The sequence below is a fragment of the Lygodium microphyllum genome, chromosome 18, assembly GCF_053477565.2.
Source record: "Lygodium microphyllum isolate KBCC chromosome 18, Lygodium_microphyllum_v1.1.10, whole genome shotgun sequence".
NCBI lineage: Eukaryota > Viridiplantae > Streptophyta > Polypodiopsida > Schizaeales > Lygodiaceae > Lygodium > Lygodium microphyllum.
Genome location: NC_141152.1, coordinates 93,205,996 through 93,278,084, shown reverse-complemented (window position 1 = coordinate 93,278,084; position 72,089 = coordinate 93,205,996). Strand labels below are relative to the sequence as shown.

General features: G+C 40.3%; 1 protein-coding gene across 1 annotated transcript; it reads left to right on the top strand.

The window, feature by feature from the left end:
* The first annotated feature begins 22,256 nt into the window (after window positions 1-22,256).
* LOC148021160 (cold-responsive protein kinase 1-like) lies at window positions 22,257-51,790 on the top strand. Its single transcript, XM_087699001.1, has 6 exons — window positions 22,257-22,666; window positions 22,768-22,898; window positions 22,980-23,190; window positions 50,497-50,734; window positions 50,843-50,981; window positions 51,106-51,790. The coding sequence occupies exons 1-6, from the start codon at window positions 22,525-22,527 to the stop codon at window positions 51,517-51,519; spliced, it is 1,275 nt and encodes a 424-aa protein (XP_087555127.1). The 5' UTR covers window positions 22,257-22,524; the 3' UTR covers window positions 51,520-51,790.
* The last annotated feature ends 20,299 nt before the right edge of the window (window positions 51,791-72,089 follow it).

Here is a 72,089-nt window from a genome sequence, read left to right as displayed (position 1 = left end):
GCTTGCCATCTTAACACTCCCCCTTAAGCTCAACTCTATCTCTGCAACTCCAAGTAAGCTTCGAAACTTTCGAAGCTTCTCTGCACCCAATGCCTTTATGAAAATGTCAGCTATCTGATCCTGTGTGCTAACATATACCAAGTCAATTTCTCCTGCAAGTACCTTCTCTCTCACAAAGTGGTAGTGCACCTCAATGTGTTTTGACCTAGCATGGAACAATGGATTCCTAGCTAGCTCTATGCTCCTCATGTTGTCACAATGAATGACAACTGAACCATCTCCCTACACATCCAAATCACCTAATAACTTTTGCAGCCATATCACCTCACATGCTGCCATAGTAGCACCTCTGTACTCAGCCTCTGTACTCGATAAAGCAACTGTAGGTTGCTTTTTGCTGCTCCATGTAACTGTTGCACTACCAAGGGAAAACATGAATCCACTTGTAGATCTTCTATCTGACATGCTACCAGCCCAATCTGCATCTGTGTATCCAAAGACCTGTATGTCCTTACCTGCCTCATAAAAAAGTCCATAATGTAAAGTGAACTTCACTTACCTCAATATATGTCTAACTGCATCCAAATGAGGCTTTCTAGGCATCTACATAAACTGACTGACAAGGCCAATGGCATAGCTCAAGTCTGGCCTTGTGATAGTCATGTAAATCAAACTCCCCACTATCCTCCTGAACATAGTAGGGTCTTCTATCTCATCCCCAACATCAGCACTCAACTTCACATTTTGCTCCAATGGTACTGAAAAAGGCTTACATGCTGTCATACCATACTTGGATAACATATCCAAGCCATACTGCCTTTGGGATAGCCATATACCATCATCACATCTCAATACCAAGGAAGTATCTCAGCTCACCCAAATCTTTCATCTCAAACTTATTCTTCAAGAAGTCCTTAACTTCAGCAATCCCATTGTCACTGTCACCTGTAACAATCAAGTCATCCACATAGATGACTATGATGACCAAACCTGCATCTCCCTTTCTCACATAAAGTGAGTGATCAGCATCAGAAATATGAAATCCAATATTGACAAGATAATCTCCAATCTTGTCAGACCATGCTCTAGGTGCTTGCTTGAGCCCGTAGAGCGCCTTCTTTAACCTGCACACATATGTAGGATGCTCTAAATCCTCATAACATGCTGGCTGCTCCATGTACACTTCTTCTTGCAATTCACCATGCAAGAAGGCATTCTTAACATCCATTTGCTACAACCTCCAACCTTTGGCTGCTGCCAAGGCAATCGCACACCTAACAATTGCCATCCTAGCAACTGGACTGAATGTCTCCTCATAATCTATGCCATATGTTTGAGCATAGCCTTTTGCAACTAGTCTAGCCTTATACCTGCTAATGGAGCCATTTGCATTATGCTTGACTTTGTAAACCCACTTACAGCCAATAGCTTTCTTACCCTTAGGCAAGGTTACCAAATCCCAAGTCTTGTTGGCTTCTAATGTAGCCATCTCCTCATCCATTGCTGCATCCCAATGAGCATGACCAACAGCATCCTCAAAACAAGTGGGCTCAACATCCTCAACTAGTTTCACCATATAAATATAATGGTGAGCTGCATAACCTTTAAAACCAAAACTTTAAATACGGTATCTGACCCTGCTAGATCTGTATACCACCGGATCACTCAATGGAGCCTTTACATTACTATGAGCTCTCTGTACACCTGGCGTCCTGACTGAAGGAATGCCAAGCTCATCATCCAAACTCTTCGAACCACTAGAATCTCCATCCAATCCCAAATGACTGGTAGATGCATCATTACCATCCATCACTTTTTTATTTCCTTTGTCCTTCCCTGCAACACTTATAGATCCACCTGAAGATGTAGGGCTACTCCTTTGGGAGACTAAGGGCTCACTGTAGGTGTAGTACCAGATGATGTTTCTGGTCCACTAAGACTCTGTGATTCTTGTCTATCTTTCTGCACATAGCTGTCCTGATCATTATCATCATCCAAAACATCACCAGCAGGTGTATACCAACTTCCCATCTCATCAAAGATAACATCCCTGCTCACTCTGAACTCGCCTGTGACAGGGTTATAACAGCGATACCCTTTCTGCTCTAAAGAGTATCCAAGAAAAACACATTTTTCTGCCTTTGGATCAAGCTTCTTCCGTAGCTCATCTGGCACATGAACGTATGCAACACAGCCAAATATCTTCAAGTGCGATACATTGGGCTTCTTGCTAGTAAAGCATTCTTCGAGAGTCATCCCATGAACTGTAGCTGTGGGAGTTCTGTTCATAATGTAAATAGCAGTATGAATAGCCTCAGACCAAAAATGTTTGGGCATATTCTTTTCAGCCATTAATGCCCATCCAACTTCTGCAATATGCCTGTTTTTTATTTCTGCAACACCATTTTGCTGTGGGGTATACCTGCAAGTAAATTGCCTCTTTATCCCATGAGTCCTCAAGAAGCCACTGAACTCATTAGAGAGATACTCTCCCCCTCCATCTGATCTCAAGCACTTTACTTTTAAGCCTATTTCTATTTCAACAGCTGGCTTAAAAGATTTGAAGTGCTCAAACACATCACTTTTTTCCTTCATGAAGTATACCCATAACTTCCTTGAACAGTCATCAATAAATGTGACAAAGTATTTGCTGCCACTAAGAGATACATTTTGTGTAGGCCCCCAGACATCTGTATGTACTACATCAAGTATATTTCTGCTCACTTCTCTATCATGCGAGAAGGGTTGTCTCGCCTACTTACCAAACTGGCATGCTTCACAGACTTTATGCAATTCTACAACTCTAAAAGAAGGAAACCCTGTAACCAATCCTCTAGACTGCATTAATTTCAGCCTTTGCACATTTGTATGTCCAATATGTTTATGCCATATTTCAATATCTGCAACTACTCTTTTTTCTTTAGCATACATAGCAGCATCCATTGCAGGAATTCCAGCATCTAAAGTGAACATTCGGCTAACTCTACTTCCTTTTGCGACTAACCTGCACTTATCATTAAAGTCTTCTAAAAAACAACCTTTTACATTGAATCGGACCTGCAACCCGTGCTCTACCATTTGGCCAACAGATACTAGATTCTTTGTTATTGATGGCACATGTAATACATCTGTCAAACTCTTTGGCTGGCCATCATACAAGGACAAGGGAACCTTTTCAATGTGTGAAATTGGGTGGCATGAATCATCACCCGTCTGCACATAACCTGGGTTTTGTAAGTCCTGCATCTCTCCAAACCATTCAACATGACTAGTCATATGATTAGATGCACCTAAATTGACATACCATACATCATCATGTGTCCCCTTTCCTGTAACTGCATTCATCATATGCTCTATAACAAACAGACGCTCATTTTTTTCTTCATTCTGTCGTGAAGACGATGCATAGTTTCCTTGCTGCAATTTACCACTGCGAATATCATCCTCTTTGCATAGCAATGGGTTGCAATATGGCCTGTTTTTCCCACAATAATGGCAAACAATAGCAGAATTTCCAGAACCTTTATTCTGCCATCCACCTCTTCCTCTAGAGCTCCCTCTACCTCCAAAAACCTACATTTCACCAAACTGTTGATTGAGCATGTTTTGCTGGTTATCGCCAGCACGTCCCATACCATGGCCTCTCAAAGAGGATCTACCACGTTCCCTTGCTGAACTCGAGTAAAATGCTTGGACCTATTCACCATTTCTTTTAGACGAATCACCCTGCATATTGATCTCTTCAGTAATAATCATAAGAAAGATCAGCTCATCAAAATCTGGAAATGGCTTCCGTACATATACTGAAGTAACAAATGATTTCCATGCGTTCTCATTGTTAAGGCCACTCAGGGTGGATGAAACCAAAGCATCATCATCTGGCATTGCATCAATCACTACTAAAGCATCTGCAATGCTCCTCACCTTCAACATATACTCATTGACAGACATTTTCCCTTTCTTCAAGGCATTCAACTCTTGCTTGAGTTGAATCTTTCGTGCCTTTGTATTTACTGAAAACATGCTCTCAAAAATTGTTCAAGCTACATGTGAAGTTTCTGCATTCTTGATATGTCCGAGCATAATATTCTCAATTACTATAAATAGCCAGTACATCACCTTTTTGTCTTTCGCATTCCACTCTTTCCATGCTTTTAACTCATCTGCAGTCGGAGGGATACCTAGCTCTGGCTCCTTTTCTTCACCTAAGACAAACTCATAAAGGCCCTTTCCAATGAGGAAGTTCGTCACACGAAACTTCCATGAAGGGTAGTTGTTCTTGTCAAGCTTCTCAATAATGGGATTTCCACTATTCTCTACCATTATCACAAACAAGGATATAACATAGCAAGCTAGTCTTCAGCAATTTTCCACAACACGTGCACAGTAATACACCAAGCAACTTTTTTCAGTGAATGCTCAACAGTACATGTAATCTGCAACCTGTTTGTAGATAAACCTTATATTTGCTTCCTGCAAATACCTCAAAAATTACAAATTTTCAATCTGTAACCTACACACCCACTTTCGGTCAATACAGTCGAAATCATAGTGTACCCTGAAACTACTGTCCACAACCTTGCGGCTCTAAAACAGGGCCTGAAATGGCCTCAGACGCCCAAAATAACTATGGTAAAGCCCTAAAGGATTAGTCTGTAGAATATATAGTGGTTTGTTCGCACACCAAATCTCATAGCAATCTGAGATTTTTGCTCGACCCTGCTTCCGATGCCTCCACAGGCACTGTCCAAGAGAGAGAGTGGAAGATTGGGAGAGCTTCTTACCCGTGGCTTGCTTGCTCGAACCTTACTTCTTCTCCTTCACTTCAGCCTTCGAAATCAACCTCTCTCAGTGGCGTGGCTCTGATACCATGTCAAGAATCGTGTGGTGGGAGGGCTCACTTGAGCTGCGGCGTCAAACACACACTGTATACACAAGAGGAAGCTCACTCAAGTATACAAGAAGAGAGATGGAGGCCAAAACGTTTTCGTGCTGATTTCTTCTTCTTCTTCCACACACTATACAATATACACAAAGTATAGATAAGATACAACATAAAGGAAAGTGGCTTACTAAGTCAAACAGTGCATAACCGACTGCACTAATCGATTGGTGCTATGCCTTTGCCAGCTGTAGGTAGGTGTAACAAACTAAATATAATAAGTGATAAGTTAGTGGCCATGTGAGTATCATAATGACCACCAATGTGCTAAGTGTAGACGTGCAGACCCATCTAGCCAGGCGGTCCATCATCAATGTCCGTACATATTGAGCTTGCCATCTCAACAGAGACGGTCTACTAGAGACAAACGTCCACCTAATAGATTTCAGCCCTCGATGCATTATGTCTTGGTTACAGATGCAGGAGAGCCTTTCACTTATGATGAGGCTATACACAGGGGTGACAGTCACTCCTGGTAGAGGGCTATGCAGCCTGAGATAGACTCCTTGCATAAGAATGACACTTGGGATTTGGTTTCCTTGCCTACGGGCAAGAAGGCTTTGCCATACAAGTGGGTGTACAAGCTGAAAAGTACCCCTAGACACCCCAAGCCAGCATACAAGGCTAGATTGGTACCAAAGGGTTTTAAGCAGAAGCATGGTGTGGACTTTGATGAGGTCTTTTCTCCTGTGGTTAAGATGACCACCCTGCGCTTAGTCTTGGCTTTGGTTGCTTAGCTTGACTTGGCAGATGGATGTCAAGATGGCTTTCTTACATGGAAACTTGCATGATGAGATTTATATGGAGCAGCCTAAGGGCTTTGCAGAACCTGGCAGGCAGCACCTAGTGTGCAAATTGAAGAAAAGCCTTTATGGCTTGAAGCAAGCACCTAGGGAGTGGTATCATAAGTTTAATGCCTTTATGCAATCACAGGGCTACAGTAGGAGTGCTATGGATCTGTGTCTTTACACGAAGAAAGCCTGTGATGGTTCTTTATTGATTTTGGTACTCTATGTGGATGATATGCTGATAGCAGGGAAAGCTCATGATGAGCTAGATGCTCTTAAGGCTCAACTCAAGAAGAGCTTTGAGATGAAAGATCTAGGACAGGCCACTCACATACTTGGCATGCGTATTAGACGTAACAGGCATCAGGGACTCCTCTACTTGTCATATAGGGAGTACATTCATAAAGTCCTTGAGCGCTTCCGCATGCAGGACGTAAAGCCTATTGGTTGTCCATTGCCTTCTTATGTGAAGGTATCATAGGCTAATTATCCGCAGACAGATGAGCAGAGGGCCGAGATGGCCAAGATTCCCTATGTATCTGCAATGGGTAGTTTTATGTATGCCATGATAGCCACTCATCTAGATATTGCCTTTGCAGTTGGTGTTGTGGCATGCTATATGGCTACACCTGGCAAGAAGCATTGGGATGCCGTGAAGGGTATCATGAGGTATCTGAAGGGCACTGCAAATATGTGCATATGCTATGGCAGCCAGGATACAAGAGTCATGGGGTACACTGACTCTGATTATGCAGGACATGCAGATAGTAGGAAGTCCACTTCCGGCTATGTATTCACCTATACTGGAAGTGATGTTTCTTGGATGTCCAGGGTGCAGAAATGCACGGCCCTTTCTACTACAGAGGCCGACTATGTTGCAGCCACACTGAGGCTTGCAAGGAGGCCATTTGGTTGGGTCGTTTGGTTACTAACCTTGGTATTGATGCTATCCCTACACTACAATCAAATTCTATGAGTGCTATTCAATTAGCCAAGAATCCGGTCTTCCATGTGAAGACGAATTGAGGACAAGTCTATTGATCTTGTCAAGATCTCGACTGACCAAAATCCTGCAGATCTACTCATCCTATTGTACATGTTGTACATGTTGTACTATCTTTTTCTTTTTCTTTTCACTCCTCACTAGGACAGATTTGCCTTTAAGTGGGAGGTTGTTGGGGGTAAAGGCGTCTCTGCCTAGCCGCCCGTGTATTACTACACTGACAGTCACCGCCACTGCACACTGCAGGTGGCGGGCGCCCATCACCGTCACTTTATTCTTTATTCTTTTAGTGACAATTTGAATAAAGAAAGGCTCGGCCACACATTGTGACTATTGGAGTTCCCATTTCTTGTTTCTCTCTTTCTTGCTCTTGCTCTCCCGCCATAGCTCTCGAGTGCAAGCTTCGATCCTTCTCACCATTTACTTCTCGTGATCTCTTATTCTTTGTCTTTTCTCTTTTAAAAAAAAAGACAAAAATCTAGTCTTCGTCATTAGAGTCATGAGAGGGAGGAGTTGGGGGCTTAAGAGATTTGTTAAGGAATCTCCATCTTTGCATGTATCCTTTGAGCTTCATTCGTGCTTGGAGAGGAGTAGTGGAAAGAAATGGATGATTACAGCGAGTAAAGCAACTATCATTCATATCTTCCAAGAGAGCTAAGCAAAAAGAGGAAAGGAGGGTAGCTTGCATCATTAATCTAGTCATAGTGCAACTATCTGTACTATTTGGATCAAAAAAGAGTGGCAATAGGCGATACTCTTGTGATGTAGGCTCTTTCTTTCATAGTACTCTAAGTAATCTAAGGTAATTACATGTAGTTAGGAAGGCTGGGCCTGGGCATGAAGTGAATTCATTAAGGAATTGGGCTATGGAGTCATATAGATCTTGCAGCGTGAAAGTGAGAGCTTTCTCAGGCTTGGTGGCATTGACATTGTATATTCTGGGGAAGTCATATCGACCGTGGATGTCTGGATTGTAATCCACTCCTACCCGTCTTAGATATGGCATGAAAGTAGGGTTATTTCTTTCAAAGTGTAGGGTGTTACAAAATGACATCCAAGCGTCTTTGTTGCCTTCCCAAATATGCCTCCTCCACTTTGGTTGGCACTCATAGCCCTTCACTGTGTTGGGCACTTCATAGACTTGTTCTCCCAGTAGTTTGGAGCCATTGTTCCCCATTGGGTAGGATTTCTCTCTCTCTCAGAGGTCCACCCAACCTCCTTCTGACATGGATCACCTCTTCCGCCACCTTGGTTGATAATACCTTGCTCAATGCGGTGGGGAATCAAAAATCAAAGTCAAACGGTTCGCGGCTATTCTCTCTCTACTCCCAGAATATGAGTTCAACGTTATAGTTTACTGGGAAGTAGTCTTCTCTTGACGGGTTGGGCATTTCTCGCATTACTACTGGTTGAGCATTCAGTCTTCTTCATGCTTGCTCTAGCATTTGCTTCCTCTCTTTTTTTTTAGCTCGTCGGCTTTCCTGGCAATAGGGGTGTCAATCCCCAACTTTCTTTTCAATGAATCAACGATCTCCCCTTGGGTGACGTCCATGATAGTGTTGAGGAAAGTGCATTGTTGGGTCTCTAAGCTCACTTGTGCGGCCTTTGCCTTGCTCTTTGCAAGCACCTTGTCCCCATCTGCACAAGCTAGATGGCGCACTAAGTCTTGTACTCTTCTTTCACTTTTAGTTGTCCACTCTTTTGCCTTCTTTTTCATTCCTTCGAAGCTTTCTCCTTGCCTTTGAGCTAGGATCATCAACCTCTACTCTTGTTCCTCAATTTCCCTCTCCAATCTCCTTTGCTCTTCTAGCTCTGAGGCGACCGTCTTCTTCAAAATTTCTATGTCATTTTGACACCTTCGTGCTTTTTCCTCTCTCATTGGTTCCAACAACTCTGTGGCATCCTAGACATTCTTCATCTCCCCTTGCAGCTCTTCGTACAATACTACTAGCTCTTCATTCAATCGTTGCATGCTCATGAGAGCTTGTGTTTCTTCAACGAGCTTTGCTTTCCAGCTTTCTTCTCCTCCTTCCTTAGCCTTGAACTCCTCCTTTAGCTTGTTTATTTCTCTTTGATACATAGCCACTTGGCGGGTTCTTTCTAGTTGAGAGGTTGCCATATTTTCCTTTTCAGCCTCTAACTCAGCAACATCCATTTTCTTTTCTTCTTTTGCTCTCTCAAGCTGTGGCAAGAGTTCCTGAACATAGTCATTATAGTTTGTGGACGACGGTAGTGTGGTGGGGGTAGTGGTTATGGATGTTTCAATTTTCTTCCTTTTAGGATCTTGCCTTGACTCTGCATTTGTTTGCTATCGGTCTTTTTGTCCCTATCACTGAAACTCCTTCACCTCCCTCTTGGGCCATTTCTTTGTTGACCAAAAAGTGCACCCAGGCTTTTTAGCCATCTTGGATTCCTCTTTTATTTGTTGGGGTAAAAGGCCTTTGGGTCTGCCCATTCTTTATTCATATATAATATGATAGTGCAATAAGGCTGTTAGTTCAGTAGGACAACAACTACATTGTGTGTGCTCTTCTCTCTCGCATCTTCCTCTTCTCCTTCTCCACTGCCATTGCATCCCCTTCAATTGGTATCAGAGCTTTGGATCAAAGCTTAATCATGGAGCTTGGCTCGGCATTACTTCAGCCTAGATTGAAGACCTAGAGCTTGGAGCTTCAATGCCATCCATGGCTTCTTCCCCCCGAGGTAAGATTTCATCTCCCGCCTCTCCCCAGCCCTCATAGGCTCTTTACAGGTGTTCCTTGGCTTCATTGGGCACCTTGTATATCCCCATTTGCCCCCTTATCCTCAACATAACCAGCATACTCCACAATAGCAGCTCACATTTTTTGCGCTTGTTTCAAAATCTGGCTTAAAAATCCCATTTTTTCTCATATCTCGGGCATTCGGAACCCGATCTAGGCAAGGCAAGAGTCTAACTTGGGATTTTGGCATGCTTCAGACGCAATGGTGATGTCAAATCTGCTAAATTTGGACCACATAATTTTTTGTAATAGATCTGAATTGATTTACATCAAGAAAATGCCATGCTCTTAGCTTATGTGATGCTCTCGAGGCTTGGTATTTGATGCCCAAATGCTTTGGAGATGTTTGTCCAATGTTTTGAGATGATTTCAAACTTGGTTTGAGCTTCCATAGCTCGATTTGTGCAAGGATTTATTGCTGTACATTGTTTAGGCAACAAGATTTTATCAAGGACGGCTTATGCATAATGCTCTTTGTTGACATTCGGGTGTCCTATTGGATGTATTGATACTTGATCATCGTGGTTTATGCCTGGATATGCTATTTGAGAGCTATTGAGCCTTGATTTGGATGTGGACACTTCGTTCTTGGTTGGGATTTATGCTACCTTGGTTGACAAGTTATTTTACCTCCAGTTTGGTTATGCCAATGGTCTACGGGTGCTCCCAACTACTTCGGATGATATACTGATGTATTTGGATGATGCCACTTTGATGTTTATGCTCCCGAATGCTTCTTGAGAAAAGAGTAGAGCTCAATTCTTGGTTCGCTGTCATTTTCTTTGCAGTTGGCATTTTACTTGGCAAGGTTTATGCCCCGTGCTACCCATTATGGGACTGATGTTTGATGTGGATGCTTTTGGGTTCAGCTGCAGTATGGCAGATGTTTGGGCTTGAATCGACTTGCATTTGAGAATTTTGTGGAGCAGTTTGCATTTGGTTGGCTTATCACTTATGAAACTTGAATGCTATTTGGCCCTTAATGCCCCAATTATGGATCTTGGATTTACTTGGATGTAGATACATGTCTGAGCAGTGCTTGCTCCATTGTCTTGGCAGTTGGTTATTGAGATTTCATTGCTCATTGATGCTTGGTTCTTTGCGAGTTACTCCTTGATCAGTGGACTTCTTGATAGTGCTTAGGTTTAGCAGTTATGGCTTTGTTGCTTTTGTGTTGCCTAGGGTTGCTTTTGCCCATACATGTCAGAGAGCAATTGCTCTTGATGCTTACCCAACTATGCACTTTGTCTACTATCATGTACTTTATAGAGCCACTTATTTGGATGTTGTACAGATACTTGGGCTTCTCCTGGAGCTTGACCATTGCATGATCTTATGCCACTTACCAGTCTTGCATTGACTTGGATGGTACTATATGATCTGATGTACTGTAGAGTCATGTTTGCCATTATGGTTATGGGCTAATTTCATGGCTGAATACCGTATGCTCTTTTGGCAGATGTCTTGGCCTTTACACTATTGTGGTTGGTTATGTCATGCACTTAGCTACGAGTCCTTTTCATGTGGGAGCTTTTGCATCCCTAGTTGATGCTTTTGTGCTTCCCTCTCTAGTGAGGATGGAAGAGTACTTGTAGCAACATGCTTCTACCACTTGTGCTTGTATTGATAGTTGTCTTGATGAGCAGGTTGCCTATGTTGGGACAGCCCTCGACTCCTTGAGCTCCGTGGATGCTATGGATAGCCCTATTTATGATGTCTTGGATTCCTTGTCGTCTTCTATAGATTCTTTTTCTACAGATATATGCTTCCATTGTGGGAAGCTTGGGCATGTTAAAAGAAAATGTTTCAGATGGATTAGAGAGAAGCAGAGACAGAGACGGACTCAACATGAGTAGAGAGTCAGAGATACAGGAGATGCAGCGGATGTTACCACTGTTACTAGTGGTGAGATACATGTTATTACCCATGATGATGCAGTTGAGCATGTACTCCTATCATCTAGTTTCCCTACAACTTTCTTGCTTAGTGATATGACCTACGCCTCAGATTGGCTATTGAATTCTATGGCATCTTGTCATGTTACTCCACATAGAGTATGGTTCTCTACTTATAGGGAGTTTTATAGATGCATTTCTTTGGTCCTTGAGTAGACTTATGCTATTCTTGGTATAGTTGACATAGACCTAGCTTTACCTAATGGGACTTCTCTTATGCTTAGGGATGTTTTACATGTTCCCATGCTCATTAAGAGCTCAGTCAGTTGCATGTTTCTCTTCAGGATAGGTCATGGAAGATCTGTCATGGTTGCTTGGTTTTGGCCAGAGGTTCTAGAGTTGGTTCTCATTACCCAGTGCATGTCTCTCATGTGGGAGATTCTCTAGTTGCAGTTATCCGGATACTACATGCATTGTTATGGCATTATCACCTAGGCCATATGCACCACGTAGAGATGGAGATCTTGTCTCGTTCAGACTCATTGTTGTCTCCTATGTCACTTACAGATCTTGATGCTTGCCCTGATTGTACTCTTGGTCCTTGTAGAGCCCCCTTGGCTTATGGCGATCGTATGAGGCATGCTCCTCTAGATCTTGTCCATTGTGTAGTATATGGACCTATGCCTTTCCAATCACTTGGTGGAGCGTCGTACTTTGTGACCTTTGTTGATCATGCTACCCATCGTGTTTGGGCTTTTCCCTTGGTGCAGATTGAGGATGCTGCGGTTATGCTTGACAGGTTTATGGATTTTGTTGGTAGTAGGCCTAGGTGCTTGTAGATGGATTATGAGAGTCATGCTCTCTCAGTAGTATGGCACTGATTTCTCGTAGATGGATTATGAGAGTCATGCTCTCTCAGTAGTATGGCACTGATTTCTTGTGCCCACAAAATTATGGGATTGCTCATGGCATGTGCCTGACCTTACATGCAAAGGTTGCTTCTATGCTTACCACAGCGGGGTTGTCTTATGGCTTTTGGGATGAGGCCCTTATAATGGCAGTCTATTTGGTTAACATGACACTGTGCTTGACCTTGGATCGTATTACACCCCATGAGGCATGGAGTGGCATGCAACCCTCCTATGATTACTTGAGGATGTTTGGTTGCCAGGCATTTGTACGTATGCCACATGAACCTATGTCACGTAGATGTATCCTCCTTGGTTATGGAGATGGTGACTTTAAGGCCTACAAATTATGGGATTTGGATGCCCAGTAGGTCATACACAGCATTCATGCTATCTTCTATGAGACAGAGACACCTCTCAAGCCTCTTGATGAGCATTCAGTACGCTTTATGGCTGATTTTACAGTAGCTACATTGCCATTACAGCAAGATGTTTATGTTGAAAATGAGGCACTTATTGACCCAGATGACATAGCTGTGCATAGCAGTCAGGGTCAGGATGTTGGTGATCAGTTGCTAGACCCTTGCAGGCTCATGAGAGCCGTTTTCTTGTAGTTTTGCAGGCTGGACAACTAGCCATATGTCACTCTTCCGCTTCGCTGAGGCCATATGTAGTCTTGAGACCCAGTTGGATGAGTGTCCGGGATGTTGGCTCTCTTTCAATGATTGACTCTAGAGAGTTTGGCTACTCTCCGATGTCTTGTATGCACTACGGTGATGCTGTGCACAACTCTGATGCTTTACAGCCTTGCACTGATGAGTTGTGTTTGCTTCATGAGAAGCATTCTTGGATTGCTCCATTGCATGGACCTGCGGGATCGCTTACCTCTTGGATGTCATGGACTCGGGGATGCTTGACTCTTCTTCTACAGAGGTTCCCGACACTTCTTGCACAACTTGCTTTTTCTGATTGGGTGTTGGGTGAGATGTCATGATTCCTCACTTTGTCTTTTTTTTCTTTTCTTTGTTTTCACTCCCCAGCCACATTGGCCTTTTAGTGGGAGGTTGTTGGGGTAAAAGGCCTCTGAGCTTGCCCATGTATACTATGACCGCCCATTCTTTATTCATATATAATATGATAGAGCAATAAGGCTGTCAGTTCAATAGGACAACACCTACATTGTGTGTGCTCTTCTCTCCCGCATCTTCCTCTTCTCCTTCTCCACTGCCATTGCATCCCCTTCATTATTCTTTTGCCTCCTCCTTTTCTTTTCTCTTTCTTCTGTATTCGATGCTTTTGGACTCTCTTCAAGATTTTTGTAGGTTTGTTCTCTCTTTCTTCCTGCTCTCTTGTTTGTCACTCTCTGTCCTCTCACTAGATTGTTCATGTTCTTGGTGGGGAAGGGACCTATCTAGTGTCTCGCCAACTCCCTCGTCTTCTTACGCTTCCCCCAAAGCCTCTATAATGATGGCCATCAATACCCCTCCAAACCCAATGGTTGAGGCCCTCAATGACAACTTCTTTCTTGCTTTGGAGATTGGGGATTCTCCACCCGCAAGTCTTCCACCTGTGGTCAATGCTTTTGTTGAAGTTTCTATTGTCTTTCACACGAAGCCATTCAAATTTACTTCGTCTAGGGATTTGGCTGCAATGCTCTCCAACATAGGCACATTGATCCAGCTCATTAGTGTGTTGTACCTATGACTGGAGAACAACGCATGGACCATCTTCGCTTGCAGCACTAGACTTCTGGAACAATGCATGGACCATCTTCACTTGCAGCACTAGACTTCTAGATCAGGGATGTCCGTGAGACTAAGCCGTCATTGGTGTGGACTAGGTCTTGTCCATCCCTTGCATATCATATACATCTCTTTTGGTCTGTCTCTTGACCTTGTTGGGCAGGACTAATGATCTCTGCACTAACTCGGGGCTTAGCTCAATCTCCACTTGACGGGTTTCATTTTCTTGACGTACTGTTACAGTGCCAGGATTCCTATTGAAGGTTTGAAGGAATTCTGTGCACTTCTCATTGCCCGACTTTCTTCAAGTACTTCTATGGATTGCGTTGCTTCACAATTTGTTTTACATCATGTTCTTCTATGGCCACATCCTCCAAGTTTAGGACATGTCTAAACTTGAACTGGTTGAAGGCTTTCGTCTCCATTGAGAGGCCATATTTAGCTCGTTCCTCTTTTGAGAACGAAAGTTTATTGCTCTTTTCCTAACCTGCCATTGTGGGTCCTTGTCATAACACCATAGCTCACCATTAGTTTTCTTAAGATAACGAGAAGAAAGTGATTGCGTGCTTATGGAAAAATGAAAAGTTTAAGTACAAAAATGAAAATTTTATTTGCAATTCTCACAATCCAATGAAGGTCCATGAGAATTTTCTTAAAGTAAATATGTTTTTCTGCCTTACCCCCTCCCCCTTTGGAAATGAGAAAACCCTTCCTAGGATTAGAGATTGAAGGGTTAAGACCATTTAGTGCATGCTCACGGTGTTTCACTTTCACATGAGCCAAGCCTAGAAGTTCGGGTTGCACTACATGTTAAGGTCGGATGCTTATGTAGGTGATGTAAGTGAGGGCATCCATTAGGAAACAATGTGTAACTCCTCCTCTATCAAAATGTGATCTAGGTAGGGGCAAGTCATGATGTACTCTTCGAGGGGCCGGTTGCGAATGGTGGTACCCTATAGGAGGTTGGGGCTATGTAAGTTGGGTCGTATTCTGAGGTCTTAATTGCACGTCTTTGCTCAACGTTGGTCATAATTTGGTAGCCCTCTATGGGTTTGAGTCACTATTAAATTACAAGTAGCTATTGTTTAACTATCATCCAAGAATACCAACCTATTGGTTGCAACACAATAACTTTTCCCCTACATCTAGATACCTTGCATGTAGGCACAACCAAACCACCTCCCCCTCCATCCCACCACTCCCTATTCTATGTCCTCATGTAGTCTCACACCATACCCACCACGCTCTAGTTTCCTCGATAATGCTTCAATCTACATGCTTTGGAAGAACGCCATATCACAAACATATGTTTTAGATAGATAAACATACTACCACTCCACAATACTAACAATAAATGCAACCAACCCCTACATCAATAGGTGAATCTTCACAAACATGTTGAAGTTAGTTAAAACCAGACACTTAGCTCCCCCCCCCCCCCCCCCCAATCACTCAAATAATATGCACTTTTCTTGGAGGGTGTCTATTCCAAACACACATACAAAAATGCTTAACATGCATTTCCTACAACTATCTAAACATTTTCATTTGTTGACACTGATGTTCAAATGGTGTATGTAATCTTTTTCAAAATAGAATGATGTGAAAGACTCCAAAAAATATGGAATGAATTGATTATTAGTATTGTGACTCTTATGTTTGAGCTTAATTGGGAACATATTGATAAACTATCCTACATTTATGTATGTACATAGTGACTAATCATAGCCAACCACTAGCCACAAAATTTCTTAAGGATAAAAAGCTGATGTGCTTTGATGGCCAACCTACCTTACCCATCCAAGAAACAACTAAGATGCCCACAACTCCCTCCTTGCTAATATTGGGATACAAAAAGCATGAGTTAAATAATGCCCCAACCTTTAGTACCTAGATGGCATAGTCCAACGTGGCCCAATGGTGGAGCACTCACCCTTGGTAGCATTACTAAATGCCTCAATGATGGCATGACTCTCAGCAACATGGCTTGAATTGTTATGATAATTTATTATTTTGTTACTATGAAAATAAGATGTTATTTATCTATTTATTTTGTGAATTTTCATTTGTTTATTTGCCTAGGTAATGTTTTGATAATTTATTATTTTATTGATATGAAAATAAGATGTTATCTATTAATTTGTTATGTGAATTTTTATTTTTAATTTGATCATCCATGATAATGACTTGTTTTCTAAGTGCTCAGTCACATTGTGCCCAGTAGATAGATGGTAGGGAATCAATGTGTTTTGTGTTTTTGGTGAGTAGATTATTACATGGAGTTATGTAGATAGATTATTTTAATATTTTATTAGAGGACTAGTGTATTTTGGTGCAAGGGAATTATTATTATTATTTGCACTTCCATAGCACGTATATATTGTGCACTCATGCACAGATCTATTTATTATCGTAAACTTTGTACAAAGGCCTAATGGCAAGAAAAATATTGTAACATTACTTTTATTAGTTACATGTTAGAGAAATATTATGCAAAATCATGTTGTTTGTGCAAGGAAAGTAAAAAGCCCAAAAGGATACTTTTGATGGTTTTTGGGTCCAAAAGCTAATAAATACAAGATGATGCATGTAAGCTAGGCTATCCCACAACCCATCTTAGTTACTCTCAACATGAAGCTTACTTCCAAACTAGGCATTTTGTCTTCTATTTGTTTGAAGATGGTCCTTTGCTAGAAATATAATCTAAGTGGGAGGAGGGGCCACACACACACACACACATATAGCTTTCACTTGTTTCTAACCTTCATCCATCATACAATAGAAAAATACTAAAAGAAAATAGGAGTAGAACAAATTGTAAAAGAGAAGAGAAATTAACAAAGCTTGTATAGTATAAGAACATTGGATATAATCTTCCCCCATGCATAGGTGAGCACCTCCCCCATGCATGAGTTTATAAATTGTTTTAAGCTTTTGTGCTCAAAATATATTGAAGGCATCTTTTCTGTGTTCTTACTTTATTTTTCTTGCATAACTTACTTTTGGCAAAATAAATCTAGCATACTCTAATACCATTACATCCAAAAAATGTATTTTAGTATTTGTAGGCTTTTATAATAAATAAAATGCGCATGTGTGTATGCAAAGTCCTTGTGCTTATGAGCAACTACAAAATTATAAATTTTCATGTTATGAAGCATACAATTTTCAATATTATTTTCACTCTATAAAGTGTATAATTTTCACATATTTTATTTATTTCACATAAATTTGTATAATAATCTGCTCACCACAATACAAAACACATTAGTATCATTTCTTCTATCTACTAGGTATAATGCGACTAGCGTCACACCGTATAGACTCGTGTAACAAGTCACAAATCATTTGGCAAATAGGCAAAATCCATAATGAATTAAATAAAAATCATATTATTTTCATACTGAATTTCAGTAAAATATCTTGGGTGGATAACATAATTTCATAACATTTTCTGGGGCTAAAAAGTAATTGTTTGTAGTTGACAAAACAAAGAAAACTATAAGGGCGACCAACCACATGCTAGTGTTGTCTCATGCAATGAATCTGCACTTTCCTTTGAAAATAAGGTTCCATGGATTTTATATGAAACAATGCCTCATGAGACAAAAATATGCATGTGGGATATTTAATGTCATTGTGAGAATGGTAGTCGAAGTCACCTATGATACTAATTTTCAGTTCTAGTTTGGTCTGGTCATGGTCAAATTTTTTGTATCTTCTTCTAAAAATGGAGGGTCATCTTATAAAACAAGGGTGGAGTTTCCTTAAAATATTTCAATAAACTAATATAAAATAATTATAAATCTGCCAATGAAGAGGATACCCGACCTAAATGCATTCTCTTAATCTTGTGAATAATACGAAATGGGGCATAATACCTTGGGGTTAATTTAATTTTTGGATACCTTTCAATAGATTTTAACATCCTCTTTTCAATTCACAACCACACTAAATCATTTCCTTGAAATTCAATAGCCTTACATCTCTTGTTTACTTGGGTTATATATCTCAATTGTGATTACTTAATCTTTTTAGTCACTTATTCTAACATTTTTCTATGCTCGCTAGCTAAAGTATTAATAAGCTAGAACATTAGTAGCAATTATGGTCATAGAAATAGGTAATTTCTTTCCATAAAAAACTTCAAAAGATGGTCTACATGTAGTAGAATGTGGGGTGTTATTATAGGCAAACTGGAGGATAGACAAGTGTTGATCCTAGTTAGTTGGTTTATTGATGGTGTAGGATCTAAGAAGGTAAAGGATAGTATTGTTAGTTGCTATTGTTTGGCCATTACTTTTAGGGCGAAAAGCTAAGGTAAAGTCCATCTTAGAACTTTGATTTTTAAATAATGCTACCCAAAAATAAGCATGTCTACTAAATCTATCCACTATTGTCCAAATCATATCACAATGTGCAAACGTTGTTGTGGGAAGACCAATAATACAATACATAATATATGTGTTCCCATGGTCCATTTAAGTAGAGTTAATGGCATAAATAATCCATAAGATTTACCATGATGATATTTTATGCATTGACACAAAATGCATTTAGACATAAAATTTGTAATGTCATGCTTCATTACAGACCAATATAAGCAAGTGCATACATTTTAATCATTACAATGTTTCTCTTGGTATGTACTTATATAAAATTTTAACTCTTTGATTTTATATGCTCCATTATATTTAATGCCTTGAAATGCAAATTTAATCTTGTACAATGAAGGACTAGTTTCTAGTTGGAATCTCCTAACTATTTTTTTCAAAATAAAACCACGAGAACTACCATAATTATGTAGAATGGTAACATCATAATCCTTCACAGAATCTTTCATCTTAAGTAAAGCATGTAAAGAAATAGGCATGCTTGGTTTTTTTAGTCAATATCTTTGATTGCAATGTGTTCATAGTCCAATTAGGAGTGTAATTAGGTATCTCCTCAATGTTGTGAAACAAGTTGTGTTTTGATTGTTTTTGGGTGGAAGTTTAAGTCAGAATTTAATTGAAAATGTCCAAGTTTTCCTGTAATGTTGACAGGTAAACTCGGGCCTTTTATTTTGAATATTAAGATTTGCAGTTTAAGATTTTACATTGTTATTTGCGTTGTTGTTGGCAAATCTTTGTGTGTTACCACTTTTTGGTTGAAAGTTGAAAGATCTATTGGGTAGAAAATAATTAGGATAGTAAGGAACAAAAGGCTTCTTCTGGTTGCCATTATTATTGATAGGTCGAGATGGATGAGATTGTTGACCCCACGAAAAATCTAAGCAATCGATCGAATTTCTTTTTCAACATCATGGACATAGGAAATAGCATCGTAAAGTGAAGTAGGTCTAAGGAGAGAATTCGATTTAGCTTGGATGCTAGATCGAAGACCCTATTTGTATTTGTGTTGCAACATACTCTTGGGAACTTCCTTGAATATGCACAATGGCAAAAGTCTTTACCAAAATCTTTTAGTGTAGGTAGACATATTATCACGGCCTTCTTGCCAATATAAATTTGACCAATTTTGTCTTGCTCGAAGATGAAACTGAGGCGATAAAAAAGTTATTTAACGTTTTCTTGAAAGTTGTTCCATGTCTTTGGCCAGTGTCTTTGGCTAGTTGTTGTATAGTAAAGAACATTCCATCAAAGGGACACTTTATCCATCAAATAATTTGTAACATGCTTGATTTTATCCTTCTTGAAAAAAGCATCCTCCTTGAAATAATCATTACATAGGCTTAACCAAGACAAAACAAAAATTTCATATTTTTTTCCATCAAATTTTGAAATTTGAAAAGACTTGCAACTAATTTTTTAGTCCTTCTTGGTTTGTTGCACATCGAATACGCCTTTCAAAATCCAAGCAATATGATTATCTTCGTCTTGAGCAGTTGAATTTTGTTGGCATTTATGCACTTGAAGCACTTTAGTAACTTTGTTCAAAGTTTATTGAAGAAGATTGATTTGTTATTGCAAAGTAATTTTCAAAAGTGACAAGTCCATATTTACTTCATCCGTATTTGAAGGTCCCGATGTGTCAGAAAACAGTTAGTGTGCATGAACATGCCTTTAGGAATTCAATAGATTAAAATTTAATGTATATGAACATGTTTTGAAATCTTGAATAAGCTCTACAAATTGCCTGCATACAAAGAGGGGCTTTTATGATCTTCCCAAGCTTAAAGAATAAGTCTAAAACTCCCTCGCATAAAAACAAGCTTTAACCTTGTGTGGTGGGAAAGAGAAAGAGTATGTGAAAAGGGGTTAAAGCTTAAGGGGGTTAATAATGACCGGCCTTCCCTTCTTTATTCAATGGTTCTTATTGTTGTGGGGAGAAAAGCTTAAGACATGCCGCCCCCCCCCACCCCTCCCCCCCCCCCCCTCTTTTGAAAAATAGAATCGGTCGCTTTAGAAAAAATAAGCTTTTAAAAGCTTATATATTCTAAAGCTTTGAGTAATAAGAAACAAAACATGATGATGAATAGCGTGATCGATAGTGATTGTTCATCAAACTTTGTGGCAAAAATGCTAACCTTGGTGGAATTAAGGATGAAATTGGGATTATGGTGGTGACACAAGCAAATGAGTGCAAATTGATTTGATTTTCTCCCTCATTAAGAGAAAATCACTTTGGTTAGAAATACCCCTATAGATAGTGGGTTTGCTGCTTTTGTCATGGTTTAGGGCAATAAAAAGAAGAGAAGAAATAACCTTTGAATGAGTCCTTGCCACCAAAGATTGAAGAGAGGTACTAATTGATAAATATGGAGAACCCTTAAGCCAAAAGCCTATGTGTAAAGCCTTTGACCACCATTGGATATTGGAATGAGCCTTTGATGATGATGATGATGATGCAACCTTGTAAGATGGATGCATGGCTTTTCTTCGATGTTTACGCATCCACCAATCACTATGCTTTGATACTAATGTTGCTAGCCGTCATCATACAATAGACAATAAAGAAAATAGAAATAGAACAAATGGCAAGAGAGAAGAGAGATCAACAAAGCTTGCACGACATAAGAACTTTGGGTACAATCTCCCCCCATGCATGGGTGAACATGTCTCCTATGCATGTATTTATAAATTAGCTTTTATGCACAAAATACATTAAAGGCATCTTTTTACGTTATTGCTTTTCCTAAAAAAAAACAACTTTCTTTTGCCAAATTAAATCTAACATATTCTAATAGCTTTACATCCATGAATAATAATTTAGCCTTTCTAGGCTTTTACAATAAATAAATCAATTGCGCATACACGCATGCAAAGTCCTTGGGCTTGTATGCTCACCTAGAAAAATAAAATATTTTCATGCTATAAAGCATACAATTTTCAATAATATTTTGAGAATTCCTTAGCCACATCCACAATTATAGAAATTTAAAATATCAAAGATGGTATCTTAATGAGGAGGAAGTATAAACCAAAGGAGAATGGACAAAATGTTAGTTAAGGCCTTGTTAAACATGTTGATATAGGAAAGAGTTCTCATAAGTAATCTTACACAACTTAGCATATGTTGTGAAATAATTGGATACAAAGTCCAACTCAAGACAACAATGTGTTTAAGATTGAATCATCAACTTGTTTGTGTGGGCTAGCTCAGCAAGTTTGATGCAAGAGCTGGAAGGAGCAAATTGTCACTACCTTAGTATTCAAACTTTCACCATGGAATGAATCTTTAGAAAGAGAGAGGGATGCATCAAGGAAGTGATGTGCACCATGTTGACTTTAGAGCCCCGTCACACTAGGGGCTATAGGGCTGAAAGGGCCTAAGTCTTCCCTCATAAACAACATGGTTCCATAGGGAGTGCTAGTAGAGGCAAACATTTTTGAGGTGTTCATTGCACAATTGGTGAATGGGAGGTCTCAGACGCGCTAACTTTGCAAGCACTGGGTTAGCACTTGCTTTTTTGGGGTTGCTAGTAGGCGCAGATGGGGGGTTATATTAACCTTGCTCCCTTGACACAAAAAGGGTGTGACCCTAGTGCTAGTGGGTGGAGCAGCGTTTATTTACACCACTATGTTAGGCGGTACAATAAGTAAGTGGGTGGAGCACGTTTATTTACAGCACTAGTCCGGGGTGCAACCAGGCTGTGAAGTTACTTGTAAGGCGGTAATAAGTAAGAAAGCGAAACAACCACGTTCGCGATAACTTAAGTCTTACTTGTAAGACTCCTACAAAGTCGTGTCAGCCAGGCGTGACACGACTCTCCCAATTCCCGATTCACAGTCCACGGACGTCGCGCTTTTGAAAATTTAGCCGTGACAGGAGAGTCTTCGAGAGCCCCGACCGGAGGTGCTCCTCCTCCTCCTCTGTAGACGATGGAGAAGCATGTGCGCTGCGCTCAGCACGGCCATCGCATCCATGACGGCAGATAACCTTCTCTCAGGGCTTGGTCGTCCGTCAACGGCAGCTTCGCTGTAGACGTGCCGCTGGAATCGAGGATGCAGTTTCATTTCCACGTTTTGCCGGTAGCAGGAGATGCTCACGGGCTTGCAAGTTTCCTTTATGGTGCCGTTCTTCCAATGCTGTAAATGTTTCGGAGCGAAGCGGCCATCTGTAAACAGGAACACCACCACCTTTCAAACCACGCTAAGCAGTGCTACAACCCCTTCCACGACAGGTTTCTCTAGCGATCGCCTTAAGTGCTTGTGAGAATTTCTACGCTCTTATTGTATTCTTAGGCTTTAAAACAGGTAAAAAGTTAGGGTTTCCTTATATCAGGTGGCCACCCGAGCTCGAGCCATAGCTGGATCAATTCACAGTTGTTCTCTCTGCGGGATCTACGATTAGCAACTGATAACTTTAATATTGAGACCAAGTTAGGGCAGGGAGGCTTCGGTGTTGTTTACAAGGTCAGAAAACAGACAAGGTTAGTCCGGAGCTGGTTGTGGAGGATGGTTGATCATCTCATTCCTAAGTGTCTGAATGGCCAGGGGACGCTACAAGACGGAAGGGAAATTGCTGTGAAGAAGCTGTCCGCGGCAAGCCGGCAGGGCGAAGAAGAATTTCTAAACGAAGTTAGCCTTTTAACGACTGTGCAGCATCGCAATCTTATCAAACTCTACGGCTGCTGTGTGGAAGAGTCTGAAAGGATCCTTGTTTATGAATACTTGAGCAACAGAAGCCTCGACAAGCATCTTTTCGGTACGTATCGAAATCTGATCATTTGTCTGGAAATTGTATCGTTGTGGTTTATGATCATTACACGCCAAACTTTTTGCACCGTCATCCTTGCATTTGATGTGTATTATAAGCATCCGCACTGTTGAGTGCGAGTCGGACAAACAAATCTGACAGAGAGATTTTGTTTTCTACACCCAGGTTGGATTTTCACTCTAGAGTTTTGAAATAAGAAATCAAAAGTAGGGAGTCTGTGACCACAGATTTTAGGATAGGGGGAAGTTTCCATTCTTATCTCCAGGAGGGCTGATTTTCGCTTTTAGAATCTTGACATCGCTCGTTTGAAAATAGAATGCGTGTGTCGTAGTGGCATGTATTGGAGATCGTTAAACAAATTTAAAGGTAGCTTTTGAAAATTATAGTCCAGATTCTGGTGGATAAATGGCACGCCAAACAAAACGTTAGACGAATTTAAATTTTATATTTCTTCATTTCGACACGCCTAATACCCCACATTCCAGCAGCCTCGAGGCGTCTTATACGCGGAAGCCTGACAAATCGCACCAAGGATCGACAATTTACGGTTCTTGTTCGCATGTTCTCAGCACATTTTGTTATATTTTCGAAACCTGTGCAAATACGCTTGCGACTATTTGCATGTACAAATGACGACTCATTTGAGACAAGGATCACCGTGTTGCTGGTGTAGAACGTAGACGAACTTGGCGTAGTTTGTTTCCTTATATGAATCATCGTTTTCATGCAGTAGTTCAATGCAAAGTTGTGCGCTTCTTTGCTTGCGTTTCCTTCTTGCTGCTTTGCGATTTCCTTTTTCGTATACTTAGACGTACATGTGATGAGTCCCAGGCAACATCATTGCTATACCTGTCACTTCGCAGGACACGAACGACAATTTTCTCCAGCTTTCCGTCTTTAGGTGAGGCTTGCTCTGTTCTGTTTTTGCACCCAGGGCAACAAGTCGGCAGGTTTTTCCAGAGTCTCTTCTTTAATGCAGGATGAAAATGCTGTGTTTCCATCTCTGGACAGCCTGGAAAGGCTTTTCAGTACCTGTTGCCTCGTGTCTTACAAAACAGTTGCTGCTGTTGGAGAATTGCTTGTTTCATCAAGAGATCCCATGCGGAGGTTGAGGTCCGAGGAAGGTGCCTGCATCAGGCTTTAGGAGGCACAACTCTAGGTTTGACAACAGGCCCCTATGGAGAGTTTCACCAGTCTAATGATTAATCCTATAATCCAAAAGATGGTGGGAGTGTCTGGCCTTTACTAGTAGAATGTGGATGTTCTCAGGCCTTCTTAGTTTAAGTGGGGAGTGCTCCGCAATAGTGCTTGATGAATGGATTCCTACTTCTTTAGCTCGAACTGTGGATGAGTCCTTTTATTGTGAGTTCTGATAGCTTTGCTTTAACAAAAGTTTCAGATTTTACCTTGTCAGCCAGATCCAGGCAAGACAGAGAGCTTGAGAATTTTCAGTTTTCCTTCAGGTCTAGGTGGATTACCAAATGGGTTTGGAAGCAGTCAGTTTTCTTAGCTTCCTCATCAACATTTTGCTAGTGGATATTCAAGTGTGTTGCAGTTTTTACAATGTTCTAGCAGATTTATAGTTTTGCAAGGTTTTCTTCCTTTTGAATGTATGCTCTTTTGCTAATGTTTAATTCAGTTTGTCTGCTTGCGGGAAGCTTCTTTGGACTAGCTTTGATGGAGATCTAGTTGTAAGTGTTGTTGTCGAGCTGAAATGGCAGGAAACTATCTGAAACAGCAGCAGATTGCAGTGCAAGTGCCAAATGTGAGTGAATCTGGACTTGGTCAGGTATAAGAAGATGGCACAAGGGCTGGGCAATGATCCACAAGGGCTGGTTATGAGGTGTGTAGGTGGCAATGCAGATGCTGTGCAGAAAAAACAGGTGGCTGCACCAGAATTCAGCAACCTTTGTGAAGTACAACAATTATACCGTGGCTGGTAGTAAAAGAAGGAACACGCGATCAAATGACTGAGCACTGCAAAAGAGCAGTGATGAAATCATGAAGGCAATGATGATGAAGGCCAAATCTGGCTGGTACAATGAAAATCCCTTGCATGTACTATATGCATAGCTGTAGTGAGGCTACTGAGAGTGTTAGGATTGAAGGTGGGAGACATAACAACTAAAAGTGGAGGAAATGATGCTGCCCTACTGACAAGCTGTCTAGTATAGGCATATGACATACATTAGCGTGAAATGCATCTTAGGCCAAAATGGCATCGGTTGCCAGAAAGATTAGGACACTAGCCACAAATTGATTACAAGTAATGTTGAACATGTAAAATTAAGCTCTAAATTAATTACATTTTTCTGGTCTCATTCAACTCCAAAACAGCCCCCAATTATATTGAAAAGACAAAAGTATTTACTTGGTAGGACAAATAGCTCGAAGAGTCCTATAAAAGGGACCTTGTGGGTTGGCCACTTATTCCCAAACTCTCACTGCCTTGATTCACCTGAGCGCTCTGTTGCTATCACTCCCTCCCTGCTGTGCTTTCTGTCTCAGTCAATATCATTGCCATCCTGCCTGCAACATTGTCATCATCTCCTCCCCCAAAGACAAGTGATTGCTGTTCATGCTGTTGCTAATCCACAGACTGCTGTCCCCAGTTGTGCTGCTGCTGGTTGAGGCCTGCAGCACCTGCATTTTTCTGAATCTACATCCTGTCACTGCTCTCCACACGGGCAGACTGCTGGTTCTCTGCCCCTCGAGTCTGCAACACCCATGTTTTTCATCCTGAGGGATTGCTGGCATCATCGTTGCTCTTCGCAAGCCCCCACATTATCATCTGGGCACTGACAGCCAGATTATTTGTGATCCGTCTCTAGTATATTACACTGTTTGGAGCTGCCCTCGTCTTTGATACCTCCTTCAACTCATCACCAGACCTGCTCTTCAAGACCTGGAAGACACTAGATTCTTTGTACATACTTCTCATATCTATACACCCTTCTTCCCTTCAGTATTCATCAAATTGGGGTGTATGTTGTACAATTTGTGTTTTCTTTTGTTTGCCCTAGTATTTTCTTACAAGTGGACAAATTTGACTCAGGTCGCCATAGTTGGATGGAGATCTAGATATTCCTGGACTCAATGTGTAGGGCTCACAACTTGGAGATAGCCATCATGAATGTCCCCTATTTACGTGTTGCTTGTAAATAGGTATATGACCATAAATTGGCACAAAATGTATCATGGGCCTAAAGAACATGCGCAAGCTTGGGACTAATTAATTGCTTTGGTCGTGCAAAGTCTAGCGCATCTTTGACACTTTTGACCTAAATAACCACAAAGATAGTGAAATCTTTCTAGACCTAAAGCTATCTTCCAAACATAAATAACATAGTCCTTGTCATCAAAAGATTGGCCTTGACTAGTTGACCCATGAGGTCAATAGCTTTTTGCACCCAATTATTGAGATTTGGTCCCTCTTATTTGAAATTCATCAATGGCTCCTCAAGCTAATAGTGGTGTAGGTTGTTCATATTAGCAATTCTCTTTAGAAGTTAAGTCTATAGGGATTGTATAGTTTTGTGCTTCCGCAAGTTGCAAACACCTTTTCAAAAATAAGGGAGATGAGGGCAGCTAGAGCCCTTTATTGCTAACAATCAACTTGTGGATCTCCTCTAAGGAAGCAATTGTGGGTGGAATAGGGACATGTCCTTTTGAGTTATTCCCAAGTGGGAGACTGGAGTGCTGTGAAGAAATTGCTAGGGTTTGCACTAAGGAAACATAGAGTGTACAACCACAACAAAAAACAAAGACAGATAGTTACGTGCGAACCTCAAAACCCTAAACGCAAACCTCAAAAATTCAATGTGAAAACACAAACACAAACGGAGAAAGAAGGAGAACTCTAAAGTGAATAAATCAATGCCATAAATGAATTTAAGAGCATATAGAACGCTTAAGGGTAGAGCAATAGAGTGTCGGAGTGTGACGTCCATTGGAGACAAATCCTAAGTGCTATAACCACCAGTCGGAGATGAGAGAGTGTTGAATAATGAAGGGCACCAGGTTGGTCACCAAAACATAGCAGTCAGAGGCTAAAATTTAATAAATGCAGCAGTGTACCACCAGAGAAGGTTGAAAATTGATTACATGAGGCAGAGAACTGTTAGGCAACACACATATTGCAATAGTCGCTTGGTTGGAGAGATGGTTGTAGCCTGTTGCTTGGCACTAGATGGTGAGAACACAAGTTGATTAGGTGCTATGATGATGCAGTAGATGGAGACCTCCAAACAATAGGGCGATGGCTAGAAACAGGTTGCCCGAGGTTGGATGGTGATAGGTTGCAGTCGGTGATGGTTGAAATGGTATATGGCTGATGGTTGAAATCTGCACGGTAGAGTGAGAAACGTGCATAAAAGGATGGGCTGAATGGTGGATAGCAATGCCTATTTATAGATGTGGATGGACCCTCCCAAATTAGGGTTTACACAAAAAACTCTCGAATTACTCATCGTTTTAGGGTTTTTCATTAATTAAGCATGTTTTGGGGCTGTTTAAGCGGCTAATCAACATGTAATGCATTTTTAATGTGAAAAAACTAATGGGTTTTGCATTGAGGAAACATAAGAGTGTATGAGTACGATAGAAACACAAATACACAAACAGTGACGTACAAATCTCAAACCCTAAACGCAAAATGCTAAACTCAAAACTCCAAAGCAAAAACACAAATGCATACATAGAAAAAAGGAAAGTTTGAATGAATCAATGCGATAAATGAATGTAAGATTGTATAGAATGCTCAAGGGTAGAGCGATGAGTGTCGGAGAGTGACATGCATTGAAGATGGATCTCGAGTGTTGTAACCACTAGTTAGAGATGAGGTAGTGTTGAATAATGAAGAGTAGTAGGTTAGTCACCAAAACACATAATAGTTGGAGGTTGAAATCTAGTAAATGTAGCAGTGTATTACTTAAGAAGGCTGAAAATTGATCACCCGAGGGAGAGAATTGTCAAGTGACAAGAGGAGGGGTGCCTGCTAATGTAGTCCATTAGTGGAAGAGATGGTAGCAGCTTGTCTCTTGGCACTAGATACTGAGAACGTAGGTTGATTAGATGCTATGATGATGCAGCATATTGAGACCTTCAAATAGTAGGGCGGTTTTTTAGTTGAACATCTCCTCTTAGGCCCAAAATAGGGCTAGAGAGTAAGGTCAACTCAATTTTATTCCAAGGCGTCCCACCCCAAAGCAATAAAGCATTCCAAAGGAGAAGATACAATAGGGAAGGGATGCTAATGTCGAAGACAAATGCTGAATCTTGTAGAATACCATGAAAGGGTAGGAACCCCTTCTCAACCTTGGATGTTGAGGCCAAAGAAAGAGCTTGATGTCGGCCTTTGTGTGTTATTGAAGACCATGATGAAGATGAGGATGAAGCACCTCAACTAGAAGAGCAAGGTAGAAGCCACTACTATGATAGCATCAAGAAAGATGTTGTAAGATCCCATATCTCTAGCCCAAGAAGGATTGGTGCAAAGCTGTACGTTAGTCCTACAGTGAAATACAAAACCTTGCAAGAGAGATCAGAATCTACAAAACAAAGGTCAGCAATGAGATACTCCAAGGCAAAACCAGTAGTTTGTTGCCAATTAAATGCTTAACAAGGTGGAGAAGTGGCCCTACATGAGGGTGTAGAGGATGACCTAGGAATGGATGCAAAGAGTGCAATGGGTTGGGAGCGAGCAAACCAATCAGCTAATTGTTTAGGAGTATTTAAAGAGAGAGACTGCTGAGGCTGTTCATGTGCCATATGTCTAGTAGTTAGTGGCATGGATGGAGTAGATGGGGTAACAACGGGAGGCTTAGCCCCATTTGATTGTCTAGTAGGAGTGGAGGCAGTCGTAGTGGTTTATTGGGCTTTCTTAGGAGGAAGGTCTTGGGCCTTGGTATGATACTCCTTGTCCACATGGCCCGATCTCTAGTAGTGTGTGCAAAACCTGTTTTTCTTAGGGAATTGTTGCCAGATGGGTTTTATTACTTTGGTTTTGTTGGAGGAAGGGGTGTCACTTGTGTTTTGGCTTGCCTTCACATCTTGTGTGTTCTTGCCACCTCCGGTAATGAAGGACAATAGGCTGGTTACCAAAACACAGTAGTCAGAGACTAAAATCTAGTAAATGTAGTAGTGTACCACCAAAGAAGGTTGAAAATTGATCACCAAGGCAGAGGATTGTCAGGCAACAAGAGAGGTGAGTTCTAATGTAGGTGGTCTGTTGGACAACAAAAATGCAGGTACTGCAGTAGTCACCTGGTGAGAGAGATGGCAGCAGCCTATTACTTGGCACTAGATGTTGAAAACGTAGGCTAGTAGGGTGATGGCTGGAAACAGGCTTCCTAGGATGGTGATGGGTTGCAATCAGTGATGGTTGGATAGCAAATGGTAGGTGGTTGATGGCTGAAATCTGCACAGTAGAGTGAGAAACTTACACAAAAGGATGGGTTGAATGGTGGGCAGCTTGTATATTTATGGATGTGGATGGACCCTCTCAAATTAGGGTTAACACAAAAACTCTCTCGAATCGCTTCCCGTTTTAGGGTTTTCATTTATTAAGCATGTTTTGGGGCTGTTAAAGAGGCTAATCAGCATGTAATGCATTTTTTAGCTCAACAAGTGCATCTTTAGAATAGGTTTGACAAAATGCTTCCATATCTCAATATTTATATCTATTAGCTTGAGGTTAGAGATGAATGTGGATGCCAACACTCTAGTCAATAAAACTTAAGACTTGCAAGAGGGCAAGGAAAGAAGAAGGCTTGTAAAAGGAGGGAGATCAGCCAAATGCTGATGTTGAAGAGAGAGTTGCTGCTAATCTTGTAAAATATTGGGGTTTGGATGTGCTTGGAGGTCATTGTAAAGCTAGGAAGGGGCTAGAAAGGAAGAAGATAGTTGAGAAAATGATGAAGATGAGTAGCAGAGAGAAGATGCATGTAGAAATAATGAGAATTGTACCAAGACAACATAGGGCAAAAGTAATGTTACTATGAATTCCATACCAATCGCAGTCATGTGCCTTGGAACACACAAACACCATGGTGAGCGTGCTGGGTTTTCTTATTGCTCGATAAATAGAGACCTGTGTGCTATATCCAACTTTCCATGTACCAAAGTACAAGAAAATGTAACAAATGTTGATGGAGATCAAGTAGATTATCTTGATTCGTGATTGTGGAATGACTATTAGGTGTATCATATAAAGTGTGAGTTAGGGAAATGAACTGGTTACAAAATACAATCCATTGATGTGGAGTAGAGACTTTGAAGATACGCTAGGGTTTGCACAAGAAAACAGTAAAGAGTTGTTGAGCTAAAAATGCATTAGCTCGACTTAAATAGCCCAAAAACATACTTAATTAATGAAGAAAACCTTTTGTTTTAAAAAGAAATACGATTCTAGAGAGTTAATGTGTCCCATATGCAAAACCTTGGGTACCCCAACTTTCTATAAATAGGTATGCAGCCCACCACTCTCTCTGATCTCGTTTTTGTAGATTTCAGGTCTTTTATGTCTATACCTCGAATGTGGAGGACATTGTGGTCCAAGTTGGCCATTGTTATCTACAGTAGTCTGGCGCGTGTTTCTAGCCTACCATACACTATTTGGTGCTGATTTCAGCTTGCTGACTGTTGTTGTTGGTTTTTCCTCCGTTTTTAGCATTTCTCTCTCTTGTAGATGTTCCCCAGCCTAAATAGGCTACGTCTTGCTGTTTCTGTCCTCACCTCGTTTTTAGTTTTTCTCTCTCCTTACTTGCGTTTTTAGTCTCTCTCGTTCACTGTCGTTTGTATTAGATCCAACCTTCCTTGGTTGTCATTGCTGGTGTTTGATATCTGGAGACTGCCTTACTATGTTTTGGGATCCATTCGGAGTATGACACACTCTCTAGCTCATTATCATTGCCCTAATTCTCGAGATACAAGAGTTTGTGGTACAATATTCACTCTTTGTATAGTGTGTTTATTGCATGAGCATTGTATATTCAGCAGTTGCCACTCTATACTCCACAACCAAGCATGTCAAGAAACGAGCAAGAGTGGGCCTTCTAGCTTGCCCTTGCTAGATTTGGCATTGGTGGGGAAACTTCGAACTACCATGGAGTCCATCGGCCGTACGAGATTTCAGCCGCTAAGTACAATCTCATTTTTATGCATAGGGCTCAATAGATTGAAGGTAAGCTTGAGTTTCTCCTTTAGATTCAGTGCACAAAACTATTGACCATGTAGGTACGACGGAATCTCCACTTTGGACCGGCCATCCTTAAGTGAAAGTTGGCATGGATTACATATCACTTTCATCTTACTTCTTTTCTCCAGTGCCAGGGCACAATCTTGTTTCTGATTCTATGGTATTTGATTTTTCTATTCCTCACGGTTTAGGAGATCCTCTTGAAGAAGGGGTAATATGTAGCATTTTTTGGTGTGGAAGTAATGAGAAAGATGGATATTCCTTTGAAAACTCCAAACAAGGTAAGAAAAAGAAGTAAGAACTTGTAAGTATCCTTACTATTCTTTTTCCTTCAAATGATTTTGTTTCTAATGGTCATATTGGAGTAGGTACATCTCATTTTGTTGCATTTAATGGACAAAAGGAACCAATGATGTTTTCCACATCTTCACCTATCACAAATCCATTTGTGCTCCCACCCATCCCTTCCTCATCTTCTGCTGCACTTTTCTTTTAGCCTTCATTAACAGTAGACTTGTAATTTGCCATAAAAGTGGTTGCAGGTTACTTTAGCGGCTCAGGTCCTATTTCACTCTATTGAAAATAACATGTGCATATGATACCAAAATTGGATGGGACTTTCCCAACATTGTAAGATAGTAGAGTTAAAGATTTGAAACAAGTTTTAAATGGATATTCATTTTCTACAAAAAATGGATTCTCAAAAGTGCATTAAAATTGGTCAAAACAACACTTAGCAATAATATTTGGAGCTCTTAAAAAAGTTGACAATTTTTATCTAGTTCCAAATCTCTTAATGAAAATACATACTATACATATCAAGGTATTTTTCATGAAAGTTTTAGCTTGATAAAAATTTTTCTGAGATAGTTTTGAGTAGAAGCACTATAAGCTTTAGATTTTTTGCAAAAATGGTATTAAAGATGAACATTAAAATCTATAGTTCCTAGCTTGTTTTGACCCATTCTATGTTTTTAAAACTAGTACCTTGCGTTGAACACATTTCCATAAAACCATTTCTTCTTAATCTTTCTCGTTGAATTTTTTGTAGAGGGTCAAAATTGCCACAAAAGTGGCTTTTTTGCCACAAGACTAGTGTTAAGTGTATCTATGTTTCCATCACACACCACACCGGGGGGTTCTCTATTAGACATAGTCTTTAGGACTTCTTCTTTCTCCTATTCGAGTGGTGTATTCGTGATGGGAGATCGCCCTCCCGCACACACACTTTCGAGTTTTCCCCCTCTAGGGCATTCTTCAAGTGTGGATCATTTGGTACCATAGTTTGCCTTTGTGGCTTTACCTAGTGGACCACTTGGTCATTTTGTTGTGCCCCAGTCGACCCTTAGAAAAGGCTACCGTGTCCCAGTGCCTCTGCCTCCACCTTCGGCACCTTATGGAAACACTTTTGTTCTCGTCCCTCCGCAGCAATCAGCACTCATCAGACATCAACAATCTATTCTTGCTTACCCTACTTCTTATCCCCCTTCTTATCCTCCACCATCTTATCCATCACCACATCACACTTATCCAACTCCATTGATACCTCTTGGTTCTAGCTTCTCATCTGCCAAAAACTCATTTAATGACAAAACCTGTTTCAACGGTTCCACTCATATCACTTGGTCTAATTTGATGAGACATGTCTTAGACTCCCAGAACACATGGGATCTTGTACAAGGTTTGGAATCCCAACTTGATTCCACACTTGTTCCATACGAGGTCATCTGCTCATGGAAGACTCGTAATGTCTCCGCCATAGTTGAGTTGATGTAGGGCTTATTATCTGAGTTTCATTCTCAGCTTAAGCATTTCAACTTAGTATCAAAGCGTTGGGCACACTTGACTGATTGCTATGTTGCTCGGGATAAGACCCATCGCATTAATCTTGACCATGAGCTTCAAATTTTCACCATTAATGAAAGGATGACCTTAAGGTCAAGTTGTTTGAGTATCACAACTTCTCGTTGAGTTCTCTACGATGGGGGCTCCTAAGTCCCTTTATGACTAGGTCACACTTTTCCTAAACAAGCTGCCAATGAAATACTTTTACTTTGTGCAACAGGTCATCTCATAGCCCACTTTGCCCACATTCTATGAATTTGAGTGTTAGCTCTTCTTTTTGCTAGGTTGTTCAATAAGTTTCATGGGGCATCTCTTGTAGCGGGGACTCTTATTGCCACTTCTCAAAAAGGGTAGCAAAGGAAGGATAAGAAACCTCACAATTCCAGTCGAACCTCTTTTAGTGAAACCCAAGGAAATTGTCAATTCTCTCTTAATCCAGGGTGGTAGAATGTACCTAAGAAGAATAGGTATTGTCAACATTATCAGAAGGCTAGTCATTTTGATGATGAGATCAAAGGCAAGAGATACATAGCCAAAATCCAAGTCTTAGACCTCTGCATCCCAGCAAGGTAACCCTCAGCCAAGAAAGTAGGGTGGTGGCAATCAATCTCAGGGGTTGCGGTGTCAGAGCGTTTGGGGTCGAAAGTCTACCATGGGGGTAAGAGAGAGTAGGGTGAAGGGAGATTCAAGGAGAGGAGTAGATGGAAGAGAAGGGGTTTAAAGAAATAGAAGATGTAGAAGAATACCCATAGAGGTGAAGGGTGTCAATTTATTTTTGCATCCTAAGAAGATAAATCCCTTGTAGACTAAAAACGTGCATCAAACAACAGCTGCTTCTCTGCTGCCTAGACTGCTAATCTGATGCTTCCATTGGCTCTGAAAGGGGGATAAAACAAGACATCTGGTTAGAGTTTTCCAAGATTACTCATTCTTCTTCTCCCAATTCGGAGTGTTGTTTGTTGCTTGTAAACTGTGATCGTTCATTACACGATTTCACCAATCCTTCTTTTTGCATAAAATCCCCAAAAAATGGCTAAAAGCCACTTGCTTTTTTTTACATGTCATCCTATTTTAGAAGTTGTCTACAGCTTTTGGATATTTTCAAGAAATAATATCCAAAATATTAAAAATAGATTAAACTTGTCCAAAAATCTAGTATTTTTGAATCATCCACACTATGGACACTGACACTAATAACTAATATGGCATTGACTCTCTAGATCAATAAGAAAGCTGAATGACGATGCACTCTAGAGTTTTTCACACCGTGTTTGCGTAGCGGTACGACATCCACCCCCTCTTAAACCTGCACATTCTCCGGCATGTGCTAAAGTCTTATGGATTTACAATGTCAGAAGAAATATTCTTTGCTATGTCACTGTTTTCATCTTCTATCTCTTCTTCTTCCATATTCTCATGTTCATGCTCAATATCCAACTTTTTCAACTTATATGTTGAAGACTCCCTACATTTAAAGAGCTTGATATGTTTTCCAGCCATTGGAATTCTTAGAGGTGTCCCATCCATCTCATTTAATGCATAGATAGCATTGTCAAGAATAAACCTTACCACATATGGATCAAACTACTGCTTTGACATCTTCCGATTGACACTATGCTGATTTTCCAAGCTACTGTCATAAACCAGCTCCCAGTCCCCTTCTTGTATAGTTTGAGATCGAAGTCTATGTCGCTTGTCAAACCTCTTCTTGTTCTTGATCCTTGTAGTCTTCAGCTTTTTCATGGCTGTCTGAATGTCTTTAGGCATTCTTTCTAATTGTCTAATGGGTAGAACTAGCAATTATTCTCTATTCAAACCCTCTTGCCATGGTAGAACACTCCAAGTAGGAATAGTCTCCTCGATAGGCATGATTGGCTGTTGTCCATACATTAATTCAACAGGCATATATCTTATAACTACACTTTGAGTGGTCCTATCAGTCCATAAAGCAAAGGATAACATTCTTGGCTGCTCTTTCATCCTGCCCTTGCATAACTTTGCTAATGCCTTAATGATAGGTTGATGACCTCTTTCACTTTTGCCATTTGCTTCAGGATTGTAGGTTAAAGTTAAAGCTAGCTTGATACCTAATCATGAAAAGAAGTCACGAGCCTCATCCGCATCCAATTCTTCTCCATCTACAACCACTTTACCAACACAACCATATGCCATGAAGACATGCATTTTTGAAACCTCACTTTATATGTGGATTAATTTTTAATCACATGATTAAGTAAATGTTGCACATGTGAGGTGCAACTGGGGTTAAAGTAAATTTACGAGCCCGAGACTCGAAGAAATCATAGGATGTCAAAGGCAAAAGTTGTTATAAGTTATATTGCATAGGTACTTGGTGGTATCTAGTGCTAGTTGTTGGCCTAGGTTATTCATTTGGCCATAAGTGCCATTTGGTGATACTAGAGAAGTAGCATTTAATGGTACCTAACGCCAATCTGATGGTCAAAGATGGCGCAGACATACTCGGGAATGGAAGTTGCCTAGCCAATTTAATTATTGATCAATCAGATAATTTTTTAGGGCACCAAAATAATTATTAGATTAATTTTCAGTATTTAAAGGCTGAAAATTAATATTTAATCATGAAAAATATTGGAAAAACCATTTGGGAAGGTTGCTACTTGTCAAAAATGGCCATGCAAGACTCAAAAACGTCTTTAGAAGTTGGAGAGGCATTTTTATAAATTCAGCCTGCAAGAGAGGAGGGGAGGTTGTTTGGTCTGATTTGCAGTCGTTGGAGGACCTTTTGAGGCTGCCAAGGGTAGGAGAAGATCGATCGATAGCAGGAGACAACATCTACAGGCTTTGAGACAGGGCAACAGAAGTGAATGATTGATTTTCTTCAGTTCTTTGTATCTATAAGCTGTTGTGGTAAGGCGGTAGCTGCATTTGATTGATTTTCAGTCATTCTTCGCGACAACTTTGAATTTTCTCTCTCTACAGCTTTCCCTCTTATCTCCCAACCATTTCTCAGCCTTACTTTGAAGATCTCAGCATTTGGACCTCTAGAGGCTGAGAAATTTTAGATTTCTTTGTTGTAAATCCTAATCTGTAGAGCAAAAATTAGGGTTTAGCAAAAGCCCTGGGAAGCGTGCCAGAAATTGAAAGCTCCAAGACTTGGATTCAACAAGGGTGAAACTGTTTTTAGCCTATTTGAGTGGAGGGACTAGGAAATAATTGAATTCGGGGCATTTTCCATCTCCATTAAAGCGAGTGAAGGCTAATTGGCTGCCCAAAAAAAGGTGGGTGTTTTTTTTTTTGGGAGTTGGAATCCAAAACATGGTTCTTTTAACAAAGACTATTTGGCAATGTTAAACATGATGATGATGATGTGTAATGACTCGTGAGGGCTCAAGATTTTGGACGAGAGACTGATTTTTTTGTGATTTTGTTTAGTTATTGGACTTTGTCAATCTAGTATCCATTCCTGTCTTGAGAGTTGAATATTATACGACTTTAGTCTTATTTATGAGTTATGTATGATATATTAAGATTTATTTTTAATTTTGACATTTTGTTAGTTTGTTTTGAAATGAGAATTATGATGTTGCAACTTGACTCTGTCTATATTGTATAAGTGACAGGTCAATAATGGGTCATGGATATGTAACATATAATGTATTATTTCAATTGACTGTACTAGTGTTCCGCGCGCACGAAGCGCGTGCACGGAATGCTAGGCCACTGCCTCGAAGCGGCAAGCGAAGTTATCGTGCGATCGCTTAACAATCCATTTCTTATCTTTCTCTCTTCTCTTTTCCCTCTCTGTTTCTAATTTTTTTATTTACTCTCTCTCTGTCTCTCTCCTTCCTTCCTTTCCAAAATTCCCGATGTTTAATTTTATATATCTCTCTCTCTCTTTCTCTGCCGTTTATTTTAGTTTATTTTTTCTTCTCTCTTGGTTCTCTCTCTCTCTCTCTCTCTCTCCTTTTTTTCTCTCGCTTTTTTCTCTCTTCTTTTATTCTTTTCCCTCTCTCCTTTTTTTCCTTCTCTCTCCCTCTCTTATTTCTTCCTTTTTTTTCTTCTCTCTCTTCATTCACTTTTTAAAAATTTTCTTTTCTCTCTCTCTCTCTTCTTTTCTTTTTTGTGCGTTTTTCTTCTCTCTCTCTCTCTCTCGTATCTTTTCATTCTCAATCTCTATTTTTTATTTTCGTTCTCTTTTAAATTTTATCTTTTCTCTCTCTATAGTTCTCTGTACATGTTCTCTCTTTCTCTCTCCTTTCACTTTTTTTCTCCCCCCCTCTCAGTCTCTCTTAAAGTATGTAAATTTTATCTTTTTCCTATATATAATTCTTTCTTTATGTTTATATTTTCTCTCTCTCTCTCTCTCTCTCTCTCCATCCCCTTTTTTTTTCTCTCCCTTCTTTTAATTTTCCTTTTTTTTTCTCTCCTTGTCTCTCTTTTAAATTTTATCTTTTTTTTCTCTCTCTTTCTTTCTCTCTCTCTTTTCCCCATCCCTTTCTCACTTTGACTCTCAAAAAGTATTTAAATTTAAAAAAGACTTTTATTTTCTTTTTTTTTCCATCTCTCTTTCTCTTTTACTATTTCTTCTTCGTCTTGTTCTTCTCTCTCTCTCTCTCTCTCTTTCTCTTTCCCTTTTTTTCTCTTTTGCTTTTCTCTTTTTTTTTTCTTCTCTCTTAATTTTTTTTCTTTTCTCTTTCTTTTAATTTTTATCTTTCATCTCTCTATAATTCTCTCTCTATGTTCAAGTTTTCTCTCTTCTTTTTCTTTTCTTTTCTCTGTCTCTCTCCCTCTTTTTTTTCTTCTCTCTCTAAAATTTTATATTTCTCATCTCTATAATTCTGTCTCTTTGTTTCCCCTCTCTCTCCCTCCCTCCCTCTTCTCTTATTTCTTTTCTCTCTCTTTCTCCTTTATTTTCTTTTCCTTTCTCTCTCTTTCAAGTTTTTTTCTCTTACTCTATTTTCTGTCTATATATTTTTTATTCTCTCTGTATTTTTCTCTTTTCTCTCTTTTCCTTTCTCTTTCCCTATTTTCTCTCTCTTTCAAATTATATATTTCTTCTTTGTCTTTCTCTTTAAGTAAAAAACTATATAAAAAAGGATTTAATTAAAAAAAAACTATTCTCTTTTCTTTTTCTTCTCTTCCTTTGTATTTTTCTCTTTATTCTTTTTCTTTCTTTTATTCTTATCCTTTTTCTTCTTCTATCTCCGTATATGAAAAACTATGTCAAAAAAACTTTAAATTTTAAAAAAACTTTTAAAAATAATTAATTAAACAGTTTAATCTAATTGAGAGAGAGAGAGAGAGAGAGAGAGAGAGAGAGAGAGAGAGAGAGAGAACCTAGCCTCTATATATGAGAGAGGAGGGGAGAGAGAATAAAAATGTTTAATTAAAAAAAACTATTCTCTTTTATCTTTTTCTCTTTCTCTCTCTGTTTTTTCGTCTCTCTCTCTCTCTCTCTCTCTCTTTGGCTTTTTCTATCTCTCTCTAAAAGTATGTGAAAAACTATGTTAAAAAAACTTTAAATTAAAAAAAACTTTTAAAATATTTAATTACAAGAAAATTTTTAAATTAAAAAGTTTAATTTAACACAGAGAGAGAGAGAGAGAGAGAGAGAGAGAGAGAGAGAGAGAGAACCTAGGTCTTATATATGAGAGAGAGAGGGAAAGGAGGGAGAAATTATATTCAAAATAGTTAAAATAAAAAAGTATTTAAAAATATTTAATTAAAAAGAAAATTTAAATTAAAAAGTTTAATTAGAGAGAGAGAAAGACAGAGAGAGAGAGAGAATCTAGGCCTTACATATGAGAGAGAGAGAGGAAGGAGGGAGGAATTATATTCAAAATAGTTAAAATAAAAAAGCATTTAAAAATATTTAATTAGAAAGAAAGTTTAAATTAAAAAGTTTAATCACAGAGAGAGAGAGAGAGAGAGAGAGAGAGAGAGAGAGAGAGAGAGAGAGAGAGAGAGAGAATCTAGGCTCTACATATGAAAGAGAGGAGGGAGAGAGAAAAATGTTTAATTAAAAAAAATATTCTATTTTCTATTTTCTCTTTTTTTGTCTGTCTTATGCTTTTTATCATTTTTCTTCTTTTTTTTTCTTTTTTTTCTCTCTCTCTTGCTCTCTCTTTTATTTTATCTTTCTCTCAAAGTATGTGAAAAACTATGTTCGAAAAACTTTAAATTAAAAAAAGCTTTTAAAATGTTTACTTGAAATTTTTTTTAAATCTAATTGAGAGAGAGAGAGAGAGAGAGAGAGAGAGAGAGAGAGAGAGAGGAGAGGAGAGAAATTTAATTAAAAAGGGGAGGGGAAAAAGAAAGAGAGATTATAAGTAAAAGAGAGGGAAGGAAGTTTTAATTTAAAAAAGGGACTGCTATGCTTCAGTTTTCTTGTGTTTCTTCTACAATTGTCTATTGTGACCACTAGAGTGTCATTGTCTTTGCGGGCAACTTGATCATCACATCTCGAACGCGGCATGTGGGAATTCCCTTTCTCTTCACTAGAGAGCAGGTTAAGCTAGACACCATTGACCTAGAGTTTGTGCCATAAGCGATAATTTTGTAGACATTTTGATCAAAGGAGTCAATTTGTCGATCCTACAATATACCCTATCTCAGATTGGCTTGGGTCTACTCTCTATTCTTCGAATTGATGACGAGGAGAGGGTGTTTCTCTTTTACTTTTTTCTTTTGTTTGAGAGGGTACATGTTCTTCTCTTGGTTGCTAACAATGATGATGTTTACTGTTTAGTTTTAGACATTTTAGACATTGATTCTTTGTATTGTACTTACTGACGTTTGTAACTTCATCCACACTGTCAAGATGACATGATTATAAAAGATCACTTGTACCGTTGCATTGTAAAACATGATTGTTTACTTGTACTATTGCATTGCATTTTGTATGAGCATGAAATCTTGGATATCCCTTTGCATTATCCCATGTATTTGCAATTTTGTTTATGTAAACATGTATATGTGCTCATTTATTCCTTTTCGGTCTTTCATGAGTGGTCGACTTTGGGTCTACCATATTCGTGGCATTGTACATGGCAGTTCTCCGAAGGCACTTTTTCCCTCTGCTTGCATGCTTGCTTTGTTTGTCTTGCAAAGCTCACTATCATCTTTTTTCTTACCTCTCCACATATTTTTCATATGATTAGCGTACGCACATACACTTAGGTATTCCTAGACACTTATTCTAGTAGTGTGTGGAATTGTTTTGCTTTTTCTGAGGATAGTGGGACTATCTATCTTTATTTTCATATACTTTGGGCACAATGACTCAATGGGATGAAAATTGATTTGAAACATTTATAATGCTCAATCTTTTGAATAAATCAAATAAAAAGTCATTTAAAAAAATAAAAAAAAATCCAAAGTTCACTATGGTGATTCCATTTGCCTTTGCAAGACTCAGTAGGCCCTTGGGTTGCCAATGAGTACCCTTGGTCCAATGCCTTGGCCTCTTTGGGATGATCACTTGGGCTCCCTTGGTAAGATAACCATCACCTTTGTAGTCTTGGTAGGTCATTGGGCAGTCAATGTACACCCTTTGCTTGATGCCTTGGTTGCTTTGGGGTGGGATGCCTTGGGATAAAAAACTATATATGTTAAGGGCTTATTTCTCATGGTTCTATTTGGGGCCTAAGAGGAGATGTTGAGCTAAAGCAATTTGGGCCCAGGGTCCTTGATCTTCATCCAAGACTTATACAAATGGAACCACAAACTAGCCAAATGCTGCTCCAAATCAACTAGGATGGGTTGGCATACGAAATCCTTGACAATCCCTTGAATTTCAGTTGCTGATTTTAGCATGTGATGCCTTTAATTGATGGCACGGATTCCAAGGTGGCTGCTAAACCCTACTTTTTGTAAAGAATTAAGGTTCATAACAAAATTCTCTTTGTTGTCCACCAAATCTGTTTAAGAACACCTTCAATTGGCTGAGAAATGTTGAGATTTTCAGAGAATGGGTTGGAGAAGGTGAGAGAATGTTGAGATGAGAGAGACATTAGAGTTTCTTTGTGCGAAAACCCTCCAATCTGCTTGCTGCCTACTCCAACTTGCAATAAATGTAGTCACCTGCTGCTTGGAGGCACCAAAATGCTGTCACCAGCCCCTAGGAGTCACCAAACTGCTGTTGTCTAATTGCAAATGGCCCTTGGTTGCTGTTGCCTGTAGGAAATGATTAGTATCTGGCTCATAAACTGATCAACAACATCTTCTCTTTCTCTCGCACAGGCTGAACCCTTGAACGAGTACTTCTCTCCCAGCCCCAAAACAACATTCTTTACCATTGGACAGGCACTTTTGCTCAGTAGAAGCCTTCTAACTCCATTTTCCAATGATTTTCAGCTGATTGATTGACTTTTAGAACAAAATAAATTTGAGATTTAATTTTAGTCCTTTTGACCCCGCCCAAAATTAAATGTGTCTATCCACAATTTAGTTTGCCAGGCTATTTGCAACCTTAAGTGGTCCCCAACCTTAATTGATCCTTAGACTAGCATTAATTAATTAGTTAATGCCTAGTCCCTAGTGTCACCAATGATGTTCAATGGCCAATTAATTGTCCTTCAGACAAATTGACACAATTGACATCCAAAACCCAATTGCATAACTTGTCACAACTTTTGCCTTTGACATCGACTGTTTCTTTGGGGTCCTTGGCTTGTTATCATGAAATAATTGCCATGTGCATCACATGTGCCTTACAACATTGCACATTTGATTATTAATTAATCAAATGTTATTAGCAGGAGCAAAGCATCTAAAAAATTTATCATCCCGGTGACATTAAGTCTCCTTTTCCTGTGTGAAGTGTTACATGTGGCTTTAGGGTATGTTTACAACTAAAGCTAATAGATCTCAGCAACACGATTCAGGATGGAGGGAGATGTGTAATTTTGTGGTTATACTGTTCTCTATTATTGGGCATCCATTTAATTTATTGTTTGTTTGTTGTAAGAAGTTGGGAATAGTTAGAATGTTGATAATATGCCATGTCACACAGATATTGGTATATAAGGAGAGAAGTTGTAAATTTTCAGATCTTTTTTTTGACAAATCAATACATTTACAATCTTTCTCTCCCTTCTTGCTCACAGCTTCCATGGCTTCTTCGTCTTTTCTGTCTTTCTCTCTCTAAATCTAGTCTTTCTCTCTCCTCGTCACTCTTATTTTCTCTCTCTCTGCAGTATTTCTCTCTCCTCTGCAGTATTTCTCTCTCCTCTTTCTCTCTCCCTAGTTCTCTCTCTGACAAGTGGTATCAGAGCTTCAGTCTTTGATCCATTATTTTCTCCCAATTTCAGTCTCATTTTCCTATTTCAAAACCAATTTCAGACAAAAATGGTACAAGACAGTGACTAATGGAGTGCTGCAGGACAACTACAGTCAGCAAATGACTACATCTGGAGATATCCAAGGTCAGATATGGCAGGTAAAGGCTTAAATGGCTGGACATCATCAAATTTCATGCAAAAATGGAGATAACTAGGGTAAAGGATGGTTAACCGGGCTTAGTTAGAGACTAAACTACAGTTACTTTTCAAAAGAGAGCTTCTCTTCTCTCTCCTTCAAGCTTTTGGCTGAAGCTTTCATGGTGGATGCCAAGAATTTCCACAAATATCTCTCTCTCTATGTTGAACATCTCACTGCCGAACCATGGGGCAAAGATTCTTTGTGTCCTAAGCTACAGGAGGAATACCATGCTTGATGATTGCTGATGAGTATGAGCCAGGAAGCAGCCCGAAAAATGCGCCGAAAAATGCGCTGATTTTCCTGCTCCTTCTCCCTGCTCAGCTGCTCCAAATTCTCAGCTCACTGATCAATGGTTGCAAAGGCTTCATCAAACACTTGATTCCATCAGTTTTCAGCTCCAGGAGAACTCTTATCAGCCATTCCTCTGCTCAAAATCCTAATACACAGCAGGGCAGCTATAGCCACAGACATGGAAGCTCAAATTTCTCAAAATTTTGGACTTCCCCGACCTTCAAGGCTTCTCTAAAGCTGAATACAATCTGGATAGACTTCAAGATTGAAGACATTGAAGAGATTTCAGCCCGTGCATGTCAATGAAGCTCAAATGGAAGGATTATTTTGGGGCTTTTCATCAAGGAGCTTGAATCTTTGAGGTTCAAGTGTTCAAGCAAGGCTGGAGTATTGATTCTTCAAGGATTTCATCATATTGAAGCATGTATGGACTGATTTCATGGAGATTCCAAGCTTTATGTTGGATTTATGATGGATTATGAAGAACTCTTGCATCAACGGGGTTGAAGCTGACATCCATCATAATTTTCAAGCTTAATGGAGGTATTTCCCTTTTACTAATCTCTGAAATCTCTCAATAATCCTATTGCTAATGGCCTTTCCACTTGTTGATGAGAGGTTATTGATCAATTAATTCACTGAATTGATCAATAGATCAGAGAATAGTATTAATTTTTTTCAATCTCAGCCTATTTCATTGAATTCCTTTTGATTCAAACCATTATTCATCATAGGTATCATTTGATCAGCTTGATGCATAACCTTGATTTGTTTTGTTGAAATTTTTTCTCACCCAAGCTGAAATATTGTAAAAGGGTAAGTACTAGCAATCAGTGAGTCACTGAATTGCATAGGTAAAACCCTTCTCCCATCTCAAGTTTTCTTATCTCAATCAATTGCATCTCATGAAAGGCTGAATGAATATTTTTGGAATTGCATATAATGCTGATTGCTTAGCACACTAGTCTCTGCCATGTTGATATTCCCACCGAGGAAAAAGGTGGATGCCGGGGGAGATAGTGGGACAAAAGAGAGGTGACTCTCCCTCACTATTGAAGATCCCGAAGGGGTGCAACCAACCGACCCGGGGGGAACTTTGCCCACCTCCCGGTGATTCGGAGCCCGTGTAGGGAGCCTGTCATGCCGTTTTATCCCTCACACAAGTACAGCGAGTGGACGATTGAAGATTGAAGACTTTCCAATGACTCAAGTACCTACAGGACTAAAACAGGGAATTTACAGGTCACTTACAGGGTATTTACAGGTGGATACAGGTACACGTTTCATTGTTGAAGCACAGGTGCAGGTACTACAGGGTACCCACAGGTCCTATATACCCCTTTGCAGGGTTTGGTAGCCATTTGAGGTTACTCACTTGCATTGCATTACAGGGTCAAAACAGGGCACTTTCAGGTCTAGACAAGGTGCAGGACTGGACAGTTCAGACTCTGAAATTCAGCTACAGAATTTTCTGTCCTAAACCTGTTATAGCGTGCTATAGCTCATCTCGAAGAGGGCATTGTTAGCTTCGATTCGCACAAAAAAGTTCTGAAATCGGAGTTTCCTAGCCAAAGTTATAGCTGTTTTACTGACAGGGGGTACTGCAGGACTGCACTAGTAAGGCAAGACATAAATGCAAAAATAAGGTCCAGGAGGACTATGCACAGCAAATCAGGGATTCCATGATGGATAGCGCACTTCAAGAGAACCCTGAAGAGCCTCAACAACAAGGAGAAATCAATATACTCACTGATACCTTGTGTGCCCATGAATTGAGACATAGAGAACGACATGAGGCCATCTTGTCAAGAATGGAGCAGATGGTTTAATCTACTGATCAGACCAAGGCTTCTATTGATAAGTTGGTAGAATCCAATGAACAACTCATGGCACAAATTGCAAAATTTATACAGTTGCAAATGGCATCAAAGGAAGTTAATGAGAAAGCTTGTTCAAACAGTGGCCCTTCAGTCCCACTTCAGCCATCTAACCAGAATGGTCATGGAAATGGGATCATTGGAAGAAGAGGCATTCCAAATAGTCAGTATGAAGTAGGAGAAGCTTCACAAAGGCATGATGACTATTTGGGCAGTTTGAATGGAGCTAATACTCAAGCTTTTGGACTGCATACTCAGAATTCTAGGGGTGCTTTACCAACAGGAAGATTACATGGTAATTCTCAGCCACCTGTTGGAAGATTTCAGTCCCAATATGGAGGTTCTGTACTTGGAAATCCTGATCAGCCAGTTTTGGGACAGCAACCCTTCCATGATAGAGAATTCAAGGACAAATTTGTTTTAGCCAAATTCAATGGCTAGTCATCTTCACCATCAGAATTAGAGGAATGGACCTCTAAGATGGAGTCCTACTTTGACATATTTCCTAAAACTGATGACATGAAGATACACTTTGCTTCCTTGCACTTAGAAGGATTTGCCCACACTTGGTGGAGGTATATCAAGAAAGAGAATGTACTTATTGAGAATTGGGAAGCTTTCAAGGCACTTATGGCTGAAGTCTTTGTTTCGCCTCTTGAAAAAGAGAAGCTAGCACGAAGATGGTATGGTTTGGAACAAAGGGGCCTAAGTGTAAGAGAATATACAAATCAATTCCTCAACTTGACCATGTATGTGGAAAGCATCAGTGATGAGGCCAAGTTACACAAGTTTATGTATGGTTTAGAACCATCCTTGTTAGCTGATGTTATGGCGCAAAATCCTACTTCACTTTTCAAAGCTATTGAGCTTGCAGAGCGCTATGGAAGAAAGTATAGGAAAGAGTCTTCATTTTAGCCAAGTTATGTACAGCCAAGGACTGTTTTAAAGCAAGGGCAAGTTGGTAACATTTATAGCAGCAATCATATGCCTAGTGGGAGCTTACGGGTATCAACTTATCCTCCATTTAATGCTTCTAGGCTTCAAAGCAATTTCAGGACAGCAAACAGTCCAAAGGTTGAATTTAAGCAAGGTAATAACAAGCCTAAGTCCACTTCAGCCATTACAAATTCCAAATCTATTCCCATGGATCTTTACAAGGAAAGAAAGGACAAGGGCTTATGCTTCAAATGTGGAGAAAAGTATACTTCTGACCATGCTTCAAAGTGTGTATACAAGAATGTCAAGCCAAAGCTTCAGAGTATGCTAGTCTTTGAGGACTTTGAAGATGATATAAATGAGGCTAATGCAGTGACAAACAATGCTGAAAATGAAGATTTTGAGGATGATGGTGGACAGGAGTACTTTTATGATCCATCTGACTCTTTTCCTTTTGATCCAGGCGAAGATGTTCCATTTGATCCTGGTGGATTTTGTAATGAGTTGCCTGCTGCCACTAATTGTTCTATCTCTATGGATGCTTGGACGGGATCTAAGAGCCCTAATACACTTTGTATGAAGGGAAGCATATGTGGAAAGCCAGTGTTCATCTTGATAGATAGTGGCAGTACCCACAGTTTTGTCAATAAATCCATTATGTACAAGTTGAATTGTGTTCCCACTGACTTACAGCAGCCCATTAGAGTACAAGTGGCTAATGGTGAAGAGGAAATCAGCGCACAGATGTGCCCACAGGTTTCTTTGCAGATGGCTGAAAATTTTGAAGTCAAAGTAAACCTGATCACTTTGGAAATGGGGCCCATAGATATTGTACTTGGTTGTGATTGGTTGATGACCTTAGGCAGGATTACTATGGATTTCTCACAGTTATATATGGAGTTTTTCTTCAATGGACAGCTCATCCATTTACAGGGAATCCCTAGTAGATCTGATTTTCAGCTTATCACCATTCAACAACTCAAGAAAGAGTACAAGAAGCGCTCACAGATATTTGTTTTGCATTTGAACAAAGAAACACAGGATCAGCCCAATAATTCAGCAAACCATCCAGCCTTGACAGCTCTTCTTGGGGAGTATAGAGATTTATTTTAAGTACCTACTTCGTTGCCTCCTAAGTGAGCAGTGGATCACCCCATTGATTTGGAGCCCAACTCAAAGACAATCAATAAGCCACCTTACAGACTATCAAAATGTGAACGAGAGGAAGTAGCCAAGCAAATCAAAGAGCTTCTTGAAATGGGATTTATTGAACCAAGTTTTTCAACTTATGCATCCCAGTCCTGTTAGTCAAAAAGAAAGATGGATCTTTCAGAATGTGCATTGACTACAGGGATCTCAATAAGATAACAGTGAAGAACATGTATCCTATACCCAGGATTGATGATTTGCTTGATGAGCTTAAGGGGGCTCGATTCTTCACGAAGATTGATTTGAGATCAGGGTATCATCAGATTCGCATGAGAGAGGGTGATGAAGTCAAGACTGCTTTTAGGACTGATTGTGGGCTCTACCATTTCTTGGTGATGCCATTCGGCCTTACAAACGCTCCAGCTACCTTTCAAAGCCTGATGAATAAGATTCTGCAACCTTTCCTCTTTCAGTTTGTCCTGGTGTTCTTTGACGACATTTTGATCTATAGCAAGACTTTACAGGATCATTTGTCACATATGAGGAAGGTTTTTGATGTGTTGAGACATCATAGGCTTTTTGCTAAGGAGAAGAAGTGTTCTTTCATGCAGACTGAAGTGGAATACTTGGGACATATAGTCAGTGAAAAAGGAATACAGGCTGATCCCAAGAAGGTGCAATGTATAAGAGATTGGCCAATGCCTACTACTACTATTTCTCTTAGAGGATTTCTTGGTCTATCTTCATTCTATCGCCGATTTATAAAGCATTATGCGGCAATTGCAGCCCCTTTAACTGACAGGTTGAAGAAAGAGGCTTTCTTTTGGGATGCTCTTGCAGATAGTAGCTTCAATCAGTTAAAGGAATTACTTATTTCTGCTCCTATCCTTGTATGCCCGGATTTCTCCAAAGAGTTTACTATACTGTGTGATGCTAGTGGCCGTGGCATTGGGGCTGTTTTGCTTCAGGAGCATGGAGTAATTGCATTTGAAAGCCGTAAGCTTACAGATAAGGAGATGGCTATGAATGTTTATGACCAGGAAATGTTGGCTATTTTGCATGCAATCAAGAAATGGCACCATTACTTATATGGCAGCCGATTCCGAGTACATAGTGATCATCGGGTACTCAAGTATTTCCTTACTCAGTCAAATCTCACTCCAAAGCAACGACGATGGGTAGCTACATTACAAAATTATGACTTTGATATCACTCATACAAGGGGCAAAGATAACATAGTGGCTGATTCTCTTTCTCGTATGTGGGCCTGCAAAGTGTCAGCCATGACGGAACTACATAGTGATTGGATTGAAGAATTACAGGAGGCCTATCTCTTAGATGAGGAATTCAGCCAAATCTTTCAGAAATTACAGCAAGGTCTTATGGAAGAAAACTCGCATTACCAGCTTAAAAATGGTCTTATTTGGTGGAAGGGCAAGATTGTTATTCCCTCTACTTCTTCTTTCAAGTGAAAAATTATGGAGGAGTTACATTCTTCGCCTTTAGCTGGACATTTGGGAGTTTTCAAGACTTATGACAGGATCAGTAAGAGCTTTTATTGGAAAGGACTGTGGAAAGATGTCAAGGATTTCGTTGTGAAGTGTATGCCTTGTCAGCAAAATAAGGATAGCACCCATAAGCCAGGAGGTTTGTTGCAGCCATTGCCTATTCCTATGGCTAAATGGACTCATATTACTATGGACTTTATCACTGGCTTACCTACTACCAAGAAGGGGTGGAATAGTATTTATGTGGTGGTTGACAGACTCACCAAAGCAGCTCATTTTATCCCAACAAAAATTCAGTTTACTGCTTCTCAAGTGGCCAACCAGTTTATGGAGCATATTTTCAGATTACATGGATTACTGCAGGTGATTGTCCATGATAGGAACTCAAAGTTTATGAGTAACTTCTGGCAAACGGTATTTACATCTATGGGTACTAAGTTAGCTCCATCTACGGCTTATCATCCCCAAACTGATGGACAGACAGAGAGAGTTAATAAATGGTTGGAGACTTATCTTCGCCATTTTTGTTATGATGTCCAAACCTCATGGGATTCTTGGCTACACCTGGCTAACAGTCATTTTTAATGAAAAGATCAACCCTCATGGGAAGGAAGAGTTGGAAAGAATGCAGACCCTTATTCAGCAATGCAAGGTGAACCTAAGGAAGGCTCAAGATTAAATGAAGATGTATGTTGATGAGAAGAGGAGGCCTTTAGAGTTTCAAGAACAAGAGCTGGTTTTGTTGAAGGTGCTCAAATCTAAGTACTCTACATTGAAAGATGGATCCAGTAATAAGCTTGCGCATAGATTTTATGGCCCTTACAGGATCCTTAAGCGGATTGGAGATTTGGCATACAGACTAGAGCTTCCCTCTTCTACAAAGATTCATAACGTCTTCCATGTTAGTCAGCTCAAGCCCTATTATGGTGATCCGGTGGATATAGTTGATGAGCTGCCACCTATTGATGAAGATGGTCTTGTTCAGTACATCCCAGAGGCTGTTATAGGTCAGCGCGAAAAGAAGCTTCGATTACGTTCTATTGTGGAATATTTGATAAAATGGAGAGGTTTACCCTCTGAAGAGGCTTCTTGGAGACCTGATTCAATATTGGATGAGTATCCATACTTGAGGGATACATTGGTGGCTGAAGCCTATTGCTTATGGAGCTAGTATTGATGCAGACTGGTTCAGGACAGCACGCTGTTTTAGAACAGTTTTTATCGTACCTCATTTTCAGAATTAAGCTATCTACATGAGCTTAAAGTACTCTTCAAGAGCTTCGTTTTGATATGTGGTACATCTTATTTGGACACTTCTATCAAAAGTTATGGCAGATTTGGTCCAGCAGGGATTGTTTATTTAGCAAGCTGTTTACTTTCTTCTTGAACTACTTGTTAAAGACTCTATGGCTCCATTTGCTTCTGAAATACTTCAAGCCATGTATATAGTTGGGTCTTCTTTCCGTTCTTCAAATTCAGCCCTTGTAATGGTCATTTTTCATTCATTTCCCATTTGTAAAGCTGTAAAACAGAGTAGTACTCCGTTCTATCCATCTCTTCTTTAGCTCTTTCTAGGTTTGTTTTTGAGGACAAAAACTTTTGGGAAGGGATGGATTGTAAGAAGTTGGGAATAGTTAGAATGTTGATAATATGCCATGTCACACAGACATTGGTATATAAGGAGAGAAGTTGTAAATTTTCAGATCTTTTTTTTGACAAATCAATACATTTACAATCTTTCTCTCCCTTCTTGCTCACAGCTTCCATGGCTTCTTCATCTTTCTTGTCTTTCTCTCTCTAAATCTAGTATTTCTCTCTCCTCGTCAGTTTTATTCTCTCTCTCTGCAGTCTTTCTCTCTCCTCTGCAGTCTTTCTCTCTCCTCTTTCTCTCTCCCTAGTTCTCTCTCTGATATTTGTTCAGTTTCTATTCAACATTATCAATTTGCGCTGGTTCTCTTTGTGATGCACACGGTCATATTATTGTAGGATTTTTCATACATCAAGCTGCAACGGGTTTGTGATTTGGTAGATCCTGTGGCGGCGACAAATTTGGCTTGGGAAATGAGAAGGAACATTGTTATTGGAACTGCCAAGGGGTTGAGGTACCTACATGAGGAATGTCCACAGCGGATGGTTCATAGAGATATCAAACCAGGCAATATCTTATTGGATGAGCGCTTTGTACCCAAGATTGCAGACTTTGGTTTGGCGAGATTGTTTTCTGATAACCAGACTCATGTGAGCACTCAAGCAACTGCCGGAACTCTGTAAGGCTCTAGGCTTATAAAGTCTTCTTAAAACCATCTGTGATTGATTTTTTTTTCTATAAGAGTGAAGCAGTATTTTGAGTATGCTTTTGTTTCTTATTGGAAAAGAGGTTATCTAGCTCCTGAATATGCGTTTCAAGGGAAACTCAGTGAGAAGGCTGACATTTTCAGCTTTGGAGTAGTGGTTCTGGAGGTCATAAGTGGCAGGAAAAATGCAAAGTTTCAGCAGGAACTGCTGCTGGATCTGGTGAGTGTGAATGTTTTAAAGTTCTCTCTCTCTCTCTCTCTCTCTCTCTCTCTGTGGGGGAGGAGGGTGGTGTGTCTGTGCCTGTCTGTCATGCATAGAATTGAAGTGCGTGATGAATACCCAGGCTTGGAGGCTGTACAACGAAGACAAATTGCTGGAGCTCCTGGATCCAAGGCTGTTGAAAGATGATCTGGTTGCAACTGGGTTACTTGAAGAAGTTGTGCGGATGGGGCATGTGGCCCTCCTTTGCACGCAGGCAGAGCCAAACTTGAGGCCGGCCATGTCCAAGGTACTACTGCTGCTGTCAGGGAAGTCCTCCATCAAGGAGGTGCCTAGGAGTCCTGCATTTTTGGAGAGGATTTTTGGTTTACCAGCACACAGTAGCAGCAGCGGAGGGTCATCCAAACCCTCTGTTGTTGGAAGCCTTAAGCAGAGCCCCATGAACACAAGAAGCCTGGCAGAAAGCATCCCTTTGTTTTCTTCCAGCACGACAGGGACCTTTGCAACCACTGATTGCACTGAAGTTGTTCCACGCTGACACCAGATAAGAAGCTTGCCACATGACACAGACAGCAGCAGTAGCAGAGTGAGAGACAATATTCAGATGGCCTGCATCCTACAATGCATGTTGCATTGTCCTTTGATCATAACTGGAACTTGTGCAGGAGGCCAATTTTACGTATTTGGGAGCATATTGCAGCTTATGATCGTTGGATAATTGAACTTACGAAGAGTGATTCTTTGGTTGTAATCACGTGAATAAAAACACCAGTTTCACATTATTGTTGCATGTCATCTTCTGAGCTGAACACATGGTCTCTGTTTGTAGTCTCTTCTTCTTATAATATAACATGTGCACGACAGATGCTAGCATGCGCTGGAACATTGTCCTTTTATTTGTAAGAAGAGCTCCTAGGACTACTATAATTCCAAAAAGCAAGGTCTCTCTTGAGATTTTGGTTTAAATAGAGAGAGAAAGTTTAGACCAAAAAGTAAGACTTAAGCTGAACTAAATCAACCTTAGCAAGTCAAAGTGGGCTGCCGAAGTCTAGTTGACCAGGGGTAACTTTTCAAAGAACCACCTTATCACTGTACCATTGAAATAGCATATGCTAGAGTGGACAATGCTACATCTGTCCTAACTGATCTATCACCCAAATTGTGTACTGCCCAATCAAGGGCAAATCGTGAAAGCATTGCTCTTTAATATTACTTTTGTATAGTTTTACTACTGAAGGCCTTTCCTTTAATACTACTTTTGTATAGTTTTACTACTGAATGTTTAGAACTGTTCTTTTCGAATTGATGTGTGTCCTTATGCATTGGTTTTAGGAGGAGCCATTGATTAAGGTAAATCTCTCTATTTGTTCCCTCCTTGTAAGGGCTTTGTAGCTATACCATGGTGCTATTACCAGAAATACCTATATAGGGAGTAGTAGTGACTTTGAGCCGTGCTTGGTTTTCACTCTACGTGTGATTTTCTTACCCAATGGTGAACCCTTTTATGTGCGGCATCATGAGGGTGTAGTCTTGGGATGTGCTTATGTTGTATCGTTTCTTTGATTGAATAATACAAGAGTATACCTTGCTCTCACATATCATGTTACCTTTTTGTGCCGTGTTGAGTGAGTGACGAGTGCATGTGCATCACATTTGGTATTAGAAAGCAACTCTTGCTCGGAGTGAAGGAGTGCTCACGGAAGTAGGAGAGAAGATTCAATATCCCAAAGAGTGAGCTAAAACAACTCACGTTGCGATGTCCCATGTCGAGTTGATCCTTGTTGCGTCAATCCTCGGTGTGACGACCCTCGACATGGCGACCTGATACCATCCACCATTTGAAGACATGACGTGGCTTCCATGTAGCACAACTACCACTCCAAGGCGAAATGCGGTTTCCTTCCATCAACCATCCCAATGACCACATGGAGGATGATAGAGAGAATGTATCCATTCCAACAATGGAGGAGAGGAAGAAGAGTAGAGGGCAAGAATGGAGAGTGGCCCAAGAGGAGAAGGTAGCGGGACTGGAGAGGTAGTTGGAGGGCATGTCAGGCATACTGGAATCAATTTGGAGGAACGTGTAGATGGAGGAGGATGAGAAAATGAGAAGAAAATTGGAAGTGGAGTAGGGCTATAGAGAGAGGGTGTTACAACAAGAAGAAGAGACAAAAACTACAAGAGGAGATAAAAAGATTAAGGAGAGAGGAGACTTTTAGGAGGGTGTAAGATACAAGAAAAGACAAGGAGAAGGTAGTGGAAGGCGGAAGTAAGAAGAAGGACAAAAGGCAAACATAGAGAAGAGAAGGAGAGCGATAGCTCAAAAGATAACTACGGCAAATTCAAGATGTCCCAATCCGCCAAGTACAAAGGAGAGAGAGACAGGTTGGTCTTGAAGAAACGGATCGCAATAGTGGATAGATACTTGAAGTATTATAGGATCTCCGAAGACAGGAAGGGAGAGGTGGCAGCAATCTACTTGGAGGAGGACGCTGCTAGTTGGTACCTACTGAAACATGAACCGGGACACACCATCTTTTCATGGGAAGAACTCCAAGAGGAACTCAGATTGTTTCATTCAAAAGATGGAGAAATTCAAAGTCAGAGATAAATGGAGAAACCTCAAGCAAACACAAGGGAAGATGAAAGAGTATGTCAACAAGTATAAGTAACTCATGATGCAACTACCCAACATGGATATCGACACCAAATTGCATGGATTCTTATTTAGGATGCAAGAATAGGCTAGAAGAGACGTAGAGAGACAGGAGCCAACTAGTTTAGCTGAGGCCATGAGAGTGGCTGAAAGACTAGTAGATCTAGAAGGCAGGAGGACATCCCGGGGGAACCATAACAGATTCAACACCAACCTCAATAACAATTCATGGACCCTGAGACCCAATGCTCTTAGAGGTCCATTCATGGAGATGCGGAGCCAAACCTCAAGCATAACCCCAGCCGTGTCACAATTTGCCTTAGTACTAAGAGGAGCAGTTGGCAGATGGGGGAACAATTACTATAGGCCAACCCCAAGTGCATCATATGGTCCCACGGGATCAAATACATCATGGTGGAGACTCCCAGGCCCAACCACATGGATTAGATGCTTTAAATGGGGGGGACTACACTATCAATACAGATGCCTCATGGAAGATATAGCCTCATCAAGCAGATTGAGGGTAACAACTACTAGTGCGTATGGAGGAGAGGAACCACAACCCCCACGCATCCAAGAAATCCCAAGCGGAAGTGATGAAAGCGTGGACCATCCAAGAGTAGGGATAGTCAATGCGTGACCCCAATGCATGGTGGCCCGGGTAGAGTAGCCCACCACCTATACATCAAGGGCAGAGTGAGCGAAGGGAATCAAGCTATTATGATGGACATGGGGGCTACCCACAACTTTATCACATTGGAGTGCGCAACCAAACATGGGTTGAAATTGTCTAAGGCCCCAGAAGAATTAACAGTAACATTCACACAAGGAGAGGGCAAGGAAGTAAAACAAATCTTTGCAATACAAGTAGAAGCCGAGATGGAAAGCAAAACTCAACTTCTTAGTAATCCCCATAAATGATTTTGAAGTTATCCTAGGCTTGGAATTTTATGATAAATATGTCATTTCAATGTTTGGAAAGGGAGTCAATGAGATGATGTTGGATATGCAAGGAGAAGGCGTCAGAGTACCTTGTGAAAGAATGCAGTTGCCAGGCAGAATACCAATCAAAGTGCAAATGAAGGAGAATAAGCCTGGAGTCTCATGCCAAGTAGTGAAGTCAAGTCCAAACCAAGCACACCGTGTCAAGTGAACCCTAGTAGGCCACGTATCATGACGTGCAGTGCCAAACAAGTGGAGAAATCAGTTAAGCAAGGAGACATGGTTTATCCATGCATGATTTGACCCATTGAGCAGGTCACCAAGAAGCTCGAACCCCAAACTAGTAGCAAAGAAGTGGCCGGAATACTTGAGGAGTTCAAGTATGTAATGCCAACAGAGCTATCCAAGGACCTACCACCCAAAAGGGATGTGGATCACAAATTTGAACTCATTCCAGGATCCGCCCCATCGGTTAGAGTCCCTTATCATATGAATCACATAGAGCTCATGGAATTAAAGAAGCAGTTGCATGAACTAGAAGAACAACATTTTATCTGCCCCAGCAAATCCCCCTTTGGTGCCCCAGTGTCGTTTGTTAAGAAGAAGGATGGGGGGCTTAGACTATGTGTAGACTATAGGGACCTTAATAAAATCGCCATAAAAAACAAATATCCCATGCTCCTAGTGGAGGACCTCTTAGATAGGCTACATGGAGCCAAGTACTTTAGCCGCATAGACCTTAGGTCAGGATACCACCAGATCCGCAGAACAGAAGAAGATATCCCCAAAACAGCTTTCCACACCTAATATGGCTGTTTTGAATGGTTAGTCTTAGGATTCAGACTAAGTAATGGGCTTGGCATGTTTTGTGGCATCATGGATGGAGTTTGTAGACCCGAGATAAATATCCTTGTCATTATCTACATTGATGATCTCCTAGTCTATAGCAAAATCCTAGAAGAACACAAACAATTCTTACGCTTGGTTTTTGAGAATTTGCGACAACATAAGCTATATGCCAAACTAGAAAAATGTGAGTTTGTAGTAAAAGAGTTAGAATTCCTAGGATTCATTGTAGGAGCAACTCATATCAAAATGGACCCCAAGAAAGTAGAAGCCATCCAAAAATGGCATGTATTCAAGACTGTAAGGGAAGTGCGGGAGTTCCTCGGCTTCACCGTATTTTGTAGAAGGTTCATCAAGGATTACAACCTCATCACTGCACCACTATCCCACCTCACCAAAGAAGATAACACCTTTATATGGGGCATCGAGCAACAAGATGCTTTTGAGCAGATGAAGAAATGTATGAGTTAGATCCCTGTCTTGAAAGTACCTAACTTCACCAAACTCTTTGAGATCTCCACAGATGCATCTGATTATGGCATTGGGGGCTTGTTGGTGCAAAAGGCCACCCCATAGTATATGAATCCAAGAAGTTCACAGATGCTGAAACTAGATGGAGCACACATGAGAAGGAAATGCTCGCAATATTCCGTTGCCTCAGAAAATGGAAGCATTATGTTCAAGACAAATGCACAGTAGTCTTCACTGACAACATCTCCCTCAAATACTTCCAATCCCAACCAAAGCTATCGGCCAAACAAGCTCGTCGACTAGACTTCCTAGCCGAATTTGACTTGGAGATCAGCCAGGCTCCACCAATAAGATAGCAGATGCCTTGAGCCACAAAGCTAATTTGAAAGTTGTGAGTGTGATCAACAACTTGAATTAGTGAAAAAAGCATTGGATTAGGACCAAGACATGCATAAAATTATACAAGATGTGGAAGCTAACAAGATACCGCATGGAATGTATACCCTCGAGGAGGAAATTCTATGTGTAGGAAAGAGATTGTATATCCCCAACAATGTGGAGCTGAAGAAACTCATCTTACATGAAATACATGATGGAAAACTGGGTTGACACAAAGGACAGAGCAAAACACTGGAGGCCCTTAGGAAGTAGTTCTTTTGGCCAAACATGAAAGAAGTCATTGACTACATCAAGACATGTCCTATGTGACAACTTGTGAAGGCATCACACTCTAAGCCATCATGCTTGCTTCAACCAATGCTAGCACCTAGCCGTCCATGGGATGTAATTAGCATGGATTTCATTGTGGAGCTCCCCGAATCCCATGGATACACCATCATCTTTGTAGTGGTGAACTATTTCTCCAAGCAAGCTCACTTCATCCTTGCCAAACCACCATTGAATGCCAAAGAGGTAGCACGCCTTTTCTTTACACGTGTTCAAGCTATAAGGCCTACCCTTAGCCATAGTGTTAGATAGAGATGGAAGATTCATGAGTGACATGTGGAAGGAACTCTTCAAGACCTTGGAAACACAGTTGCGATTCTCATCATCCTTCCACCTCGAGACAGATGGGCAAAAAGAATGAGTCAACCAAGGCATTGAAGACTATCTCAGGAGTTACACCCGGGTGGACCAAAAGAAATTGCCCTTGTACCTTGATGTGCTGGAATTCCACTACAACAGTTCCATCCACTTCGCCATAGGTTACACACCCTTTTGAATTGGCCACAGGAAAAGAAGTCATTACCCCCCCTTGCCTTAGCATCTAGAGCAACCAAAGCCGAAGATCAAGATGCGAAGGAATTCTTAAAGAAATGGAGAGGCCAGAATGCGGCGGCCAAGTAGAGCCTAGAACAAAGAAAAATAACCATGACAGAGCAAGCCAACAAAAAAACAAAGGCCATACATTTCACCAAGGGCGACATGGTCCTAGTCAGCTCCAAGAATATTTCACTCCCAAAGAATATGAGCCCCAAGTTTAATCAGTGCTACTACAAACCCTACCGCATCACTTAAGTGTTGAATGAAGTCACCTACAAGCTTGATCTGCCAGAAAGTATTTGTGTTCATAATGCCTTTCATGCTCGTCTTCGACGCAAGTTCTATCCCGACAACCAATGGGGGCGGCACGTACTAATGCTCCATTTCAACGACCCCTTTGAAGTAGAAGCTTTCCTTCAATCCTAGGAGCAAAAAGGATGCCCTGAGTATCTCACCAAGTGGCACGTTCATCCTCTCAAGGAAGCCACTTGGATTTCAGAAGCGAAGGCATGCGAACGTGGCAAAGACGCCTTCGCCATCTGGCTCAAGGAGAATCCCACCAATTCTTCCAATGCCCCTTGAGCCTTCCCAAACAAACGGCCCTCATCATAGGCCCAATAATGCCTCCACTCCTCAAATGTACTTGAGTCAAGGGTGGACTCGCATGGTAACCCAAACAATAAACCCAAAGAGCCCCTACCACGTCTAGATGGAAAGACACTGACCAGCTTGCTAGAAAAAGCTGTGTTAAGATCCCCATGTCCTAGTGCAGTATACACTGGCTAGTCTGATAGTATAGACTGTGTTAAGGCCCCGCAAATCTCTCACCAAGTCCTAGACCAGTAAACACTAGCTAGCTTGTAAGCAAAAGTTGTGTTAAGACCTCGGAGGAGTCAAATAAATGCTACCCTTAGATTGATGAGGGCAACAATCTAGTAAGCCAGGGTGAGTGTAAGGGCTTTGTAGCTATACCATGGCATTATTACCAGAAACACCCATATAGGGAGTAGTAGTGACTCTGAGCTTTGCTTGGTTTCCACTCTACGTGTGATTCCCTGTACCCAGTGGTGAACCCTCTTATGTACGGTGTCACAAGGGTGTAGTTGTGGGATGTGGCTATATTGTATCGTTTCTTTGATTGAATAATACAAGAGTGTACCTTACTCTCACATATCGTGTTACCTTTCTATGCCATGTTGGGTGAGTGATGAGTGCAAGTCCATCATGCCTCTCCCCCCTGGCCCCCCTTGCGGCAGTATAATAAAAGAGACTACCATATGCCAAAAAGGGGGTCTCTTTGTCTCTTTGTCTATTGCTTTGGATTTTTTCTATTGGTGGTATACACTAATGTGCTTTATATATTTAGTGGCATGCATTTTTTCCAATCATATGTCACAATACAAAGGTTGAGTGGTGTATATATGTATGTGCTCTTTGTGTGTGTGTGTGTAGAGAGAGAGAGAGAGAGAGAGAGAGAGAGAGAGAGAGAGAGAGAGAGAGAGAGAGAGAGAGAGAGAGAGAGAGAGAGAGAGAGAGAGAGAGAGAGAGAGAGAGAGAGAGAGAGAGAGAGAGAGAATTATATTAACGTCTTCTAAAGACCAAAACTGGCCTATGAGACAAACTGTGATACAACTGATGAGGTCTAGCTATCCAAAATAAAAGTGCTGAATGAAAAGCTAAAAACTGAAAACTAAAAATACGGTGCTGTGAGTGTGATAAGTGTCGTGTATATGTATGTGCGTATGTAGCTCTGGTACTCTAGATAATGGCTACAAAAGGGGAACAAATGTCGGTTGTGATAGGGGAACAACTGTCGGCTGTGATAAAGTGGTGCGATGTGTATATGTAACAGATACAGGGAGATATACTATCCTGGGATGTAGTAGCAGTTGTCGAAGTCGCTAATAGTAGGTGATCCCTCCTGGATGCAGGATGTGGTACATCGGCGGTGGAGAAAGAGAAAACTGGAGGTCTGAGATCTAATGTGTCGAGTGTCGTCGGATCTCAGTCTGCTGTCGATGTAGATCAAGAATCCTCTGGATCTCCTGTCAGTGTGGCTGTGGGGTCCGAAACCCACGGATCCTCGTGTGGCGTCGGGTACGCTGGTCCTCAGCCTGTTGTAGTGTGAGCCCGGAGGTCTGGCTGGAGGCTGGTACAGTAGCTCTCACTCTATCTGTCTGAAAGAACTGTGTAATAGTCGTCTGGGTGGGCCCCTCTCGGACTGGGACCCGCTGTGTGCTCTGCTCTCTGATGTGCCATGCCTCTCCCAGAAAACGGCCAAATGATCTCTGATCCATATCAGTCATACATCCCTGAAGTGAGCTGCTCAATGTGTATCTAGATCTCAACTCTGAGTATGCTGGGCATCTGAGAACAAAATGCTCCTCACTCTCCACCTCTGATCTGCAAAGGGGGTATATCCTCTCCTCCCATGGGATGCCACTGGCTCTACCACTCTCAATCATAAGCTGATGTGATGATACCCTGAGCTGTCCAATAAGAACTCTCAATCGATGTGGCATATAGATCTGCATATATCTCGGAATCTCTATGAATCCCTGCTCTGATATGCTCAAGAACTGTGTATAATAATGTGCCATCTTCGATGGCAGTGGCTGTGCATGGCTGACCCATGTCCTCTGTATATAAATATGCCATATCTCCTGTCTGATGACTCTGTTCCTCTCAGAGAGAGAGAGGGTGTAAGTGGGAGCCTGAGTATCATATAGAAGAGGTGGGAGTCTATCAATGTCCAGCCCATGTCTGTCAAACCAAGCTCTAGTCTGTGCATACCATGATGTGGTATCCCCCGCTCGAGCCATCTCCTGAGATGCCATATATGTTCTGTATGCAATGCGATCTCTGTCCATATCCTGAAATCTGTGTAGGAAGCAGACTGTCTGAAATAATGCCTCGACTAGCATGGGCGGTGTGGCAAGCTCTGCTCGCACAATGCCATGTGGGACCGAGGCCTTGCTGCAATCTAGATATCATGATCACCTGAGGTCTCTCCATCAATGTCCATACATAATCGGCAAGGCCTGGCCCCCATATAGCTGTTCCATACATCAGTGCTCGAGTGACTAGAGTATCAAAGAGCCACCCCTTCGTGCGGGGCTCCTGGAAATGTGCCTGATGACACTGTCGCTCCATAAGAGCCAATGCTGAGTATCCTCTAGTGAGGCGGTCACGAGCTACCTGTGTCATCGAGAAAATCCCTGAAGCTGCTGTAAAGGTGACTCCCAAATATACATATGATCCAATGACCTCAATACTCCCTCCTGCTGCCATGAAAATACTATGTCTGCATATCTGAGCTGATGTATGGAATATAAGAACCTTGGTTTTACCAAGGTTCATTGTCATGCCTCTCTGTATGCAAAAATCATCCAATGCTAATAAATGCTGCTGTAATCCCTAAGCTGAATCTGAGACCAACACAATGTCATCTGCATATAGTAAGATATGAATTGTGGCTCCACTGAGATCTATACCTCCATCGGCTTGCTGTTGAATAAACTCAGCTATCTCATCAATGTATAGCCCAAATAGAGTCTGTGAGAGTGGGCATCCTTGTTTCACACCAATGGTGCTTACAAGAGGATCTGATATACCTCCTGGACATCTGACTCTGCCAATAACCCGCTCATATAGTGCATAAATACCCCACATCATGTCATCATCCACCCCCAGATCAAGTAGGCGTCTGAAAAGCCTCTCTCTCGGAACCATGTCAAAGGCTTTGCGGAAATCCACAAAGCAACAATACAATCTCTGTTTCTTCACTCGTGTCTGGTCGATCAGACAACGGAGAGTGAAGATGTGGTCTATGGTAGAAAATGCTCTTCTGAACCTTGCCTGTCCGGGTGCGCGCATGCACTCTCTCTCTGCCAGCGTGCTGAGCTCCTCCTCCATCACCGTGCCATAAAGTTTGGCCAAAATTGGCCCAGTCATGATGGTCCTATACGTGTTAGGATCCATAGGATCCCGTGACTTGTGGATAGGTACAATGGTGTGCTCTGTCCACGAGTCAGGGAACCCCTCAGACAATGCACGGTTGAAGAGGTGAGCAATGAGTGGAGCCAATGTGTCTCTGCCATATATAATATGCTCTACCTGAAGATCAAACTGGTCTCGAGCGCGGCCATGCTGTAACCGTGAGATAGCATGTTTCACCAGAGAGAGAGAGAGAGAGAGAGAGAGAGAGAGAGAGAGAGAGAGAGAGAGAGAGAGAGAGAGAGAGAGAGAGAGAGAGAGAGAGAGAGAGAGAGAGAGAGAGAGAGAGAGAGAGAGAGAGAGAGAGAGAGAGAGAGATTGCACATGTCATTAACCTTGGATTGCAATGCTATGGTTCTTAGTTGAAGTCTCATTTAGTGCATTGCATGTTTGACATCTATATTCTATTGCATGTGTGCTTGGGTGGTCCTTGGTAGGGTCATCATTGAGGGTCTACGTAATCAAGATTCATCATTCATTGCTATATTTTGACGAGAGTTACCCCCCTTGTGGTGTGTCCCTTATATGAGAGAATGCCAATAATGTGTTCAAGAGCACTTGGCTCTTCTATCATCTTCAAGATTCATTGTAGGGTTATGTGATTCTAATTGTGGATGGTAAAGCGAGTCTTCTTGCTAATGTTTATAGTGGTGAGAGATGATAGCTTAGATGTTCCCATGATCTTGTGGATGTTGTTGGCTTTGGGATAATGCCTCGTATCACTACATAACTCTATATTTCTATGTAGTCGCCTTGGATAGTCATCTACTAGTAGGTGGAGCTCATGTTGATGGTGGAGACTATGTTGGTGGTGCGACGACCATGAAGAGGCTTTCACTGTTCACATACATCTATTGAACCTTGGATTATGTGAATTTTCAAAAGAGTGTTAGAACTTTATAGTGGGTAGTAAATTCCTCTTGGAAAATTCGTTGGTAGTAGTCTCGTAAAGATGATAGCTTAGATGTTCCCATGGATGTTGTTGGCTTTGGGATAATGCCTCCTAGCACTACATAACTTTATATTTCTATGTAGTCACCTTGGATAGTCCTCTACTAGTAGGTGGAGCTTATGTTGATGGTGGAGACTATGTTGGTGGTGCTACGACCATGAAGAGGCTTTCATTGTTCACATACATCTATTGAACCTTGGATTATGTGAATTTTCGAAAGAGTGTTAGAACTTTATAGTGGGTACTAAATTCCTCTTGAAAAATTCATTGGTAGTAGTTTCGTAACTTCTATTGGGAAGGGCATTTTCACATGTAATGCTCCTTTGTCAAGACCAAAAATGGCTCGAACATCGGCTCTAAGGCTCTAGTCGGTGTCGGCAGGTCCTACACTCACCAAACAACCCTCACAGTCTCGCGGCCAGGAGCATCTGGATAATAAGAAATGATCTATCTAACTGATGCGTTTGTAGACATGAGTGTCAAATTGTAGTCCAATGGTTTGCCCATCCCAACTCCAAGCACAAGAAGCTTCCCATACATAGGTGACTCTCATCTCGATTTGCACATACACGGGCATCCCCTAGTTGAATGCTATGGCCTCTATGACTCTCCTATACCCCATGGATTGCTAGAATGCACCATCTTGCACATAAAGAACAACGAAACATAGTCTACTCTTTTGATGTTGCATGATTTAGGAGATATATTTAGTTCCTCACACAACTGTCCCCCAAGATAACCAATCTAGCTACAATAAGGGAAACCTCTTTTGCTCGATTGTACGTCAATAATGCAAAAGACATGTGCAATGCATCCAGGAGTTAATCATTGATACCATGTTTCATGCACATGTAGTGTATCTCATACATAAAGAACAACAAAACATAGTCCACTCTTTTGATGTTGCACGATTTAGGAGTTATATTTATTCCCTCACAGAACTGTCTCCCAAGATAACCGATCTACCCAACAGTAAGGGAAACGTCTTTCGCTCAATCGTAGGTCAATAATGCAAAAGACAAGTGTTATGCATCCAAAAGCTGATAATTGATACCATGTTTCATACATATGCCTCAGTATACTCACAATTTTTAAATAATCACCAGCCATGTATTGTGAGAAGATATTCTTTTCATACTTTTTCGTAACACAATGTGGTGTTGAGAAGATAAAACTGAGCTAATCCGTGCTTCCGCTCCTTTAGATGTTCAGGACAAAACTTAAATGCTGCACTTCATGCATAATCCTTCATTTTTTAAATATAAAAACTTGGCATTTCAGTCTTACTGCTCATTGATTCATTATGTTGATAATTTTTTATATTATATGTCATTTTTCTATAGAAGCACCTCTTAAATAGGTACTTTAACATGCAAATGGGTGTAGACTATGGCTAAATCTCATGCCCCATAGCCCACCATACATTCGAATATGATCTAATATTTTTTAATTTTCTTGGATTTAAAAATCATTTTTAATTTTTATTATTCTTATCTATTATTCTTAATTACTTCTATTATAAATACTAATTATTTTGTAAATTTTGATCGTATAATAGCAAGACCAACCACAGCAACCAACATACACTATTATTTCCACTAGTTTTATCAATTATAATCATATTTCTTAGTTTTACATATTTTGCGTATAATAGATAATTACAATTTGCATTATGATAGCCATACATTTTGAAATTTCCAGCTTGTAGCTCTTAAACGCAACACATATCACTTTCATATCAAATTTCAACGCATATGCATCTCAAATTTTCATGATGAAAATAATAATAGAATTGAATTTCCTTTAAAATTGTGGTTTAGCACAAGAAAATCACTTAACTTTTCATGCGGAGATCCATAGGCTACACGTTGATGCTTCACACAGTCGCTAGTGACCACCTTCGTTCTCCCTCACTCCATTTCTTGCATCTTTTCGTAATCCGACAACCCTTTCACCTCATCCTTTCAACAGCCCACATGAACAATAACTATGGTGAGAGAAAAAGAGGAGAGAGAGAGAATGATTTTTTAACTTTCAGCACAGTACATAATTTCTTGCACTTGTTGCGGCGATCTAAGGTGAAGAATTGCAAGATCTCATGCCCAAGGTTGCTCCTTGTAATTTGAATGGTTGTTAAATTCCATTTTTTAAGACCATGAGGGGGTGCATAAAAAAATGTCCCCCCTCTCCTCAATCGATTTTTTTGGGCTTTTGCTCTTTTAATCCCCATTAGCCACTTAATTATCAACTTATCTAGTTTATGCTTCACATATTCACATTGTCGACAAGTGGTTCGACTAAAATTAGAGGCCCAAACATACTTGGACTTGAGATATTAAAACATAGGTGCGTTCGTGGCATCATTTTCTACTGAGTTGGCCTCAATGCTCTTTGTAAAAGGCTATCTTTGATTGTATCTTTAGTCAGTGAGTGACAATCATAGGTCCAAGCTTAAATGAGATGTCTATTACACTTTAACCACACGAGTCATGATGGATATGAAGCAAAGGGCCTCTCATCCACACTCTTGGACTTTGCATGAATATGATTGAATAGTTTCATTGATGGGATTGGTGGGGGCAAAGATCACCCTTTTCTAGAGTCTTGACCCTAATATTTTTATATGTTGATGACCTTGTATTCATTTCAAATCCTTTTGAGGGATTATAATCCCATCGAGGCTTTTTGCATTAGGTAAACCTCACTATGAATTTGCACAATACCAAACTTATAATCTTTATAATGTCATTTAGTTGGTGTGCAACACTAGGATAAACATTGGGAACACATGGATCTCATTAGCATCATATTTTGCACAAAAATGGCCTTCTACAAGAACCATCTTCTCCATCTTTCTAAGTAGACATATATCTCACAATCATCACTATTTGGCAAGACCTTGATATATATTGACATTAATGCAATATCCTAGAGTTGATCTAGCAACTTGCCTTATAGTTTCGTGTCAAATGCTTTATTGAAATCCATATAGTAACGATATATCCTTTGCTTCTACTATGATTAATACTTCTTGATGATGGCCCATGAATTAAAAAGGTGGTAGAGGGTGGAGTATTCTTGCCTAAAGTTAGTCTTTCCAATTGTTTGTACACATGGTTTTTGGTCTATCTATTCAACTCATGCTGAAGAGTGGAACTAAAAATCAAGTGTATGACCAATTATGATCATCATGTAGTTGTTTGAAATCTCCTATTTTATAGGTCGATATTATATTATTACTGCCACATTTAGGAAACCCATCACATTAGGATCAATACTATGTGTTGCTAGCAAGGGAGTTGTATGGAAGTTAGATATACATGCCAAATGTCCATCCTTTGTCAATACTATGGCTTAGAGGTAGGGTTGCCATGCTGCAATTGGGGCATAGGGAGGGTGTTGCATTATGGAGAGGGGATATCATATCATGGAGTGAGGGGAAGAGGGACCATACATGACGTATGAATGTGGTGTAGGACATAGCACCACAATATGATTGGGAAAGCAAAGACAATTGTGATAAGGAGAGAAGGTGCCATGTCATTGTGAGGGGGTGTCATGCCGTGGTGTCTTCAGGAAGGGACCATACATGACATATGAATGTGGTGTAGGGCATAGCACTACAATATGTTTGGAAAGTAAAGACAATTGTGATAAGGAGAGGAGGTGCCATGTCATTGTGAGGGGGTGCCATGCCATGGTGTGTGCAGGGAGGGACAAGTGTAATTATGGGGGTGTGCTATGTCATGGCCTTGAAGCAAGGTTGTAAAGGGGTGTGGCACTAGGACTGCCCGGGAGGTCACCCATCCTAGTCTTGTTTTGGCCCAAGTGCTCTTAATTGTGAAGTCCTAATGGGATCTAGTGTGTTAGCATTGGTAACCTATCAATTATACCTCTTTTGAGATTAGTCACATGTGCTATATCACCGTGTGTATCAATATGATAATGGCTCAACTATTTCTCACCTAGTTGGATCATCCTCTTAGCTTTGAAATATCTAAGCTTCGTTTCACACGCCTTATGCAAGCAAGAAACAAAGATATGCAAAGAATGTAGTAGACACACTTCACCACATTGTAGTCTGATTGCATGGAAGGTTCATTGATGGTCTCATGATTTATATGTTGTACCCCAAGCTACGATATCTACTCCTTTGCATCTACACCTAGCTCCAATGCCTTGAGAATAATAATATAGAGAATGAGAGAATGGGGAAGAGCTTCTCTTGATGCCCCCCTCCCTTGGTTATAAAAAAAAAACTCACACTCAATCTCTACTGTTTGTGCTATGGAAGCACGAGGGGAAGAAGAGATGGAAAGCATAAGGTGAAGATGAGCTTAAACTCACTAGTATCTCTCTCTCCAAATCACACACACACACACACACACACACACACACACACACACACACACACACACACACACACACACACACACACACACTCTCTCTCTCTCTCTCTCTCTCTCTCTCTCTCTCTCTCTCTCTCTCTCTCTCTCTCTCTCTCTCTCTCTCTCAAGCAATGGTGCTATAAGATGATAGACAAGAAGGTAGGAGATAGAGGCTTAAAGTTTGCACATACAAGAATGAGATCTGTATTCGCTTTTACACATTGTATACATTAGAGGGATAGGTTTTGGAATTTTGGCTCAACACTCTCCACTTGATCATTGGCTCATGATATGTCTTCTTCTATTATGCACACATGATCTTCTTGGGGACACTGTTAATTTGCTTATGGGTTTCTGTCTATCAACAACAAAAAGTAAAAGGAATTATATCTTATTGATTGTCAAAGCCTTTGGACATTAGTTTTTAACACTCTTAGGTTCATTAAAAATTGAAACTCTACCTACAATCCCAAACAGAAACCCAACACATAAGCAATGAATCGATTGCCCTTGACTCACTCATTCTAGGCTAATGTGTGTAATGTTTCAAAGTGCAAGCTCCTATTCTACCACTCAGCATAGAGAGTAAGTGCCTGGTTGCTTGATTCCATCTGTGTCCCAACAATGAATCATAATGTAGGTGTTTTCACAAGCCACATATACCAGACTTAATGAAGCACTTATTGTTTCAAGTGCTTCGAGCAATGGGTCACCTCACACGATTGCACACCACAAGAATGAGCTTATCCATTCACTTTCTAGCTTTTATACCTAGCCTTAGTTTTCTTGGGCACCCTCTCATTTCATTGGCTTAGATGTGGCTTAGATTAATCTTCTCTTACCTTGCACATACTCTTTTATTTTTAGAACTCTCTTTTGACTTGTTGGTTTGAGATCTCTTGCGCTCATGCCTTAGTCAAGATTTACAATTTGCATGGGAGTGAGCCTCGGCTCTCTTTCACAAAATAAATAATCTTTATTCCAAAAATTACGTGTATTGGTGGATATTCACTTTGATTTTTGTTCTCTTCTAAATTTTTCTTTCTTTTTGTGCTTCCTTTGTGGTGCCTTCTTAGAAAGGGTTAAGAATGTAGTGAGAGCCAAGTTCACACTCATGCAAATTGTACACTATTCTCGGAGTTACACTAGAACACATGCAATGTAGGTAATCTCTATGTATATGGGATCTAAGAAGTACGGGGCTTGAGAAGAATTTGTGGCCATTTGAGCTACTAGAACATTTTTGCTTGTTGCTTGGCACTCTCTCCTTGGACCTTTGGTTTTGCACATTTCTACTTTTGTGCATTTGGAAGTGTATCGATAAGGAGGAAGCACTCACGACAAGGGACCAGACTACATCATCCTCAACAAAGCACTAGGTTATGCTCTCCGAAGCTGTGAAGTGATTGAATTTCTTGTTGGGTAAAAATCTCTCTCTTTCACATTGAAATGGCGAGAGCCACCATATGAGCCGTTCGGCTCCACATCACCATGTGTGAGATTTGATGCTAAGTCGCCAATACACTAGCCCAACACCTCAAGTAATCGACTAGTCGAGTACGCTAAAAACCTCTCTCTCTCTCTCTACAATATCGTGTATAACTACAACACCACACACACACACTCTCTCTACAATATCATGTATAACTACAATACCACTCCTCCTTAGTACCATGAAATTTTCCGTAGCACTCTATCCTTTTTCTAAGATTTCAAATATGTATTTTTTCGCAAAAAATTCAATGCTCCTTGGAGGGGCGTTGCGCACATTAGTAGACTTACGCTTCATCCATCTCGCCAAAATCCGATTGCTGACCACATCGCTTTCTAATTTGTAAAAGCAGTGATCCAATAAAAAATTTTTTGAAGATTCACAACTTTCTTGTAACTTTAAAAAGTTTTGTGGGGTCCCCCCAAAACTTTTTAAAGTTCCATAAGAAAGTTTGTCACAAGTAAGGCAACTAAAAGTTAAAAGTTGTTTAGTGCATACAACTCCCTAGGACTAGCAAAATTTGTCTATGCATTTGAGGATCTCATATATTCTATTGTAAAATAATTTTTTTAGAATTATGACTATATATTGAATTATGTTGTATGATGGTACACATACATGTATAAAAGCTATACACCAATATACACATTACAATGATAATGTTTTTATTATGTATTGTATGTGTGTATAAGTGGTTATAGGATTGCAGATAAAGATATAAGTTCCTTTACAAAAATATTAATATTATAGTGTGAAATAAATCTATATCATATGTTATTACATCTATTGTCTTCATGTTATGTGGCAAATTGTTAGGTAGGGTCACCCGCTTGGCATTAATCTAAGGTATACAACATAATATGATGAGAGAGAGAGAGAGAGAGAGAGAGAGAGAGAGAGAGAGAGAGAGAGAGAGAGAGAGAGAGAGAGAGAGAGAGAGAGAGAGAGAGAGAGAGAGAGAGAGAGAGAGAGAGAGAGAGAGAGAGAGAGAGAGAGAGAGAGAGAGAGAGAGAGAGAGAGAGAGAGAGAGAGAGAGAGAGAGAGAGAGAGAGAGAGAGAGAGAGAGAGAGAGAGAGAGAGAGAGAGAGAGAGAGAGAGAGAGAGAACACGTGTTAATAACATGTGGTAGGTGGTGGGGTTGAGAAGTAAATAACTTTTCTTTTTACTCAACATCAACAAGTTTATGAGGGCCCCCCTACACCATATCAAGCAAAGCAAGGGGCCCATACTGAAATCTATCCTAAGCCATTCTAGTCACCACAATTAGCAAGTACAATGAGTCGGATGAAGCATGAAGGTCATCAATGAATTGCATATTAGGTCATAAGAGTCACGTTCACGAAGTTGAGAGCTCATAAGCATTGTGCTTTACCATTTAAAAAAGAAGCCTAGCTACTACAAGGCATTCACTTGGGTCTTAACTAGTTGCATACTAGTTGTTAAACATTTACACAAAGCATGCTGGATCTATTTGGATTAGAAGAGACACAGAGCCATTCCATTCATGAAATGAGCACATAAATATCAAGTCAATCTATAATTGAAGATCCTACACATTGAGTAATTGGAACTACCACAAGTGGGAACCATAGTGATCCTTGCCATGGAGACATACATTGACCCCTAGGGGTATCTATTTCAAACCTCACACTAAGTTTAATAAGAAGCATATCTAATGGTCTTTGAGGTCTCTTAGATACAAATACTTCAAACTCACTGTGCTTAGATAATCCCATTTAGGGATCCAACCATCTTGATCCTACCGTAAGAGTATGCAATAGCTTAGGAATTGCACATGTCAACCATAAGGGACCACAGAAGGAAACAAAATCCTAGAACTGTATAACAAAGCCATAACCCCCCTATCATAGAGAAAGGAAGACACACCAAAAAACAAAACCAACGATTGTAAAATCCAAGAAGGATGAGCATTAAAAAATCGTAGCTTTATGAGTTTTGAGCCATAAATATGAAAAAAATTATTATATTTACAAAGGATAAAAATATTTTCATTAAATTAAGAGTTACAAAATTGAAGTGAAAATATACAAGGATGCAAAATAACAAAGGGGATTTCTCTAAGTTTCTATTTACATCTATTTATCTTCTTTTGTTTTCAATACCTTCTCATTCATTGGCATTGTAACTTCATTGTTGCTTTTTGCAAAGATATTTAGTCTCGTTATAGTGGTTTTTTTCTTTGGTTTTTGCCAGAAGAATTTGACTTTGACAAAAGCTCTCTTCTCTATAGGCTAAATGTAACAAGTTGGCACTGCGATAAAAAATATAACAAGTTAGTAAAGTCAAAAAAGGCTCCCTAAAAAAACAAACAATATGAAAGTGACTTATATCCACCCCATCTATCTTGAGTATCTTTGAATCTATTGTCTTTGCAGACATTTGAAATCACTCTCCATCCACAAGTATGTGTATCACTTTGCAAGGGTACTTCAATTTTATAAAGAAATTTGCTTGTTTTTGTTGTTTCATGGTCCAAATGTTGTTCATATGCGATGATTTTTTGTTTGAACCTTGTTTGCATCATGTTTGAGGGTTGTAATTACAGAACTGTAGAACCCATAATGATTTAGAGTCGTTATTAATTCTTTAAAACCTGCAAAATGGTATTTTTAATAAAAATTAATGGGTTTTTTCGATTTTGAGTTGGAAAAAAGGAATGAAAATGGAATAAAATAGAGAAAATGTTAAGTCTCAATCAAAATAATAAGCCAACACAAATAAATCAGAAAATACCTATTTTTTATGAATAATAAATAGAAAAAATAGCAAAAAATAGAGAAAATTGAGATTTTTACGTAAAAAAAATAAAAAAATAAGATTTATGTGCATGAATGTTTGGCAAGGTTAAAGCATGAGGTCAAGCCTCACTTTGGCCTCGTCCTTTGTGTCATAGTACGTGTTTATTACTTTTTACATACAAAAATGATACAAAACAACCCTTTACACATATGCACCGCAGCAACACCTAAACGGTAAGGGGAGGAGGAAGTTTGTGTGACGATCTAATTGCTGAAAAGATACAAATTCTGATTTCCCTATTTGTGCATAACATTTAATGAGCGTTCCATAACTAAATATAGGTGACTAGTAGCACGGAAGTTCTGTTGCTAGTCTCTAAAGCAGCGCAGCACGTAACACTTAGTTAAAATTCATGAAAGGGCCGTTTTCCGCACCTCACATGGCTGGTTTTTTAATCATAAAATGGTTGTGCACAATTGTTATACACCTTGCATCAAGCATGCTACGTGGTATCTCTTGGAATGCATTGCAATTGATTGATAAACTTTGACCAATGCTGAGAGGACAGGAAACCTAAGCTGTAGGTTTAGACGAGTGCTTCTGTTGGGGAAAGTTTTGTGAGGCAAATCAAAATCTCCTGGAACACTGAATTATGAAAGAGTGGATTTTGTGTGAATGTTATATGTGTTAGCGATGCATCTTGGGGCTATCCCCGAGGTGTAGGAGAGTCGCAGTAGTGGAGCCACGACAATCAGCTGAGAGGTGCTTCCCTATGTGTGTATTACGAGGCATTATGCCTATATGTTATGGGATCTCCCTCTGAGGATAAGGGAAGGTGAACGTTGGACTACATATTGGATACAAATGCAAAATCGTCATAAGCATTTAGTGCAAAGTGAGTTTTAGACGCTCCTAGCCCGTAAGGTCATGTGGTGGGGTTGTCTGTTGTCGTATGCATGAGGTCCATCTAGTGCCATAGCCAGTTCCGGTCCATTTTAGGTCCCATCAAGGTTACAACCAACTTATCCCTTGTCTATACATTATAGATGGGTTATTGATCTTGTAGCCATGCCCACAGGAATATGGAATATGCAGTATTTAGTGCTTGCAAGAGAGGATCAAACCAATCAAGTTGAGGGCAAAGCCTTAACAACCAAATCCACTCAAGCTATTTGTCATTTTTTGCTTGAAGAAGTGTTTGTAGATATGGTTGTGTGGGTAAAGTAACTACAAGTAGATGAGAGTTGGATGCTGATGAGATATGCAACTTCTTTGCTCAATTGGATATTAAGTTGGCTTTAACATCAACCTACAACACTGAAGGTAATGAGAAAAGTTAGAA

Bases quoted from the DNA above. Each gene is read 5' to 3' on its own strand.
- LOC148021160 (XM_087699001.1), top strand. From the start codon at position 22,525: ATGCTCACGGGCTTGCAAGTTTCCTTTATGGTGCCGTTCTTCCAATGC. The intron at 22,899-22,979 runs GTCAGAAAACAG...CTGAATGGCCAG, and splicing joins GCTTCGGTGTTGTTTACAAG to GGGACGCTACAAGACGGAAG. The intron at 50,982-51,105 runs GTGAGTGTGAAT...ATGAATACCCAG, and splicing joins AGGAACTGCTGCTGGATCTG to GCTTGGAGGCTGTACAACGA.